This window comes from Coptis chinensis, chromosome 5 (assembly GCF_015680905.1).
Source record: "Coptis chinensis isolate HL-2020 chromosome 5, ASM1568090v1, whole genome shotgun sequence".
NCBI classification, from domain to species: domain Eukaryota; kingdom Viridiplantae; phylum Streptophyta; class Magnoliopsida; order Ranunculales; family Ranunculaceae; genus Coptis; species Coptis chinensis.
In genome coordinates, this window is record NC_141460.1 from 58,408,427 (window position 1) to 58,480,515 (window position 72,089).

Below are 72,089 nucleotides of genomic sequence, written 5' to 3' on the forward strand. Positions count from 1 at the left end.
TGTGGAGGTAGCAATAAAGCAAAGGAAGCACCAATTTGTGCGATGGCAGAAATCAGGAGTGGGTAGTCATTTTCTCAACACAGATGGAACACTCAAAGGTCAGTTAGGGGGTTGGGCAGCAGTGATTAGAGATCATGAAGGGAATGTTTTAGCGGCTAGCCATGGTAGAGCAAGCAAGCCACCAATCGACCTTATCGAATTGGAAGCAGTAGAGCAGGGAATGAAAATGGCGTTAAGCAAAGGAACAAGACGACTTCAAGTACAGACCGACTCAATGACCGTAAAAGCCTTCTTAAATGAAAGGGGCCAACACCTATGGCAGGCCAAAAAGATGATACGGGCTATTATGCGAATGAAGGCCCAATTTGAACAGATTACCATTGTTCACGTTTTCAGAGAATCTTATAAGCTAGCTGATGCTATTGCAGCTAAAATTCCATCATGTAATTTTTTAGAGTTAGTACCGACATTGCTTATAGAAGATGTAAAAAGTATTATATATGATGATGCGAGGGGTAAGCAATACCTGAGAGAGTGAAATGTAACAAGTTTTTTTATTACAACTTTTATTTCAAATAAAAGGGGTAGGGGACCTCTCTAAAAACCTCGCTTACCAACCAAAAAAAAAAATGACCGTTGACTATGGCTTATATCTTTGACCGTTGACTTTTCATAGTTTGACTTTATGGCACTCTTTCCCAGTTGTTCTAGGAGGTCCCTTTTAGGGTCCTTTTGTCTCATTTTGGCTCTATAACACGTCTTTTGAGCAATTAGTCCCAAAATGCGGCTATTTCCTGAAAAGGCTATAATTAGAACATGAGTTTTCTACAATCAATCAATCAATCAGGTGTTTTGCATTCATTAAAATGCAAGCTCATGAGTAGGTACATTCAATCAAGTGTTTTGCATTCCTTCTAACGCAAGCTCGCTTGTAGGTATGTTCATTCAATCAGTCAACTATTTTGAAATCATTATAATGCATGCTCACAAGTAAGTGTATTCAGTCAAGTGTTTTGCATTCATTCAATCAACCAAGTGTTTTGCATTCGTTCTAATGCAAACTCACACGTAGATGTATTTAATTATGTCTTTCACATTCTGCTGGTGTAGAAAGTATGGTTTTCGGGTTTGGAAGTTGTTCATCTAAGATCTAACTTATATGATCTAGGATCGGGTTTAGTGTTTAGAGGCTTAGTCCTTGTCTTACAAAGGGTTTAGTCACTGATTTTTGAAGCCTTGGAGTTTTTCCTGAGGTTTTGAGTTTTTGGGCCCTTCACTATGACCGTTGACTATGGCTTTGATCGTTGACCGTTGACTTTTCACAGTTTGACTTTGTACCACTCTTTCCCAGTTGTTCCAGGAGGTCTCTTTTAGGGTTCTTTTGTCTCATATTGGCTCTATAACACGTCTTTTGAGGTATTAGTCCCAAAATAGGGCTGTTTCCTGAAAAGGCTATAATAAGAACATGAGTTTTCTACAATCAATCAATCAACCAGGTGTTTTGCATTCATTATAATGCAAGCTCACGCGTAGGTACATTTAATCAAGTATTTTGCATTCTTTCTAACGCAAGCTCGCTTGTAGGTACTTTCATTCAATCAGTCAAGTGTTTTGCAATCATTATAATGCATGCTCGCACGTAAGTGTATTCAATCAAGTGTTTTGCATTCATTCTATTGTAAACTCGCACGAAGATGCATTTAATTAAGTGGTTTGCATTCTATTGGTGTAGATAGTGGGGTTCTGTGGTTTGGAAGTTGTTCATCTGAGATCTAACTTATATGATCTAGGCTAAGGTTTAACGTTTAGTGGATTAGTCCTTGTCTTACAAAGGGTTTACTCATTGATTCTTGAAGCCTTGGAGTGTTTCCTGAGGTTTTGAGTTTTTGGACCCTTGAGTTCACTATGACCGTTGACTATGGCTTTGATCATTGGCCATTGACTGTTGACAGGTTGAGTTTTTTTGTTTTTTTAAGATGTTCCATGAGGTCCCTTTTTCTCTCTTTGGCTCTAAAACACGTTATTTGAGGTATTACCTCCAGAATAGGGCTGTATCCTAAAAAACCGATATGAACATGAGTTTTCTACAATCAATCAATCAATCATGTATTTTGCATCCATTATAACGCAACCTCAAACGTAGGTGCATTCAATCAAGTGTTTTACATTCTTTCTAACACAAGCTTGCTTGTAGGTACGTTCATTCAACCAATCTAGTGTTTTGCATTCATTATAATGCAAGCTCGCACGTAAGTGTATTCAATCAAGTGTTTCTCTTTCATTCTAATGCAAACTCACACGTAGATATATTTAATCATGTCATTCGCATTCTGTTGGTGTATAAAGTGTGGTTATATTGTTTGGAAGTTGTTCATCTAAGATCTAACTGATATGATCTGGGATTGGGTTTAGTGTTTAGAGGCTTAGTCCTTGCCTTAAAAAGGGTTTAGTCATTGATTTTTGAAGCCTTGGAGTGTTTCCTGAGGTTTTCAGTTTTTGGACCGTTGAGTTCACTATGACGGTTGACTATGGCTTTGATCGTTCACCGTTGACTTTTCACAGTTTGACTTTATAGCACTCTTTCCCAGTTGTTCCAGGAGGTCCCTTTTAGGGTTCTTTTGTCTCATATTGGCTCTATAACACGTCTTTTGAGCTATTAGTCCCAAAATAGGGATGTTTCCTAAAAAGCCTATAATAAGAACATGAGTTTTCTAGAATCAATCAATCAATCAATTAGGTGTTTTGTATTCATTATAATGCAAGCTCACGCGTAGGTACATTCAATCAAGTGTTTTGCATTCTTTCTAACGCAAGCTCACTTGTAGGTACGTTCATTCAATCAGCCAAGTGTTTTGCATTCATTATAATGCAAGCTCGCACGTAAGTGTATACAATGAAGTGTTTTTCTTTCATTCTAATGCAAACTCCCACGTAGATGCATTTAATTAAGTGTTTTGCATTCTACTGGTGTAGATAGTTGGGTTTTGGGGTTTGGAAGTAGTTTATCTTAGATCTAACTTGTAAGATCTAGGCTAAGGTTTAGAGTTTAGAGGCTTAGTCCTTGTCTTACAAAGGGTTTAGTCATTGATTCTTGAAGCCTTGGAGTGTTTCCTGAGGTTTTGAGTTTTTGGATCCTTCAGTTCACTATGACCGTTGACTATGGCTTTGATTGTTGACCGTTGACTTTTCACAGTTTGACTTTATGGCACTCTTTCCCAGTTGTTCCAGGAGGTCCCTTTTAGGGTCATTTTGTCTCATTTTGGCTCTATAAAACGTCTTTTGAGCTATTAGTCCCAAAATACAGCTATTTCCTAAAAAGGCTATAATTAGAACATGGGCTTTCTACAATCAATCAATCAATCAATCAGGTGCTTTGCATTCATTAAAATGCAAGCTCACGAGTTGGTACATTCAATCAAGTGTTTTGCATTCTTTCTAACGTAAGCTCGCTTGTAGGTACGTTCATTCAATCAGTCAAGTGTTTTGCATTGATTATAATGCAAGCTCACAAGTAAGTGTATTCAGTCAAGTGTTTTGCATTCATTCAATCAACCAAGTGTTTTGCAATCGTTTTAATGCAAACTCACACGTAGATGTATTTAATCATGTCTTTCGCATTCTGTTGGTGTAGAAATTCTTTCTAACGCAAGCTCGCTTGTAGGTACGTTCATTCAATCAATGAAGTGTTTTGCATTCATTAAAATGCAAGCTCACATGTAAGTGTATTCAGTCAAGGGTTTTGCATTCATTCAATTAATCAAGTGTTTTGCATTAATTCTAATACAGACTTACATGTAGATGCATTTAATCTTATGTTTTCCATTCTATTGTTGTTGAAAGTTTGGCATTGGGGTTTGGAAGTTGTTCATCTTAGATCTAACTTATATGATCTACGCTAGGGTTTAGCGTTTAGAGGCTTAGTCATTGTTGTACAAATGGTTTAGAATTTGATCCTTGAAGCCTTGGAGTTTTTCCAGAGCTTTTGAGTTTTTGGACCCTTGAATTCACTTTGACCGTTGACAATTACTTTGATCGTTGACCACTGACTATTGACAGTTTGACTTTTTGGAACATTTTTCTAGTTGTTCCATGAGTTCCCTTTTAGGGTCCTTATGTCCCCTTTTGGCTCTATAACACGTCTTTTGAGGTAGTAGTTCCAGAATAGGGATGTATCCCAAAAAAGTGATAAGAACATGAGTTTTCTACAATCAATCAATCAATCGTTTGTTTTGCATTCATTAATAATGCAAGCTCACACGTAGGTCCATTCAATCATGTGTTTTGCGTTCTTTCTAATGCAAGCTTGCTTGCAGGTACGTTCATTCAATCAATCAAGTGTTTTGTATTCATTATAATGTAAGCTTACACGTAAGTGTATTCAGTCAAGGGTTTTGCATTCATTCAATTAATCAAGTGTTTCGCATTCATTCAAATGCAAACTCACACATAAATGCATTTAATCAACTGTTTTGCATTCTGTTAGAGTAGAAAGTTGGGTTTTGGGTTTGGAATTTGTTAACCTTAAATCTAACTTATATGATCTAGGCTAGGGTTTAGGGTTTAGAGGCTTAGTCCTTGTCTTACAAAGTGTTTAGACATTGATCCTTGACGCCTTAGAGTGTCTATTGAGCTTTTGAGTTTTCGGACCCTTAAGTTCACTTTGAATGTTGACTGTTGACTTTTGACAATTCGACTTTTGGGTACTTTTTCCCAGTTGTTCCATAAGGTCCCTTTTAGGGTCCTTTTGTCTCATTCTCGTTCTATAACACAGCTTTTGAGGTATTAGTTCCAGAATAGGACTGTATCTTGGAAAAGCGATAAAAACATGAGTGTTTTACAATCAATCAATCAATCATGTGCAAGCTCACACATAGGTGCATTCAATCATGTGTTTTGCATTCTTTCTAACGCAAGCTCGCTGGTAGGTATGTTCATTCAATCAATCAAGTGTTTTGCATTCATTATAATGCAAGCTCATACGTAAGTGTTTTCACTCAAGTATTTTGCATTCATTCATTCAATAAAGTGTTTTGCTTTCATTCTAATGCAAACAGACACGTATATGCATTTAATAAGGTGTTTCTCATTCTGTTGGTGTAGAAAGTGGGGTTTTGGGGTTTGGAAGTTGTTCATCTTTGATCGAACTTATATTATCTTGGCAAGGGTTTAGGGTTTAAAGACTTTGTCCTTGTCTTACAAAAGGTTTAGAGATTAATCCTTGAATCCTTGGAGTGTTTCCTGAGCTTTTGAGTTTTTGGACCCCTGAGTTCACTTTGATAGTTGACCGTTGACTTTTGACAGTTTGTCTTTTTTGCACTTTTTCCCACTTGTTCATTAAGGTCCCTTTTTATCTTTTTGGCTCTACAACACGTTATTTGAGGTATTAGTTCCAGGATAAGGCTGTCTCCTGAAAAAGCTATAAGAACATGAGTTTTCTACAATCAATCAATCAATTAGGTGTTTTGCATATATTATAATGCAAGCTCATACGTAGGTGCATTTAATGAAGTGTTTTGCATTCCTTCTAACGCAAGCTCGCTTGTAGGTACGTTCATTCAATCAATCATGTGTTTTGCATTCATTATAATGCACGCTCACAAGTAAGTGTACTCAGTCAAGTGTTTTGCATTCATTCAATCAATCAAGTGTTTTGCATTCATTCTAATGCAAACTCACACGCAGATGCATTTAATCAAGCGTTTTTCATTCTGTTGGTGTAGAAAGTGGGGTTTTGGGGTTTGGAAGTTGTTCATCTTAGATCAAACTTATATTATCTAGGTTAGGGTTTAGGGGGAGGCTTAGTCCTTGTCTTACAAAGGGTTTAGAGATTGATCCTTGAAGCCTTGGAGTGTTTCCTGAGCTTTTGAGTTTTTCGATCATTGAGTTCACTTTGACCGTTAACTTTGACTTTGATCGTTGACTATTGACTTTTGACAGTTTGACTTTCATGCACTTTTTCCCAGTTGTTCCATGAGGTCCCTTTTTCTATTTTTGGCTCTACAACACGTTATTTGAAGTATTAGTTCCAGAATAGGGTTGTATCCTGAAAAAAAGATAAGAACATGAGTGTTTTACAATCAATCAATCAATCATGTGTTTTGCATTCATTATAATGCAAGCTCAAATGTAGGTGCATTCAATCTGGAAGTGCTGGGAATATCTCTTCTGATGAATCTGATATTGAAGTGGATAACTTTGAGAGTGATATGAGAGCCAAATATGGTGAGGGATCTGTTGAAAAGTATAGGAGAAAATTGATGGTGGAGTTTGAGTCTATGAAAACCCAAAGAGACCAGGAAGAGTTGCTGGAACTTAAGAGTTATAAGCCAACAAAAGAGTCTTTACTCAGAGAGGCTCAGGGGTTAGTGGATGCGGTTAAAGCATTTGAGGACTCAAGTGATGAGACTTCACCAGTTAGACATGAAGAAGAAACGCGAATGGAAACAAGGTCTAAGGGAGTCAGGGAAGATGGAGACTTTAATTATAAGCGAGTAGAAACTGAGGTGTGTGAAGATATAACTAAATTTGTTGAGTTGAAGGGATCGAGAACTACAAGAACAAAGCCAAATGCTTTGGAAGATGGAGTTGCAGATCCTAAAAAATTGTAATCACGATCTGAGATTGCAAAGAAGCCATCAGATGACAAAGACAATGGGAGTTCAAGCAAAGGACAGGATGACAAAGAGACAAAAGTGGTAGAATGTGAAACAGAGGTAGAGAAAGGAGGAAGCTTTGAACCCAAGCAAGGTGAGTCTGATACAAATAATCCAATCGAGGCTTCTGCTACTGAGAATGAAAAACAGAAACAGAACAATGGTGGTCTCAAAGCTAAGAGGGTTGAGATACAAAGAGCCAAAGGGGTTGGGGTTGAAAAGCCGGGGAACCAAAAGCTGCCGTGATGAAGGATGCGAGCTGGTGGATACAACTAAAGAGGGGCAAACACCTACAGTAAAATCCACATGGGCTGATGTACTAGGGAGATCAAATGTGGGAAAGAAGAATCTCAAGTTTGTATCACCGACCATTGTTAATGGAAAACCCATTCTGCACGTAGAGTCGAGAAACTTCACCCACTTGCACAAGAAATATGAGATGCTAGTGGTGGGCAGTTTTGTAGGGAAGAGACCAAACTTTTCTTATGTCAGGGAGATTGTCAAGAGAACTTGGAAGCTAAAGAATGGATTCACAATGCTGCCATATGGTGAAACTATGTTTACTTTTAAATTTGAAAGTGAAGAGGATAGACTGAAGGTTTTGGACATTGGGTCCTTTCACATAGCTAGCAAGCTAGTGATCATCAGGCCATGGAAGTTGTTTATGGAGGATGACGATGCAGCACTAAAGACAATGCCTATTTGGGTGGTGATGAAAAAATACCCAATGGAGTTATGGGATGAAGAGGGATTCAGTCAGGTGGGAAGTACTATCGGGATTCCACTGTTTACTGACAAGCCAACTGAGGAACGAAACAGAACAAGTTTTGCGAGGGTTTGTATTGAGATCAAGCCAGATTGTGATTACCCGAAGGAATTACCTGTAGTGATTGATAGAAGGAGCGCAATAAGGATAGAGTTCGAGTATAACTGGAAACCTCCTTGTTGCACCCAATGTAAGATTTTTGGTCATACACTAAGTACTTGTATGAAGGCAGAACAAAGAAAAGGGAAAACTCAAGTCAAAACTGAAGTTTGGATAAAAAAGGAGAAAGTTGAGGAAGTAGAGAGAGGAAAACAAGAACTACAAAATTCGGGGCAAGAACTGGAAGTGCAAGAGGTGCACAATGTGGAAGAGAAAGGGGAGTGGCAAGTGCCGAAAAAAAATCACAGATGCAAAGGCCAAAATGAGAGAACTGAAACCTCTGACCGCAAAGAATGGAGTCAGACAATGAGTCAGACAAAAGAGATATGATAGGAACTAACATTAGTGGGAATGAAGGAAATGGGAAGAATACAGCAGAATCAAAGGATACTGGGAAAAGTAAGGCTCGATGAATAGAGGATGCAATACCACATAAAGGGAAACTAGGAACATCAAAAGAAGTGAATCGTTTTAATGCCCTAATCATGCTCAACTCCTCTCAATGATGGTACATTTAGGGTGTTGGAACTTGCGAGGGTTCAACAAGAAGTTCAAACAAGTGGAGGTTAGAGAACTAATACGGAAACATGATATTGGCATGATGGGGCTGATTGAAACAAGGGTAAAAGAGAAGAAAAAGGACTATGTCATGAGGAATTGTTGTCAAGGGTGGAATATGGAACACAACTATGAGCATAATGAACTAGGGAGGATCCGGTGTCTTTGGAATCCGAAAAGTGTGCAATCGCGACAGCTTTTAAACAGGGAAGAACAGAGTATCACTTTAGAGGTGAATACTGTAACAAATAAAAATTTTATTGTTACATTTGTATATGCTAGTACTGATATGGTGGAGAGAAGAGAGCTGTGGAGGAGCATAGTGGATCAATCCATCACTATCCATAAACCGTGGGTAGTTTTGGGGGATTTTAATTCAGTTTTAGGACCGCTCGAGAAAGTTGGAGGGAGTAGACCGCCAAACTTTACGGAGTTTCTGAATTGTGTAATGTCAGTTACATTAGTGGATATGAGGTTTAAAGGGAACCTGTTTACATGGAATAATCGGCAAGAAAATCGGATTAGCTGCAAGCTGGATAGAGTGTTGTGTAACTCAAATTGGATTGGGGAGTGTAATGACATGGAGATAGAGTTTATGAACCCAGGGGCTACGTCTGATCACAACTCAATGATAGTCTACTCCATTGTCCAGAAAAACTTCAAGAAGAGGGCATTCAAATTCTTTAATTTTTGGACGAAGGAAGACGAGTTTATGGAGATAGTTCAAAGGGCGTGGGCAAATCAGGTGGTTGGAAATCCGATGTTTAGATTCATGAAGCGGCTGAAACTTAGGAAGGCAGCACTAATTGAGTGGAATAAGGCCAAAATAGGGGATGTGACAGAGAGAGTTGAGGAAACAAAGAAAGAAGTCGAGTGGGTACAGACAGAACTACAGAGAGTACCGCTCAACAGAGAACTGATAAGGAAGGAGAGAAGTGCCATAACTAGCCATGTCCAAGCAGCTAAGGCAGAGGAGGAGTGTTATAGGCAGAAATCGAGAGATCAATCTATCTCGTTAGGGGATAGCAACACTACATACTTCTTTAAATCGGTATAGGCAAGAAGGAGTGTTAATAAGATAACATGTCTAATTAACTCAGATGGGGCCATTATAGAGGATGTGAATGTGATCGGAGAGAAATGTGTAGAGTTTTACAAAGAACTCTATAGTCCACAACAGATGGAGGAGATCGATTTTGCATTGTTTGATGGGCTGCCACCAAAAATACAGCGCAGCCAGGAACAGAAAGAGGCGTTAGAGGTGGAGGTCACTAGGGATGAGATAGTGGAAGCATTATCTAAAATAGAGAGTGACAAGGCGCCGGGAAAGGATGGGTTCTCATCATTGTTTTTCAAGAGTACATGGAGAATAATTAGAGATGATTTTACAAAAGTAGTACAAAACTTCTTCAGGTCAGGTATGATGCTTGGTGAAGTCAATGCTACCTGTATTACTTTAATCCCAAAGATAACTAATCCCACGTCTTTGGGGGACTATAGACCTATAGCATGTTGTAGTGACATGTATAAATGCATTACTAAAGTAATAACTGCTAGGATAAAGAGTTTTATATCTATGATGGTAGCACCTAATCAGTCGGCTTTTATTCCGGGGAGAAGTATACAAGACAATATTCTGCTGTCACATGAACTACTGCATAACTACCACAGAGATAACCCCCCGGCTAGATGTGCTGTAAAGATAGATTTGAGAAAGGCTTATGATTTAGTGAGATGGGAGGCGGTAGTGTTTGCACTGCAAAGAATAGGAGTACCGGGAAAATTTATTCAGTGGGTGAAATCATGTGTTCAGACACCAGCTTATTCTATTATGATCAATAGGGCGCCATATGGATACTTTAACGGGAGAAGAGGGAATGTCGCCATATCTGTTCGTGCTTGTGATGGATTTATTTTCAGAGATTATGATGGATTCAGTGAGAAATGGTAACTTCAAACTCCATTATAAATTCAAGGACCCTATTATAACTCATTTAGCTTTTGCGGATGATTTAATTGCATTTATGTATGGAGATATTGGTACTGCAATATGCTTGAAAGAGAATTTATTAATATTCAAGAAGTGTACAGGGTTGGAGGTTAACATGAACAAAAGCCAGCTATTCTGTACTGGAATGGAATCTAGTGTTGTTACAGAAGTACAAGAAAGACTACAGGTTCAAGAAGGCATTCTGCCTGTCAAATATCTAGGACTACCACTTATTACAACAAGACTATATTCCAGAGACTGTGCTCCGTTGATTAGCAGGTTGACAGATAGGGTACAAAGCTGGAAAGGATGCTTTCTCTCATATGCCGGAAGAGTTCAACTCATTAAGTCAGTTCTGAACAGCTTGAGTGTGTAATGGTTCTCGTCTTTTATCATTCCGCAGAAAACAATTGAGGAGCTAAACAGAATTTGCAGGAACTTCCTCTGGAATGGAACTGATTGCTCATTGTCACATGCCCTGATAGGATGGGAGGAGATATGCTATCCATATGATGAAGGAGGGTTGGCGATACGCGATATGGCCAAAGCAAATCAGGCTGCGAACATGAAGCACATTTGGAACATTGTGAGCGGCAAAGACAACTTGTGGGTTAAATGGGTGCAGAGGAATCTTATAAGGGGAAGGAACTTCTGGCAAATCAAGATACCACAGGACTGTTCTTGGAGCTGGAGAAACATACTGAAGCTGTGAAAGGATGCGGGGAACTTAGCATTGCACCTGATAGGCAATGGAACTGATACTAGGTTCTGGCTAGACCCCTGGCATCCAGCTGGAATACTAACTGATTTGTTCCCACAAGCACTGCGGTATAGGTCTGATTGTAACATGGAGTCAACAGTTGCGTCTCTGATTGAAAATGGCCAATGGAGAGTACCAAATGACATAAGGACTTATCTCTCGGGCATTATATCAGACAGGTTGTGTGACGTGCAGATATCGGGGGAGAGAGACAAGTTGATTTGGGCACCGTCACATACAGGGGAGTACACACAGAGAGAGACATATGAGAGTGTCCGCAACATCAAAATCCCAGTGAATTGGCATAATATCATTTGGTTTACTAACCGTATTCCGAGACATTCATTTATTGCGTTGGATGGAGCTGAAGGAAGGGATGAAAACACTCACGAAAATGAAGGAAAGGAAAGTGGTGCGAGATGATTTGTGCGTTCTATGCTGGCGAGAATCTGAAACAGAGAGCCATCTCTTTTATGAGTGTTGTTATGGCCAGTATGTGTGGGCAGAGTTGCTGAGGCATGGTGGCTATGCACAAACAAGGGCAGCAAGCTGGCAAGAGGAGGTAACATGGGTTGTTACAGAGAGCAGAGGTAAGGGAGGATACCAAGATGCACTGCGACTCCTCTTCATTGGGTTTTATTATTGGCTCTGGAAGGAGAGGAATGGGAGAATCTTCAATAACAAATATCGAGATAGTCAAGCATCAGAGTTAAGATGGTTGCAAAAGATGTGCGAACCAAGTTAATATCGCTACATTTGAAGATGACAGAGGGCCTGAGATGCAAAGATTTATGGAGTTGTGGAACATGGGAGTGGAAGAAAACAGAAGAAAGAATGTTAAGTGTAAATGGCAGAGAGCGCCAATTGGTATTCAAAACTTGAATACTGATGGGACGAAGCAAAATAATGAGGCGGGGTGGGCTGCTGCTATTAGAAATGAAGATGGTTTAGTTGTAGCTGATGCGCAAGGGAAGTCGGACTATGATAGTCTCGACCTCATAGAATTGCAAGGCTTGGAACAAGGGCTCAAACAGATTCTAAATATGTGGTAGCTTTTGTTCAGAAAAAAGTTTATCCATGGGAAGCGCATTTTTTTATGGCTAACATTAGAAGATTGGAAGCTGATTTCGAAGATTTTTCCATTGTACATGTATTTAGAGAAACCAATAGACTAGCAGATGCACTAGCTGCTAATATACCTGCAGTCAGTTGTATTGAGTTGATTCCTAGTTCCTTTGCAGAGGATGTTAAAAAAATAATATTTGAGGATGCTGCAGGAAAAGAATATGTGAGAGAATGTAACTGGAACTAGATCACACTTTAGTTTAATTTTATTATCAATAATATAGGGGTAAGGGACCTCTCAAAAACCCTGCTTTCCAAAGAAAAAAAATCATGTGTTTTGCATTCTTTCTAATGCAAGCTCGCTGGTAGGTACGTTCATTCAATCAATCAATCAACTGTTTTGCATTCATTATAATGCAAGGACACACGTAAGTGTATTTTTTTTTGTTGATTGGCAAGCCTGTTTTAAATGAGATCAGTAACTCTTTGATGCTGGCGGGGTTCGAGCACCAGTCCTATGGTATCATCACCCAAAGGTTTTACCGACTTTGCTAGTCGGCACCTACAACACGTAAGTGTATTCAATCAAGTGTTTTGCATTCATTCAATCAATCAAGTGTTTTGCATTTATTCTAATGCAAACTCACACGCTGATGCATTTAATCAAGTGTTTTGCATTCTGTTGGTGTCGAAAGTGGGGTTTTGGGTTTTGGAAGTTGTTCATCTTAGATCTAAATTATATGATTCAGGCTAGGGTTTAGGGTTTAGAAGCTTAGTCATTGTCTTACAAAGGGTTTAGACATTGATCCTTGAAGCCTTGGAGTGTCTCTTGAGCTTTTGAGTTTTCGGACCCTTAAGTTCACTTTGAATGTTGACCGTTGACTTTTCATAGTTTAACTTTTGGGCACTTTTTCCCAATAGTTCCATTAGGTCCCTTTTAGGGTCCTTTTGTCTCCTTCTCGCTCTATAACACGGCTTTTGAGGTTTTAGTTCCAAAATAGGACTGTATCCTAAAAAATCGATAAAAATTTGAGTGTTTTACAATCAATCAATCAATCATGTGCAAGCTCACACGTATGTGCATTCAATCATGTGTTTTTCATTCTTTCTAACGCAAGTTCATAATACATAAAATGAATTGTTCTACTCACAAATAAATAATACAATTCAAACGCAAGTAAAACTAAAACTGAACGAAGTCTAGTCGATTATTTATCAAAGATTTCTACTCTCGATTCTATCGAAATAGAGTTGGAGTAAAAGATTTGGTCCACTCCTAGTTCTTTAGAATTAGCGTTTCCTAAGTTTATCGGTCTATCCAAAGTCAATGAGAGATTTACAAATTTATACTACGATGCAAATTATACTCAAATACTTAACTATGATAATTCAACTACAGCAATACTAAATTGATACTATGATAAGGAATTAGGGGGGATTGATTCCAGCTTAACTCGACTTAATCTGAATTGAAGTGTTTTCGCATAACAATTGGCTCTTCCTAATCCCTAGTTGTTCATGGTAATCTCTACCAAGTAACATCTAGCATGTGAAACAATCAAACCCATTCTTATGGTGAACTAATCGTTTTTAGAATGGAATGGAAATTACGGCTACTCTACGCTAACATAAATCAAGGTTCATCAAGGTTTCTTCAACCCCCTCTAATAGAAGTTTAGCCAAGAATCATTATGCTATCATTTCCCAATGAAATTAAATAAGACATCATATAAAGATTGTAAATTTACTAATTTAATCTAAACAATAATTCAAGTCTAAATTAACAACTAAGAAATGATTAACAACTACGAATCGAATTTAGATCTAAGTAATTTTAAATAACAAAAACTAAAATTATGAAGAACTCACTACTTTTATTAATCTAATAAAGGAATAACAACGATTCAATAATCTAAATTAAAACAAGGTATGAAAACTAATTAATGGAAAGAAAACTAGATCTAGAACTATGCTCTAATGGCCACTTTTTACCATAAGCTAAGGATTACTTAAGAGCTAAGTCTTGTGTGTTGAAATAGAGGAGACCAGATCCACATTTCGTGTATGGGCTGAAGAGCCATGTTTTGGGCGGAAAATCGATCATAAAGCCCAATTTCTTCAATCTACATAGGCCTTTTCAGCTAGATTTGACTTCCACAGACTTTTCGCATACTTTTGCTTCACTGATTGGGTCAAGGCTTAGACCATTGGAAAGCTGATTCCAAGCCGGTCATTTTGGCATAAGGTAGGCCCAATTCCGAGGTCTGAGCCCAAAGATATGATCTTCGGATATTCTCCGGACTATTATGTGCTGTTTCTGCCAGCGTGACTTTGACTTTTCAGCTTTGGCCGGGCTTTGCAAAGGCTTTTCCTACTTTTTTTTTTGCAGGCAAAATGTGAATATATTAATATAAATATAAGGTTACATGGTGGAGAATCATTAACATGTTACATGAGGGTTCCCACCACCTAACAAAAGACAGAGCGTACTCTAGCTAAATAAAAAATACAGCTGATCAGGGCTCTCAATTTTGGGTACAAAAGATGGCCGTGATTCACTCCATTCCGATGCATCCATATCCAATGTTGCCCCATGCTTTGCTGCGGAATCAGCACTGAAGTTGGCTTCTCTCCAACTGTGTGTTATCCTGTAGGAGAGCAAGTTCTGAGTGGCTCTTTCCCATCTAGTTTTCAGTTTCCATGCAATGTGACCATTTGCAAAAGACTGAGCAACCGATTGGGAGTCTGTTTCAATCCATATTACCCTCCAGCCATGAGCGATTGCTCTCTCTGCTGCTAGTACAATCGCGATGCTTTCTGCCTCATAATTGGTGACCACCCCGAGTCCTTGTGCCAGAATTCCAAGTAAGTTGGATTGGTAATCTCTGAATGTTAAACCTGCTCCTCCTCGTCCCGGGTTCCCAAGTGAACATCCATCACAGTTGATTTTAATCTCTCCTTGTCCCGGTGGGTACCAGCTTACTTGTTGGATTTCTTTGAACGGCTTTGGCTTGCATTCGATGTCCCAATATTGTAGAATATCCAGATCGGCAGCAGTGTTGTACATGTGACTCTTGGTCAGACGCCCAGTAACTTGAATGCCCTTCCTTACCTGGTTCCTTATATGTCCGGCACTGAAGCTGGAGTCGCTGTATCTCTGAGAATTTCGCATCTTCCAAATGGCTACTAGCATACTTAGAACTGCCGAAGTCCATAGCTCTCTGATCAAAGGACTTGCGAGCCTTTTAGCTTTGATAAGCCCCTTTATGTCTATCTCCCCTGTTGCTAATTGCGGATTCAAATGAAATTTTTGAAGAATCCATTCCCAAAGTGCTTACGATATGGGACAACTCCATAGCAAATGCTCGTAACTCTCCTCCTCTTCTTTGCATCCGTCACATCTGGAAACAATCGGTATGCCTTTGCTCTTCACCTTATCATCCGTCGGAATGATTCTTTGGAATATTTTCCATGCAATTCCAGCTGTTCTGGGGTGCACATAGCTGTTCGAGATGGTATTGCCCCACCAGACCACAGCCCCTTCTCCGGTTATTCGAAAGCGAGAGGACACCGAGAACTTCCCTTCCTTATCTGGTTTCCAGATTCTTCTATCCTCGATCCTCGATTTAGAGGAAGTAGAGACTTAAGATCCATATCAAGACGAAGAATACATTGATCACACTATCAGTAAAGCTCCATTAATTGTTCACCATCGGGTCCCCGACTTTTGAAGAATGATTACTCGGTCAAATTGCGGTTCGCAGTCCATTGCCGAGTTTGTACCAGCCTACACGATCTCTCCGGACATCTAGGGTGCTACCCGAGCCAATAGACCAGCCCATATGCCCTTTCATTTCTTCCAAAGCCCATTTCAGCCCTTTCCAAATGGATGAGCATTTGTGGCTAGCCAACCACCTTCCGTGCTTCAATTTATATTTCGCACCATATCTTGTGACCACCGGTTGTCCGCCCGTGGTCATTTGCCATGCCAATTTCATGAGCAGAGCAAGGTTTAACTCCTTTAGGGGTCTAAGACCTAGACCCCCTTCCTCCTTTGGCTTGCACACTTTTGCCCATTTTAGCATGATAGTCCTACTTACTGCTGGGTTTCCGGACCAAATGAAGTTTCTGATGGCTTTTTCCCCTTCCTTTATGCTTTGTCTCGGCCATTTGTAGATTCCCATGTTATATACTGGCATACTGTTCAGAATGGACTGTGCAAGGACCACTCTCCCCTGAAATGAAAGTAGCTTTCCTGCCCATCCACTTGCTTTCTTTTTGATCTTGTCAACTAGAATTTGCATGCTGGATTGTGTGACACGTCCCTTGAAAAGTGGTACCCCCAAGTATACTTCAGGCAATGAACCTTCCTTTATGTCAAATAGCCCTTCCACCTTTCTTCTTTTGGTGTCTGTCATGCTTCCGAGGAACAACTTGCTTTTTTCCTTGTTGATGAGCTATCCAGCCGCTAGTTGGTAAGCATTCAGGCATTCTCGCAAGTATCTGAGGCCTTTTAAACTTCCATTGGCGAAAAGGATGATGTCGTCCGCAAACAGGAGGTGTGATGGAGAGTATGTATTCCCAACGAAAGCCATGGGGATGGTTCTGCCGGAAGTTTGCAGTCTCACTACGCTTCTGCTAAGCGCATCCTCAGCAATAGCAAATAGGAGCGGTGATAGGGGATCCCCTTGTCGAAGTCCTCTGCCAGTACCAAAAAACGCTTTTCCTACTTGAATCTTGGCCTTTAATCAGAGAACTTCTTAGCAACCAACCATTGCTCCTTTATCTCGCCAAAGTGAAACATTTTTGCACATACTTGACTTCAATGCCTGAAATACATAAAAGCATGTAATCAGCATGAACACTTATTTATTACTCGCATAATTTGTCTAAAAAGGTTATTGTTAAGGGGTTAAAACCAAAGTTATGGGCTCTTATCACAAGCTCTTTGGTAGGTATGTTCATTCAATCAATCAAGTGTTTTGCATTCATTATAATGCAAGCTCACACGTAAGTGTATTCAATCAAGTGTTTTGCATTCATTCAATCAATAAAGTGTTTTACTTTCATTCTAATGCAAACTCACATGTAGAAGCATTTAATCAAGTGTTTTGCATTTTGTTGGTGTAGAAAGTGGGGTTTTGGTGGTTAGAAAGTTGCTCATCTTCGATCTAACTTATATGATCTAGGCTAGGGTTTAGGGTTTGGGGTTTAGAGGATTAGTCCTTGTCTTACAAAGGGTTTAGACATTGATCCTTGAAGCCTTTGAGTGTTTCCTGCACTTTTGAGTTTTTGGACCCCTGAGTTCACTTTGATAGTTGACAATGACTTTGGTTGTTGACCGTGGAATATTGAAGTTTGACTTTTTGGCATTTTTTCCCAGTTGTTCCATGAGGTCCCTTTTTCTCTTTTTGGCTCTAAGACACGTTATTTGAGGTATTAGTTCTAGAATAGGGTTGTCTCCTGAAAAAGCGATAAGAACATGAGTTTTCTGCAATCAATCAATCAATCAGGTGTTTTGCATTCATTAAAATGCAAGCTCACACATAGGTGCATTCAGTAATGTGGTTTGCATTCTTTCTAACGCAAGCTCAAATGTAGGTATGTTCATTCAATCAATCAAGTGTTTTGCATTCATTATAATGCAAGCTCACATGTAAGTGTATTCAGTCAAGTGTTTTGCATTCATTCAATCAATCAAGTGTTTTGCATTCATTCTAATGCAAACTCAAATGTAGATACATTTATTCAAGTGTTTTTCATTCTGTTGGTATAGAAAGTGGGGTTTTCGGGTTAGGAAGTTGTGTATCTTAGATCTAACTTATATTATCTAGGCTAGGGTTTAGGGTTTAGAGGCTTAGTCCTTGTCTTAGAAAGAGTTTAGTGATTAATCCTTGAATCCTTGAAGTGTTTCCTGAGCTTTTAGAATTTTGGACCTTTAACTTCAGTTTGACGGTTTACTATTACTTTGATCATTGACCGTTGACTTTTGACAGTTTGACTTTTTAGCACTTTTTCCCGATTGTTCCATGAGGTCCCTTTTAGGGAACTTTTGTCTCCTTTTGGCTCTATAACACGTTTTTTGAGGTATTAGTTCCATAATAGGGATGTATCCTGAAAAAACGATAATAACATGAGTTTTCTACAATCAATCAATCAATCATGTGTTCTGCATTCATTAATAATGTAAGCTCACACGTAGCTGGATTCAATCATATGTTTTGCATTCTTTCTAACGCAAGCTCGCTTGTAGGTACGTTCATTCAATCAATCAAGTGTTTTTGCATTCATTAAAATGTGAGTTCACACGTAAGTGTATTCAGTTAAGGGTTTTTCATTCATTCAATTTATCAAGGGTTTTGCATTTATTCTAATGCAAACTCACACGTAGATGCATTTAATCATGTGTTTTTCATTCTGATGGTGTTGAAAGTTTGGTTTTGGGGATTGGAAGTTGTTTATCTTAGATCTAACTTATATGATCTAGGCTAGGGTTTAAGATTTAGAGGCTTAGTCCTTCTCATACAAATGGTTTAGAAATTGATCCTTGAAGCCTTAGAGTTTTTTCTAAGCTTTCGAGTTTTTGGACCCTTGAGTTCACTTTGACTGTTGACAATTACTTTAAATTTAATCAAGTGTTTTGCATTCTGTTGGGGAAGAAAGTGGGGTTTTGGGGTTCGGAATTTGTTCTCCTTAGATCTAACTTATATGATCTAGGCTAGGGTTTAGGGTTTAGAGGCTTAGTCAAGTCTTACAAAGGGTTTAGACATTGATTCTTGAAGCCTTTTAGTGCCTCGTGAGCTTTTGAGTTTTCGGACCCTTAAGTTCACTTTCAATGTTGACCGTTGACTTTTGACAGTTTGACTTTTAGGCACTTTTTCCCAGTTGTTCCATGAGGTCCCTTTTAGGGTCCTTTTGTCTCCTTCTCGCTCTATAACACAGCTTTTGAGGTATTAGTTTCAGAATAGGACTGTATCCTGAGAAAGCGATAAGAACATGAGTGTTTTACAATCAATCAATCAATCATGTGCAAGCTCACACGTAGGTACATTCAATCATGTGTTTTGCATTCTTTCTAATGCAAGGTCGCTGGTAGGTACGTTCATTCAATCAATCAAGTGTTTTGCATTCATTATAATTCAAGTTCACACGTAAGTGTTTTCACTCAAGTGTTTTACATTCATTCAATCAATAAAGTGTTTTGCTTTAATTCTAATGCTAACACACACGTAGATGCATTTAATCAATTGTTTTTCATTCTGTTGGTGCCGAAAGTGGGGTTTTGGGGTTTGGAAGTTCTTCATCTTAGATCTAACTTATATTATCTAGGCGAGGGTTTAGGGTTTAAAGGCTTAGTACTTGTCTTACAAAAGGTTTAGTGATTGATCCTTAAATCCTTGGAGTGTTTCCTGCGCTTTTGAGTTTTTGGACCCTTGAGTTCACTTTGACAGTTGACCGTTAACTATTGACAGTTTGTCTTTTTTGCAGTTTTTCCCAGTTATTCCATGAGGTCCCTTTTTATCTTTTTAGCTTATAACACGTTATTTGAGGTATTAGTTCTAGAATAAGGCTGTCTCAGGAAAAAGCAATAGGAACATAAGTTTTCTACAATCAATCAATCAATCAGGTCTTTCGCATACATTATAATGCAAGCTCATAATTAGGTGCATTCAATGAAGTGTTTTGCATTATTTCTAACGCAAGCGCACTTGTAGGTACGGTTATTCAATCAATCAAGTGTTTTGCATTCATTATAATGCAAGCTCACACGTAAGTGTATTCAGTCAAGTGTTTTGCATTCATTCAATCAATCATGTGTTTTGCATTCATTCTAATGCAAACTCACACGTAGATGCATTTAATCAAGGGTTTTTCATTCTGTTTGTGTAGAAAGTGGGGTTTTGGGGTTTGGAAGTTGTTCATCTTATATATAACTTATATTATCTACGCTAGGGTTTAGGGTTTTGAGGCTTAGTCCTTGTCTTACAAAGGGTTTAGAGATTGATCCTTGAAGCCTTTGAGTGTTTTCTGAGCTTTTGAGTTTTTGGATCATTGAGTTCACTTTGATCGTTGACTATGACTTTGATTATTGACTGTTGACTTTTGACAGTTTGACTTTTTGGCACTTTTTCCAAGTTGTTCCACGAGGTCCCTTTTTCTCTTTTTGGCTCTACAACACGTTATTTGAAGTATTTGTTCCTGAATAGGGTGGTATCCTGAAAAAATGATAAGAACATGAGTGTTTTACAATCAAACAATCAATCAAGTGTTTTGCATTCATTATAATGCAATCTCAAACGTAGGTGCATTCAATCATGTGTTTTGCATTCTTTCAAATGCAAGCTCGCTGGTAGGTACGTTCATTCAATCAATCAAGTGTTTTACATTCATTATAATGCAAGCGCACACGTAAGTGTATTTTTTTTTTTGATTGGCAAGCCTGTTTTAAATGTGATCAATAACTCTTTGATGTTGGCGTGGTTCGATCCCCAGGCCTCTAGTATCATCACCCAAAGGTTTTACCGACTTTGCTAGTCGGCACCTGCAACACGTAAGTGTATTCAATCAAGTGTTTTGCATTCATTCAATCAATCAAGTGTTTTGCATTTAATCTAATGCAAACTCACACGTAGATGCATTTAATCAAGTGTTTTGCATTATGTTATTGTCGAAAGTGGGGTTTTTAGTTTTGGAAGTTGGTCATCTTAGATCTAACTTATATGATTTAGGCTAGGGTTTAGGGTTTAGAGGCTTAGTCCTTGTCTTAAAAGGGTTTAGACATTGATCCTTGAAGCCTTGGAGTGTCTCTTGAGCTTTTGAGTTTTCGGACACTTGAGTTCACTTTGAATGTTGACCGTTGACTTTTCACAGTTTGACTTTTGGGCACTTTTTCCCAGTAGTTCAATGAGGTCCTTTCCCTTCCTTTTGTCTCCTTCTCGCTCTATAACAAGGCTTTTGAGGTATTAGTTCAAGAATAGGATTGTATCCTGAAAAATCGAATTTTTTTTTAGTGTTTTACAATCAATCAATCAATCATGTGCAAGCTCACACGTAGGTGCATTTAATCATGTGTTTTGCATTATTTCTAATGCAAGCTGGTAATACGTAAAATGAACAGTTCTACTCACAAATAAAAGATAGAATTCAAACGCAAGTAAAACTAAAATTGAACGAAGTCTAGTCGATTATATATCAAAGATTTCTACTCTCGATTCTATCGAAATAGAGTTGGTGTAAAAGATTTGTTCTACTCCTAGTTCTTTAGAATTAGCGTTTCCTAAGTTCTTTATCCAAAGTCAATTTATGAATTTAAACAATAAGTTATATCAAATACTTAACTATGATAGTTCTATCCAAAGTCAATTGGTTCTTAAGTAATCCCTAGTTGTTCATTTATGAATTTTCTCATGGTGAACTAATCAATGGAATGCAAATTATACTCAAATACTTAACTATGAATTTAAACAAGACACCATATAAAGATTGTAAATAAATTAATTTGATTTAAACAATAATTCAAGTATAAATTAACAATGAAGAATCAAAATTAGATCTAAGTAATTTTAAATAACAAAAACTGAAATTATGAAGGACTCACTACTTTTATTAATCTAATGATGGAATAAAATTGATCCAATAATCTAAATTAAAACAAGGTATGAAAACTAATTAATGGAAAGAAAACTATATCTAGAACTATGCTCTAATGGCCACTTTTTACCCTAAGCTAAGGATTACTTAAGAGCTAAGTCTTGTGTGTTGAAATGGAGGAGACCAGATCCACATTTTCGTGCATGGGCTGAAGAGGCATGTTTTGGGCCGGAAAATCGATCCCAAAGCCCAATTTCTTTAATCCACATACGCCTTTTCAGCTGGATTTGACTTTCACAGACTTTTCATCCACTTTTGCTCCACTGATTGGGTCAAGGCTTAAATCATTGGAAAGCTGATTCCAAGCCGGTCGTTTTGGCATAAGGTAGGCCCAATTCCGAGGTCTGAGCCCAAAGATATGATCTTTGGATATTCTGCGGACTTTTATGTGCTGTTTCTGCTAGCGTTGACTTTGACTTTTCAGCTTTGACCGGACTTTGCAATGGCTTTTTCTACTTGAATCTTAGCCTTTAATCACAGAACTTATTATCAACCAACCCTTGGTCCTTTATCTCGCCAAAGTGAGACATTTCTGCACATACTTGACTTCAATGCCTGAAATACGTAAAAGCACGTAATCAGCATTAACTCTTATTTATTACTCGCATAATTTGTCTAAAAACATTATTGTTAAGGGGTTAAAACCAAAGTTTTGGGCTCTTATCACAAGCTCTCTGGTAGGTACGTTCATTCAATCTATCAAGTGTTTTGCATTCATTATAATGCAAGCTCACACGTAAGTGTATTCAATCAAGTGTTTTAGCATTCATTCAATCAATAAAGTATTTTACTTTCATTCTACTGCAAACTCACACGTAGAAGCATTTAATCAAGTGTTTTGTATTTTGTTGGTGCAGAAAGTGGGGTTTTGGTGGTTTGGAAGTTGTTCATCTTCGATCTAACTTATATGATCTAGGCTAGGGTTTAGGGTTTAGAGGCCTAGTCCTTGTCTTTCAAAGGGTTTAGACATTGATCCATGAAGCCTTTGAGTGTTTCCAAAAATTCAAAAGCTCAGGAGCTTTTGAGCTTTTGGACCCCTGAGTTCACTTTGACAGTTGACAATGACTTTGGTCGTTGACCGTTGACTATTGACAGTTTGACTTTTTGGCATTTTTTCCCAGTTGTTCCATGAGGTCCCTTTTTCTCTTTTTGGCTCTGCAACACGTTATTTGAGGTATTAGTTCCATAATAGGGTTGTCTCCTGAAAAAGCGATAAGAACATGAGTTTTCTACAATCAATCAGGTGTTTTGCATTCATTATAATGCAAGCTCACACATAGGTCCATTCAATAAAGTATTTAGCATTCTTTCTAATGCAAGCTCGCTTGTAGGTACGTTCATCCAATCAATCATGTGTTTTGCATTCATTATAATGCAAGCTCACACGAAGGTGTATTCAGTCAAGGGTTTTTCATTCATTCAATTTATCAAGTGTTTTGCATTCATTCTAATGCAAACTCACACGTAGATGCATTTAATCATGTGTTTTCCATTCTATTGGTGTTGAAAGTTTGGTTTTGGGGATTGGAAGTTGTTCATCTTAAATCTAAATTATATTATCTAGGCTAGGGTTTAAGATTTAGAGGCTTAGTCCTTCTCATACAAATGGTTTAGACATTGATCCTTGAAGCCTTGGAGTTTTTCCTAAGCTTTCGAGTTTTTGGACCCTTGAGTTCACTTTGACCGTTGACAATTACTTTGCATTTAATCAAGTGTTTTGCATTCTGTTGGGGTAGAAAGTGGGGTTTTGGGGTTTGGAATTTGTTCACCTTAAATCTAACTTATATGATCTAGGCTAGGGTTTAGAGTTTAGAGGCTTAGCCCTTGTCTTACAAAGGGTTTAGACATTGATCCTTGAAGCCTTTTAGTGCCTCTTTAGCTTTTGAGTTTTCGGACCCTTAAGTTCACTTTGAATGTTGACCATTGACTTTTGACAATTTGACTTTTGGGCACTTTTTCCCAGTTGTTCCATGAGGTCCCTTTAAGGGTCCTTTTGTCTCCTTCTCGCTCTATAACACAGCTTTTGATATATTAGTTCCAGAATATGACTTTATCCTGAAAAACCGATAAGAACATGAATGTTTTACAATCAATCAATCAATCATGTGCAATCTCACACGTAGGTGCATTCAATCATGTGTTTTGCATTCTTTCTAACGCAAGGTCGCTGGTAGGTACGTTCATTCAATCAATCAAGCATTTTGCATTCATTATAATGCAAGCTCACACGTAAGTGTTTTCACTCAAGTGTTTTGCATTCATTCAATCAATAAAGTCTAATGCAAACAGACACGTAAATGCATTTAATCAAGTGTTTTTCATTCTGTTGGTGTAGAAAGTGTGGTTTTGGGGTTTGGAAGATCTTCATCTTAGATCTAACTTATATTAACTAGGCAAGGGTTTAGGGTTTAAAGGCTTAGTCCTTGTCTTACAAAGGGTTTAGAGATTGATCCTTGAATCCTTGGAGTGTTTCTTGAGCTTTTGAGTTTTTGGACCCCTGAGTTCACTTTGACAGTTGACCGTTAACTATTTACAGTTTGTCTTTTTTGCTCTTTTTCCCAATTGTTCCATGAGGTCCCTTTTTATCTTTTTGGCTCTATAACACGTTATTTGAGGTATTAGTTCCATAATAAGGCTATCTCCTGAAAAAGCGATAAGAACATGAGTTTTCTACAATCAATCAATCAATCAGGTGTTTTGCATACATTATAATGCAAGCTCATACTTAGGTGCATTCAATGAAGTGTTTTGCATTCTTTCTAACGCAAACTCACTTGTAGGTACGTTCATTCAATCAATCAAGTGTTTTTCATTCATTATAATTCAAGCTCACACGTAACTGTATTCAGTCAAGTGTTTTGCATTCATTCAATCAATCATGTGTTTTGCATTCATTCTAATGCAGACTCACACATAGATGCATTTAATCAAGTGTTTTTCATTCTGTTTGTGTAGAAAGTGGGGTTTTGGGGTTTGGAAGTTGTTCATCTTAGATATAACTTATATTATCTAGGCTAGGGTTTAGGGTTTTGAGGCTTAGTCCTTTTCTTACAAAGGGTTTAGAGATTGATCCTTGAAGCCTTTGAGTGTTTCCTGAGCTTTTGAGTTTTTGGATCATTGAGTTCACTTTGACCGTTGACTATGACTTTGATCATTGATTGTTGACTTTTGACAGTTTGACTTTTTGGTACTTTTTCCCAGTTGTTCCACAAGGTCCCTTTTTCTCTTTTTGGCTCTACAACACGTTATTTAAAGTATTAGTTCCACAATAGGGTTGTATCCTGAAAAAACGATAAGAACATGAGTGTTTTACAATCAATCAATCAATCAAGTGTTTTGCATTCATTGTAATGCAAGCTCGTAAGTGCTTTCTAGCTTAGTTGGTAAAACCTTTGGGTGATGATACCAGAGGTCTGGGTTCGAACCCCGCTACACACTATTAAGTTACTGATCTCTTTAAAAACAGGCTTGCCCACACATTTTAAGTAAGTTCCTTCTAGCTTATTTGGTAAAACCTTTGGGTGATGATACCAGAGGTCTGGGTTCGAACCCCGCTACACAGTATTGAGTTACTGATCTCTTTAAAAACAAGCTTGCCCACACATTTTTGTGTAAGTGCCTTCTAGCTTAATTAGTAAAACCTTTGGGTGATGACACCAGAGGTCTGGGGTTCGAACCCCGCTACACACAATTGAGTTACTGATCTCTTTAAAAATAGGCTTGCCCACACATTTTTTAAAATTAGGTGTTTTGCATTCATTAGTTGTCATGGTGGCCTTTAGTGAGCGATTTTAAACACTAAGGGCATTTTCGTCTTTTAACCAAAAAATTAGATGGAAGAAGACAAAACGAGTGAGAATGAGAGCGGGATTCAGAAAACACCAAGCAAGATTTCAAATAGAGATGAGGATGAGGAAGCAGACAAACTAGAATATGAGTTTGAGAGGGTTAATGGGAAGGGATCTCTTGAGAGGTTGCTGCAAAGAAGAATGATAAGGATTCATGAAGAACTTCTTCTACAGCGAGAGGATGAAGATGATACAGAGGGGGAAATATCTATGGAAGGAAACTCAGGTAAGACCGCTGAAGTTGATACAGAGAAGAGAGGAGATGAATGGGAACGCCATGAAAAAAGTACCTTAGAAACGAAGAATCTTAGATCCATAAATGTCGGATCTGAAAAAACGACTTACATAAGGTCCGAAACACCTCGGCAATGATCAGTTATCTTGAAACACCTCGGTTTCGATGGAGTCGGGGGCAACCACAAGAGCATGCTAGGGTCGTGAACAAAGAAGGATAAGTCGATTCATCATTTGGGATCCACCATCATAGAAGACATAACTTCGAAAGTTAATAAGAATGATGCTACAACCTAACTGGGAAATGAGTGTGATAAGGGCGGGGTTTTAAAGAAGTGACAATGGTGGGAAAAAAAGCTCATGGGTGGATATCCTAGGTCGTGAGTCTATTGAGAAAGATAAGCTGGAGTACGTGCAACCTACACTAGTGAATGGGAAGCCTGTACTCCATGTTAAATCGTCGCAGTTCATGAATATAAACAAAAAATATGAGAGACTGATTGTGGGGAGTTTTGTGGGAAGGCGGTTGGGTTTTAACTTTGTAAAGGAAACAGTTTAGCGAATATGGAAGGTTAAAAGTTTCACTATGAGGACATATGGTGAATGTATGTTTACATTTGAATTTGGGAAAGAAGAGGATAGAAGCACAATGCTGGACATAGGATCGTTCCACATTGCCAGCCAGCTATTTGTAGGCCGTGGAAGGCTTTTATTGAGGCAGAAGCAGATGATTTAAGACAATTCCAATATGGGTCATTATGAAGAAATTTCCAATGGAATTATGGAACAAGGATGGGTTTAGTAAAGTGGCAAGTGTCATTGGGACGCCATTGTTTGTTGATAGGTTAACTGAATCAATGACACGGACTTCTTATGCGAGAGTATGCGTAGAGATAGATACGGAGTGTACCTATCCAAAGGGATTACCAGTTATAGTGGATTAGAAACGAACGTTCAGCATTTTTTTTTATTGGCAAGCGGGGTTTTTTAATTAAGAGGTCCCCTACCCCTTCCCATAGGGAAAAAAAGAATTATTACAATCTTAAGTACTCAACCCCATTAGCATCTCCAAACACTATTTTCTTTATATATTCAGAAAATGAGCTTGGGTGAGTTCAATAAAGAAAACATTAGGTACATTCTCTGCTAATTTATCTGCTAACCTATTACATTCCCTAAAAATGCGAATAATATCAAATAACTCTAGACTAGCAATCTGTTTCTTTATGTCTTCAATCATCTTCTTTGCTCTCCATGGTTGCTTTCTTTTCTTGATGAGAGACAGCACATTTGTTGAATCTGTTTGCGCCTTAATCTTCTTTATGTTGTACTTGTGTGCTAACTTCAATCCTTGATGTAGTCCTTCTAACTCAATGAAAGCAATTAAATGGAAATGGGACTTACCTTTCGCTGCTGCCATTACTTGTCCTTGATCATCTCTTAAGGTCGCCGCCCATCCTCCTTGCATGCCTGTTAGTGTACCATCAGTGTTTAAGTTCACTATTCCTATCCCAACTTTCTCCCACTTACATCTTATAACCGTTGCACAAATTGGTTCGGTGTGGACATTCCATCTCTGCATAAACTCATCTCTTTCCTGCCCTTCCTTCATCTTGTATGTGATCGAGCTTAGCTTTGTCTTGACGTTGTGCATGATCAGCTGTACCATTTCATTAATGAATCTTGTCTTTCTCTCGAATATCCTATTGTTCCTCTCCCTCCAGATCCAGTAGATAAACGCATTTGTGACCAGTTTTAGTGTGTCTTTCTTACTGCCTTTTCCCTTGCTATTCTGACACAGCCATTCAATTTCATCTTGCCACGTCCTCATATACTGCCTGCTGTAACCTGCAAGTGACATCAGTGATCACCATATATTCCGAGCAAAAGAGCACTCGAAGAACAGATGTTGATGGGTCTCCGTCTCTCTCCAGCATAACACACAAATGTCATCATGTATAATGTCTCGCTGTCGCATTTTATCCCTTGTTTTTAGTCCTTCATTGAAGAACATCCATCCAATGAATGAGTGGCGTGGAATTCTGTTTGGAAACCAAATTAAGCCTTGCCAAGCTGGCGTCTGCCTAACCTTCCTTAAGCTATCATAAGTGTCCTTTAGCGTGAACTCTCCTGTGAATGTCTCCTTCCACACCACACTGTCACCATACCGTTCACCATACCGTTTAAGTATAACTGGAAGCCTCAAAGGTGTGCTAAGTGCAAAGTTTTCGGTCATACAGAGTTGAAATGTCCAAAGCAAGTTAAGCAAGGACAGGAGCAGAAGCAAGGGGTCTGGTTACATAAAGAAGGCAATAAAACTAAGGAACCTAAAGGGAAAGCAATCCAACAAGAAGAAGTGACAAATGATGAGACAGAAAACACAAGAGCAAATGATACAAGGAGCACATCTATAATTATCAGAACTGGAAATCAAGAGGGAATAAAGGGCACTGAGGGAGGAGAATTACGCGGAATAAAGGCAGTGCATGAAAGAGAGGCAGCACAAGTAGTAGAAGAGGGGGAAGAAAAAGATAAAGAGGAGAAATGGCAAACGCCAAAAAAGAGGAACACTTGCAGACCAAAAGTAGTACAAGAGGTGATGACACACAATGTGGTGGTAGTGAGAGAAGGAGACGCAGCTGTAGATAAGGAGAAGGAAGTGCATAACAAAGTAAAAACAGAAATGAGATGAGCACAGATGGCGAGAATAGGGGACAGAGGTGAAACAAGTATGAGAAAACAAGGACCAGAAGGGGTATCGAAGATGAGCAAGAATACTAAGATTCCAAATTATGGGAAATCTAACATAGTGGTTGCGAAGTACGATCACTCTAATCCTAAAAGGAATATTAAATGATTGGTAATAGGATGTTGGAATGTGAGGGGCCTAAACAGAGCTTTTAAGTAGTTTGAGGTGAAAGACATGATAAGACGGAAAGAATTGAGTGTGTTTGGACTGATTGAAATGAAAGTGAAGCAAGCAAAGATGCAAGAAGTCATTAACTGCTGCTGTAATGGATGGATGGTGAAACATAACTATGAGTATAGTGCAAAGGGAAGGATATGGTGTTCTTTGGAACCCACAGAAGTGTAACTTGAAAATTATAGAGAAAGGTGAACATAGTATAACTATGGATGCTGAACTGATGAATGGGAAATCGTTCGTAATAGCATTGGTTTATGGTTCTAATGATAGAGACAAGAGAAGAGAGTTATGGAGGATACAGAAACCATGGGTTGTAATAGGAGATTTTAACTCAGTATTGAATGGGCAAGAAAGAGTAGGAGGGACGGAGACAAGACCGTATTACTTCCAAGATTTGCTGCATTGTGTAACAATGGCTGGGTTAGTCGACTTGAAATATTCAGGGAACTTCCTAACATGGAGCAATAAGCAGACATTGAGGCTATGGAGGAAACTAGACAGAGTCATGGTCAATGCGGAGTGGATAAATGAGTTTGGAGATACAAAAGCAACTTTTAAAAACCCCGGAGCAACATCTGATCATTCATCAATGGTGGTGGAAACGATAAAAACAAAAGGGCAATGTAAAAAGTCATTTCGATTTTTCAACTACTGGATTAATGAGGAGGGGTTTTTTGAGGTGGTTCAGGATGCATGGGGGGTGTCAGTGGTAGGAAATCCGATGTACACCTTCACAAAAAAGCTAAAGAACGTCAAGAATGATTTAATCAGCTGGAACAGAGAAAAAGGAAAGGCATGCACAAGGAAAATAGAAGCGGAAAGAGAACTAGAAGAAGTACAAAATCAGCTACAGAACCAACCATTGGATCAACAGCTCATCACACAGGAGAGAGTGATAACAAGAAAGTACGTCAAAGCTGCTATAGAGGAGGAGAATGAGTGTAAACAAAAATCAAGGGATCAGGTAGTAACTCTTGGAGACGGCAATACAAAGTATTTTTTTTAACTCAGTAAAAGTGAGAAGGATGACAAACAAGATTAACTACCTGAGAGATGGGAATGGGAAGATTCTGGAAGAGATAGAGAGTATAGGGGCAGAATGTGTGAAGTTTTATACTGACCTATACAGCCCGGATCAGATCGAAGAAATGGATTTCAGTATGCTAGAGGAAATTCAGGTAGAACAGCTAGATCAAAATACTCAAGAGGAGCTGATAAAGGAGGTCACTAGAGATGAAATTATTGAATGTCTATTAGGTATAGACAGTGACAAAGCACCAGGGAGTGATGGGTTCTCTTCATTATTCTTCAAGGCTGCATGGAGGATTATAGGCAATGAGTTTGTTAAAGTTGTGAAGAATTTTTTTAGGTCAGGCATGATGTTGCAGGAGGTGAATACAACATGTATTACCTTGATTCCTAAGATACCAAAGCCTACCTCGTTGGGGGATTACAGGCCCATTGCATGTTGCAATGTGATTTACAAATGCATTACAAAGATCATGACACGCAGAATGAAAGCATTCATGGCTCAGGTGATATCTCTTAATCAGTCAGCATTCATTTCTAGCAGAAGTATCTATGATAATATACTGCTTTTGCATGAGTTACTACACAATTACCACAGGAATCATGGCCCACCTAGATGTGCTGCTAAGATTGATCTAAGGAAGGCTTATGATACTGTAAGATAGGAGGCTGTTATGTTTGCTTTAACGAGAATTGGAGTCCCCTTACAGTTTGTACAGTAGATTCAGAAATGCAAAGAAACACCGAGATACAGCATTATGATAAATGGAACGCCTTTCGGGTATTTCAAGGGAAAGAGAGGTATCAGGCAAGGGGACCCAATGTCACCTTATTTATTTGTACTAGTCATGGAGTTTTTCACTCAAATGCTTAGACGGAAAGTGGAGGAAGGAGAATATAGGCTTCATTATAAATCAGAACCCACTCATCACACATTTATCTTTTCATGAGATGATTTAATTGCATTCATGAGTGGAGACTTGGGAACGATATGAGCTCGAAGGAAACTCGAGCAAGTTAAAAAGTGCTTTCGGGGATTGCAAGTTAACCTACAGAAAAGCAATATGTTCTACTAGGGTATGGATGCGACAAGATGTACACAAGTCGAGAGTATTATTCAGTTCCAAAGAGGAGAGTTGCCGGTGAGGTATCTGGGACTACCTTTAATAACGACAAGATTAAAGAATACTGATTGTGTGGCCTTGATAGAAAAGGTAAGGACCAAAATACAAGAATGGAAAGGACGCGCACTGTCATATGCGAGGAGACTTCAGTTGTTAAAGGCAGTACTGAACAAGATAAGTATATACTGGACGTCCTCTTTTGTGTTGCCACAGCAAACAATTGACACCATAAATCAAATGTGCAGAAACTTCTTGTGGTCGGGGCCTGAATGCGCTACATCCCATGCACTTATTAGTTGGGAAAGTTTGTGTTTCCCGTCTGAAGAAGGGGATCCAGGGATTCGGAACCTCAGCACATCCAATATGGCAGTGAACCTAAAACACATTTGGAACCTAGTGAGTGGGAAGGAGACGCTATGGGTAAAATGGGTTAAGCTGAATCTGATCGAGGGCAGAAACTTTTGGCAGTTACAGATACCAAATGATTGTTCATGGGTTTGGCGCCATATTTTGAAAAACAGGAAGGATGCAAAACACATTGCTCAGCACCAGATCGGAGATGGAAGGGGTACCATGTTTTGGTTGGATCCATGGCATCCGATGGGCATATTGAAAGAGTTTTTTCCACTATCTCTTCTTTATGATTCAACCTGTAATCTAAACGCACCAGTCGCAAACTTGATTGAAAATGGGCGCTGGAATACACCATGGCACATTCGAGTCCACATGCCAGACATTATTAATGAAATGGAAGAAGGGGTTAAGGTGGGCAGAGATGAGGACAAACTCATCTGGAATGCATCGGATAAGGGGGAGTACACACTTAGAGACACATATGAGAGTGTAAGAGAGACAAAGAGACCGAATACATGGCATAGCATCATCTGGTTTCCCAACAGAATTCTGAGGCACTCGTTTACAGCTTGGCTAACTCTGAGTGAAGGATTAAAGACTCTAGAAAAGATGGAGTGGAATATAGTACAAGATGATAATTGTGTTATCTGTGGGAGAGAAACAGAGACAGTAAGACACCTATTCTTTGATCGTAACTACTCAAAGTTTATATGGAAATATGTACTCAAGTTTGCAGGTTATCAAAGGGCGAGAGCTGCTTCATGGCAACTGGAAATCGCATGGGTATAACAGGTGGCAAAGGGAAAAGGCTATAAGCAAGACCCAGTTCGGTTATTGTTTACTGGCTTCATATACAAAGTGTGGCAAGAGCGAAATCAGAGAATTTTTCAGCAAAAAGAAAATGTGGCAGAGCATGTGGGGAATGAGATCATAAGGGATGTAAGTACCAAGCTACAGTCACTCAAAACTGAAATGGAGGAGGGCCCCGAGCGGAACAGCTTCATGGAGAGATGGAACATTCAAGTGGGAACGAGGAAAAAAAGGTGAATGGGAGAGAGCTGGAGCAGGCATATACAACTTGAATATGGATGGCACACTCAAAGGAAGTCAAGGAGGATGGACAGCAGTGTTTCGAGATGTGGATGGGGCTGTGGTTGCAGCAGCACATGGTAAAGTAGACTATGATTCAATAGACTTGATTGAATTGCAAGGGATTGAACAAGGGCTGAGACTTGGATTGCGAAAAGGTTATCAAAGAATGAGGGCTAAAAACAGGACTCGACTTGTGTAATGCTTACATGAAGAATGAAGGGCAGCACCCATGGCGGGCACATCACATGATGAAAGAGATACATGACATGATAGAACAGCTAGAAGATTTTTCCATTATGCATGTATTTAGAGAAACAAATAAACTAGCAGATATACTAGCATCTACCATACCTACTGTTAGTTATATAGAATTTAATCTTAGTTCTTTTTTAGAGGATGTAAAAAAGATTATATATGATGATGCCATGGGCAAAGAATATGTAAGAATGTAACCGAGCTATGATTTTATTATGAATAAAAAAGGGGTAAGGGACCTCCCAAAAACCCTGCTTGCCGTTTAAAAAAAAAAAAATGCAAGCTCAAACGTAGGTGCCTTCAATCATGTGTTTTGCATTCTTTCTAATGCAAGCTCACTGGTAGGTACGTTCATTCAATCAATTAAGTATTTTGCATTCATTATAATGCAAGCGCACACGTAAGTGTATTTTTTTTTTTTTTTTATTGGCAAGCCTGTTTTAAATGAGACTAGTAACTCTTTGATGCTGGAGGGGTTTGAGCCCCAGGCCTCTGGTATCATCACCCAAAGGTTTTACCGACTTTGCTAGTCGGCACCTGCAACACGTAAGTGTATTCAATCAAGTGTTTTGCATTCATTCAATCAATCAAGTGTTTTGTATTTATTCTAATGCAAACTCACACGTAGATGCATTTAATCAAGTGTTTTGCATTCTGTTGTTGTCGAAAGTGGGGTTTTTGGTTTTGAAAGTTGTTCATCTTAAATCTAACTTATATGATTTAGGCTAGGGTTTAGGGTTTAGAGGCTTAGTCCTTGTCTTACAAAGGGTTTAGACATTGATCCTTGAAGCCTTGGAGTGTCTCTTGAGGTTTTGAGTTTTCGGACTCTTGAGTTCACTTTGAATGTTGACCGTTGACTTTTCACAGTTTGATTTTTGGGCACTTTTTCCCAGTAGTTCCATGAGGTCCCTTTTAGAGTCCTTTTGTCTCCTTCTCGCTCTATAACAAGGCTTTCGAGGTATTAGTTCAAGAATAGGACTGTATTCTGAAAAATTGATAAAAATTTTAGTGTTTTACAATCAATCAATCAATCATGTGCAAGCTCACAGGTAGGTGCATTCAATCAGCTGATAATACGTAAAATGAATAGTTCTACTAACAAATAAATGATAGAATTCAAACGCAAGTAAAACTAAAACTGAAGGAAGTCTAGTCGATTATTTATCAAAGATTTCTACTCTCGATTCTATCGAAATAGAGTTGGAGTAAAAGATTTGTTCCACTCCTAGTTCTTTAGAATTAGTGTTTCCTAAGTTTATCGGTCTATCTAAAGTTAATGAGAGATTTACGAATTTATATTACGATGCAAATTATACTCAAATACTTAACTATGATAATTCAACTACGGCAATACTAAATTGATACTATGATAAGGAATTAGGGGGGATTGATTCCACCTTAACTCGACCTAATTTACTAACGAAAAATCATTGTAATCCGAATTGAAATGCTTTCGCATAACAATTGGTTCTTCCTAATCTCTAGTTGTTCATGGTAATCTCTACCAACTAACATCTAGCATGTGGAACAATCAAACCCATTCTCATGATGAACTAATTGTTTCTATAATGGAATTTAAATTACGACTACTCTACGCTAACACAAATCAACTTTCATCAAGGTTTATTCAACCCCCTCTAATGGAGGTTTAGCCTAAAATCATAATGCTATCATTTCCCAATGAAATTAAACAAGACATCATATAAAGATTGAAAATTTACTAATTTAATCTAAACAATAATTCAAATATAAATTAACAACTAAGAAATGATTAACAACTTTTTTTTTTTTTTATGGGTAAGCCTGTTTTAAATGAGATCAGTAACTTTTTGATGCTGGTGGGGTTCGAGCCCCAGACCTCTGGTATCATCACCCAAAGGTTTTACCGACTTTGCTACTCGACACCTGCAAATGATTAACAACTAAGAATTGAAATTAGATCTAAGTAATTTTAAATAACAAAAACTAAAATTAGGAAGAACTCACTACTGTTATTAATCTAATGAAGGAATAACAATGATCCAATAATCTAAATTAAAACAAGGTATGAAAACTAATTAATGGAAAGAAAACTAGATCTATAACTATGCTATAATGGCTACTTTTTACCCTTAGCTAAGGATTACTTAAGAGCTAAGTCTTGTGTGTTGAAATGGAGGAGACTAGATCTATATTTTCGTGCATGGGATGTAGAGCCATGTTTTGGGCCGGAAAATCGAGCCCAAAGCCCAATTTCTTCAGTCCACATAGGCCTTTTCAGGTATATTTGACTTCCACAAACTTCTCGTCCACTTTTGCTCAACTGATTTGGTCAAGACTTAGACCATTGGAAAGCAGATTTCAAGACGGTCGTTTTGGCATAAGGTAGGCCCAATTCCGAATTCTGAGCCCAAAGATATGGTCTACGGAAGTTCCGCAGACTTTTATGTGCTGTTTCTGCCAACGTTGACTTTGACTTTTCAGCTTTGACCGGGCTTTGCAAAGGCTTTTTCTACTTGAATCTTGGCCTTTAATCACAGAACTTCTTAGCAACCAATCCTTGCTCCTTTATCTCGCCAAAGTGACATATTTCTGCACATACTTGACTTCAATGCCTGAAATATATAAAAGCACGTAATCAACATTAACTCTTATTTATTACTCGCATAATTTGTCTAAAAACATTATTGTTAAGGGGTTAAAACCAAAGTTTTAGGCTCTTATCACAAGCTCTCTGGTAGGTACGTTCATTCAATCAATCAAGTGTTTTGCATTCATTATATTGCAAGCTCACACGTAAGTGTATTCAATCAAGTGTTTTGCATTCATTCAATCAATAAAGTGTTTTACTTTCATTCTAATGCAAACTCACACGTAGAAGCATTTAATAAAGTGTTTTGCATTTTGTTGGTGTAGAAAGTGGGGTTTTGGTTGTTTGGAAGTTGTTCAACTTCGATCTAACTTATATGATCTAGGCTAGGGTTTAGGGTTTAGAGGCTTATTCCTTGTCTTACAAAGGGTTTAGACAATGATCCTTGAAGCCTTTGAGTGATTCCTGAGCTTTTGAGTTTTTGGACCCCTAAGTTCAGTTTGATAGTTGACAATGACTTTGGTCATTGACCGTTGACAATTGACAGTTTGACTTTTTGGCACTCTTTCCAAGTTGTTCCATGAAGTCACTTTTTCTTTTTTTGGCTCTACAACACATTATTTGAGGTATTAGTTCTAGAATATGGTTGTCTTCGGAAAAAGCGATAAGAACATGAGATTTCTATAATCAATCAATCAATCAGGTGTTTTGCATTCATTATAATCCAAGCTCACACGTAGGTGCATTCAATAAAGTGTTTTGCATTCTTTCTAACGTAAGCTCGCTTGTAGTTACGTTCATTCAATCAATCAAGTCTTTTGCATTCATTATAATGCAAGCTCACACGTAAGTGTATTCAGTTAAGTGTTTCGCATTCATTCAATCAATCAAGTGTTTTGCATTCATTCTAATGCAAACTCAAACGTAGATGCATTTAATCACGTGTTTTTCATTCTATTGGTGTAGAAAGTGGGGTTTTGGGGTTAGGAAGTTGTTTATCTTATATCTAACTTATATTATATAGGCTAGGGTTTAGGGTTTAGAGGCTTAGTCCTTGTCTTACAAAGGGTTTAGACATTGATCCTTGAAGCCTTGGAGTGTCTCTTGAGGTTTTGAGTTTTCGGACCCTTGAGTTTTCACAGTTTGACTTTTGGGCACTTTTTCCCAATAGTTCCATGAGGTCACTTTTAGGGTCCTTTTGTCTCCCTCTCGCTCTATAACAAGGCTTTTGAGGTATTAGTTCCAGAATAGGACTGTATCCTGAAAAATCGATAAAATTTTTGTGTTTTACAATCAGTCAATCAATCATGTGCAAGCTCACATGTAGGTGCATTTCATCATGTGTTTTTCATTATTTCTAATGCAAGCTGATAATAGGTAAAATGAATAGTTCTACTCACCAAATAAATGATAGAATTCAAACGCAAGTAAAACTAAAACTGAAGGAAGTCTAGTCGATTATATATCAAAGATTTCTACTCTCGATTCTATCGAAATAGAGTTGGAGTAAAAGATTTGTTACACTCCTAGTTCTTTAGAATTAGCATTTCCTAAGTTTATCGGTGTATCCAAACTCAATAAGAGATTTACGAATTTATACTACGATGCAAATTATACTCAAATATTTAACTATGATAATTCAACTACGGTAATACTAAATTGATATTATGAGAAGGAATTAGGGGGGATTGATTCCACTTTAACTCGATTTAATTTACTAATGAAAAATCATCGTAATCCGAATTGAAATGCTTTCGCATAACAATTGGTTCTTCCTAATCCCTAGTTGTTCATGGTAATCTCTACCAACTAACATCTAGCATGTGAAACAATCAAACCCATTCTCATGATGAACTAATTGTTTCTATAATGTAATGGAAATTACGACTACTCTACGCTAACACAAATCAAGCTTTATCAAGGTTTATTCAACCCCCTCTAATGGAGGTTTAGCCTAAAATCATTATGCTATCATTTCCCAATGAAATTAAACAAGACATCATATAAATATTGAAAATTTACTAATTTAATCTAAACAATAATTCAAATATAAATTAACAACTAAGAATCGAAATTAGATCTAACTAATTTTAAATAACAAAAACTAAAATTATGAAGAACTCACTACTTTTATTAATCTAATGAAGGAATAACAATGATCCAATAATCTGAATTAAAATAAGGTATGAAAACTAATTAATGGAAAGAAAACTAGATCTAGAACTATGCTCAAATGGCTACTTTTTACCCTTAGCTAAGGATTACTTAAGAGCTAAGTCTTGTGTGTTGAAATGGAGGAGACCAGATCCACATTTTCGTGCATGGGCTGAAGAGCCATGTTTTGGGCCGGAAAATCGAGCCCAAAGCCCAATTTCTTCAATCCACATAGGCCTTTTCAGCTAGATTTGACTTCTATAGACTTTTTTCCACTTTTGCTTCACTGATTGGGTCAAGGCTTAGACCATTGGAAAGCTGAATCCAAGACGGTCGTTTTGGCATAAGGTAGGCCCAATTCCGAGGTCTGAGCCCAAAGATATGGTCTACGGAAGTTTTGCAAACTTTTATGTGCTGTTTCTACCAGCGTTGACTTTGACTTTAAAGCTTTGACCGGGCTTTGCCTTTTTCTACTTGAATCTTGGCCTTTAATCACAGAACTTCTTAACAACCAACCCTTGCTCCTTTATCTCGCCAAAGTGACACATTTCTGCACATACTTGACTTCAATGCCTGAAATACATAAAAGCACGTAATCAACATTAACTATTATTTATTACTCGCATAATTTGTCTAAAAACATTATTGTGAATGGGTTAAAACCAAATTTTTAGGCTCTTATCACAAGCTCTCTGGTTGGTACGTTCATTCAATCAATCAAGTGTTTTGCATTCATTATCTTGCAAGCTCACACGTAAGTGTATTCAATCAAGTGTTTTGCATTCATTCAATCAATAAAGTGTTTTACTTTCATTCTAATGCAAACTCACACGTAGAAGCATTTAATAAAGTGTTTTGCATTTTGTTGGTGTAGAAAGTGGGGTTTTGGTGGTTTGGAAGTTGTTCAACTTCGATCTAACAAATATGATCTAGGCTAGGGTTTAGGGTTTAGAGGCTTATTCCTTGTCTTACAAAGGGTTTAGACAATGATCCTTGAAGCCTTTGAGTGATTCCTGAGCTTTTGAGTTTTTGGACCTCTAAGTTCACTTTGATAGTTAACAATGACTTTGGTCGTTGACCGTTGACAATTGACAGTTTGACTTTTTGGCTCTTTTTCCCAGTTGTTCCATGAAGTCACTTTTTCTTTTTTTGGCTCTACAACACATTATTTGAGGTATTAGTTCTAGAATAGGGTTGTCTTCAGAAAAAGGGATAAGAACACGAGATTTCTACAATCAATCAATCAATCAATCAGGTCTTTTGCATTCATTATAATGCAAGCTCACACGTAGGTGCATTCAATAAAGTGTTTTGCATTCTTTCTAAAGTAAGCTCGCTTGTAGTTACGTTCATTCAATCAATCAAGTTTTTGGATTCATTATAATGCAAGCTCACACGTAAGTGTATTCAGTCAAGTGTTTCGCATTCATTCAATCAATCAAGTGTTTTGCATTCATTCTAATGCAAACTCAAACGTAGATGCATTTAATCAAGTGTTTTTCATTCTGTTGGTGTAGAAAGTGGGGTTTTGGGGTTAGGAAGTTGTTTATCTTATATCTAACTTATATTATCTAGGCTAGGGTTTAGGGTTTAGAGGCTTAGTCCTTGTCTTACAAAGGGTTTAGACATTGATCCTTGAAGCCTTGGAGTGTCTCTTGAGGTTTTGAGTTTTCGGACCCTTGAGTTTTCACAGTTTGACTTTTGGGCTCTTTTTCCCAATAGTTCGATGAGGTCACTTTTTTGGTCTTTTTGTCTCCCTCTCGCTCTATAACAAGGCTTTTGAGGTATTAGTTCCAGAATAGGACTGTATCCTGAAAAATCGATAAAAATTTTAGTATTTTACAATCGACCAATCAATCATGTGCAAGCTCACATGTAGGTGCATTCCATCATGTGTTTTTCATTATTTCTAACGCAAGCTGATAATAGGTAAAATGAATAGTTCTACTCACAAATAAATGATAGAATTCAAACGCAAGTAAAACTAAAACTGAAGGAAGTCTAGTCGATTATCTATCAAAGATTTCTACTATCGATTCTATCGAAATAGAGTTGGAGTAAAAGATTTGTTGCACTCCTAGTTCTTTAGAATTAGCATTTCCTAAGTTTATCGGTGTATCCAAACTCAATAAGAGATTTACGAATTTATACTACGATGCAAATTATACTCAAATATTTAACTATGATAATTCAACTATGGTAATAATAAATTGATATTATGATAAGGAATTAGGGGGGATTGATTCCACTTTAACTCGATTTAATTTACTAACGAAAAATCATCGTAATCCGAATTGAAATGCTTTCGCATAACAATTGGTTCTTACTAATCCCTAGTTGTTCATTGTAATCTCTACCAACTAACATCTAGCATGTGAAACAATCAAACCCATTCTCATGATGAACTAATTGTTTCTATAATGGAATGGAAATTACGACTACTCTACGCTAACACAAATCAAGCTTTATCAAGGTTTATTCAACCCCCTCTAATTGAAGTTTAGCCTAAAATCATTATGTTATCATTTCCCAATGAAATTAAACAAGACATCATATAAAGATTGAAAATTTACTAATTTAAACTAAACAATAATTCAAATATAAATTAACAGGTAAGAAATGATTAACAACTAAGAATCGAAATTAGATCTAACTAATTTTAAATAACAAAAACTAAAATTATGAAGAACTCACTACTTTTATTAATCTAATGAAGGAATAACAATGATCCAATAATCTGAATTAAAACAAGGTATGAAAACTAATTAATGGAAAGAAAACTAGATCTAGAACTATGCTCAAATGGCTACTTTTTACCCTTAGCTAAGGATTACTTAAGAGCTAAGTCTTGTGTGTTGAAATGGAGGAGACCAGATCCACATTTTCGTGCATGGGCTGAAGAGCCATATTTTGGGCCGGAAAATCGAGCCTAAAGCCCAATTTCTTCAGTCCACATAGGCCTTTTCAGCAAGATTTGACTTCTACAGACTTTTTGTCCACTTTTGCTTCACTGATTGGGTCAAGGCTTAGACCATTGGAAAACTGATTCCAAGACGGTCATTTTGGCATAAGGTAGGCCCAATTCCGAGGTCTGAGCCCAAAGATATGGTCTACGGAAGTTTTGCAGACTTTTATGTGCTGTTTCTACCAGCGTTGACTTTGACTTTAAAGCTTTGACCGGGCTTTGCCTTTTTCTACTTGAATTTTGGCCTTTAATCACAGAACTTCTTAGCAACCAACCCTTGCTCCTTTATCTCACCAAAGTGACACATTTCTGCACATACTTGACTTCAATGCCTGAAATACATAAAAGCACGTAATCATCATTAACTCTTATTTATTACTCGCATAATTTGTCTAAAAACATTATTGTTAATGGATTAAAACCAAATTTTTAGGCTCTTATCACAAGCTCTCTGGTTGGTACGTTCATTCAATCAATCAAGTGTTTTGCATTCATTATATTACAAGCTCACACGTAAGTGTATTCAATCAAGTGTTTTGCATTCATTCAATCAATAAAGTGTTTTACTTTCATTCTAATGCAAACTCATACGTAGAAGCATTTAATAAAATGTTTTGCATTTTGTTGGTGTAGAAAGTGGGGTTTTGGTGGTTTGGAAGTTGTTCAACTTCGATCTAACAAATATGATCTAGGCTAGGGTTTAGGGTTTAGAGGCTTAGTCCTTGTCTTACAAAGGGTTTAGACAATGATCCTTGAAGCCTTTGAGTGATTCCTGAGCTTTTGAGTTTTTTGACCCCTGAGTTCACTTTGACAGTTGACAATGACTTTGGTCGTTGACCTTTGACAATTGACAGTTTGACTTTTTGGCACTTTTTCCCAGTTGTTCCATGAGGTCCATTTTTCTTTTTTTGGCTCTACAACATGTTATTTGAGGTATTAGTTCTAGACAAGGGTTGTCTCCAGAAAATGCGATAAGAACATGAGTTTTCTACAATCAATCAATCAATCAGGTGTTTTGTATTCATTATAATGCAAACTCACACGTAGGTGCATTCAATAAAGTGTTTTGTATTCTTTATAACGTAAGCTCGCTTGTAGGTACGGTCATTCAATAAATCAAGTCTTTTGCATTCATTATAATGCAAGCTCACACGTAAGTGTATTCAGTCAAGTGTTTCACATTCATTCAATCAATCAAGTGTTTTGCATTCATTCTAATGCAAACTCAAACGTAGATGCATTTAATCAAGTGTTATTCATTCTGTTGTTGTAGAAAGTGGGGTTTTGGGGTTAGGAAGTTGTTTATCTTAGATCTAACTTATATTCTCTAAGCTAGGGTTTAGGGTTTAAAAGCTTAGTCCTTGTCTTACAAAGGGTTTAGAGATTAATCCTTGAAGTGTTTCCTGAGCTTTTGAGTTTTTGGACCCTTGATTTCACTTTGACCGTTTACTATTACTTTGATCGTTGACCGTTGACTTTTAACAGTTTGACTTTTTGGCACTTTTTCCCATTTTTTCCATGATGTCCCTTTTAGGGTCCTTTTGTCTCCTTTTGGCTCTCTAACATGTCTTTTGAGGTATTAGTTTCATAATAGGGTTGTGTCCTTAAAAATGATAAGAACATGAGTTTTCTACAGTCAATCAATCAATCATGTGTTTTGCATTCATTAATAATGTAAGCTCACACGTAGGTGCATTCAATCATGTGTTTTGCATTCTTTCTAACGCAAGCTCGCTTGTAGGTACGTTCATTCAATCAATCAGGTGTTTTGCATTAATTAAAATTCAAGCTCACACATAAGTGTATTCAGTCAAGGGTTTTTCAATCATTCAATTTATCAAGTGTTTTGCATTCATTCTAATACAAACTCACACCTAGATGCATTTAATCATGTGTTTTGCATTCTGTTCGTTTCAAATGTGGGGTTTTGGGGTTTATTCATCTTAGATCTAACTTATATGATCTAGGCTATGGTTTAGGGTTTAGAGGCTTAGTCCTTGTCTTACAAAGGGTTTAGACATTGATCCTTGGAGCATTGGAGTGTCTCTTGAGCTTCCGAGTTTTCGAACACTTAAGTTCCCTTTGAATGTTGACCGTTGACTTTTCACAGTTTGACTTTTGGGCACTTTTTCCCAGTTGTACCATGAGGTTCCTTTTAGGGTCCTTCTGTCTCTTTCTGGCTCTATAACACGGCTTTTGAGGTATTAGTTCCCGAATAGGACTGTATCCTGAAAAGGCGATAAAAACTTGAGTGTTTTACAATCTATCAATTAATCATGTGCAAACTCACACGTAGGTGCATTCAATCATGTGTTTTGCATTATTTCTAACGCAAGCTCTCTGGTAGGTACGTTCATTCAATCAATCAAGTGTTTTGCATTCATTATAATGCAAGCTCACACGTAAGTGTATTCAATCAAGTATTTTGTATTCATTCAATCAATAAAGTGTTTTGCTTTCATTCAAATGCAAACTCATACGTTGATGCATTTAATCAAGTGTTTTGCATTCTGTTAGTGTAGAAAGTTCGGTTTTGGTAGTTTGGAAGTTGTTTATCTTTGATCTAACTTATATTATCTAGCCTAGGGTTTAGGGTTTAGATGCTTAGTCCTTGTCTTTCAAAGGGTTTAGACATTGATCCTTGAAGCCTTTGAGTGTTTCCTGAGCTTTTGAGTTTCCCCTAAGTTCACTTTCACAGTTGACAATGACTTTGGTCGTTGACCGTTGACAATTGACAGTTTGACTTTTTGGCACTTTTTCCCAGTTGTTCCATGAGGTCCCTTTTTCTATTTTTGGCTCTACAACACGTTATTTGAGGTATTAGTTCCAGAATGGGGTTGTCTCCTGAAAAAGCGATAAGGACATGAGTTTTCTACAATCAGTTATTCAATCAGGTGTTTTGCATTCATTATAATTCAAGCTCACACGTAGGTGCGTTCAATAAAGTGTTTTGCATTCTTTCTAACGCAAGCTCGCTTGTAAATACGTTCATTCAATCAATCAAGTATTTTGCATTCATTATAATGCAAGCTCACACGTAAGTGTATTCAGTCAAGTGTTTTGCATTCATTCTAATGCAAACTCACAAGTAGATGCATTTAATGTAGTGTTTTTCTTTCTATATGTGTAGAAAGTGGGGTTTCGAGGTTTGGAAGTTGTTCGTCTTAGATCTAACTTATAATATCTATGCTAGGGTTTACGCTTTAGAGGCTTACTTCTTGACTTACAAAGGGTTTAGAAATTGATCCTTGAAGCCTTGGAGTGTTTCCTGGGCTTTTGGGTTTTTGGACCCTTGAGTTCACTTTGACCGTTGACTATGACTTTGATCGTTGACTGTTGACTGTTGACTTTTGACAGTTTGAAATTTTGGCATTTTTTCCAAGTTGTTCCATGAGGTCCCTTTTTCTCTTTTTGGCTTTACAACACGTTATTCGGAGTATTAGTTCCAGAATAGGGTTGTATCCTGAAAAAACGATAAGAACATAAGTGTTTTACAGTCAATCAATCAATCATGAGTTTTGCATTCATTATAATGCAAGCTCAAACGTAGGTGCATTCAATTATGTGTTTTGCATTCTTTCTAATGCAAGCTCGCTGGTAGGTCCATTCATTCAATCAAGTATTTTGCATTCATTATAATGCAAGCTCACACGTAAGTGTATTCAATCAAATGTTTTGCATTCATTCAATTAATCAAGTCTTTTCCATTTATTCTAATGCAAAATCACTCATAGATGCATTTAATCAAGTGTTTTGTACCATCAAATTTTAAAACCCTGCCAATGGTGGAAAATAAGGGGCGATTTAGTGTTTAGGGGTATTTCAGTCTTTTAGGCCTAAACTTGGAAAAAATACCAAATTCAAGAGAAATTAGGGATCCGGCAGCCGCAAGTCACCAAACACCAGCTAGGGCACGTATTAATGGAAATGAATTTGAGATCAACACACCCATGAGTGAGGATGAGGCAATGAAGTATTACAAGGTTGTCCTCATCAAGAAGTATGGGGTCGGTTCGCTTGAGCGATTGAGGCAGAGAATCGATAAAATCGAAACCAGATCTGTCGCGAATTTAGAATCCAACAATGAAGGCCTCAAGATTAAAAAGGAGGCATTGGATGTTGTTCTAAATCACTATGAAGGCAATGGTGCTGACCAAAAGGGTGTATCTTCATCTGATGAGGAAGAAGATCTAACTGCTGAACAAGGGTGGTTGAAAAGAACGAACCAGATGAACACAAGTGGGGATGAGCAGACCGCAATTTTGCCACTAGCAAGCATGAACTTCGCGGCAAGTAAAGGTATGGGCATGGATTCAGGGAAAAAAGATGCAATCTTTGAATATCGAGTGGTGCAAACTTGTACATTCATGCCGAACGAAAAAGGTGGGGATGACTCGACCATTGTTACTCGACTGGTGAAAGATTGTGATGCTGATATGCAAAGTAGAGGGGCTGGAACTCGTTCACGTCTTGATGTTGTGCAAAGTTGCGGAATTGAAGTCGAGAAGACGAAACCAGACGAACTACCAGCAGCAATGAATGGTAAAGGTCGAGCTGGTGAGACTGTAACAACTTCTAGAACTGTAGCAGTAGGGACAATCAATGCAGAGACTGCTGCTGTACACATTACAGATCAAAAAACAAGTCTGGGGGAGAAACATCAAGCATCGAATGACGCTACATCATTGGCAGAGATGCTTGGCAGCAATGTAATAGATGCTGGAAATACAAATAAAGAACCAATGCGACTGAAGAGTTCATGGGCAGATGTTATGGGAATGAAGTCAGTAGGAAGTGCAGCACTATCGTACATTCCTACAGCCTTACAAGAAACGGTAAGCCGCTTATACATGTAACAAGCTTAACAGTTCTTGAGTACAACAAAAATTCAAAAACTTAGTTGTTGGGTATTTTGTTGGAAGAAGGTTGAATTATAATTATGTGAAGGATGTTGTTAGTAGAATATGGGGAATAAGAAATTTTATAATGAAGCTTTATGGGGATGCAATGTATACTTTCAAATTTGAAAATGATGAAGAGAGGCAATCTATATTCCTTTCATATTGCCAGCCACTTGTTTGTAGTGAGGCCTTGGAAGACTTTTGTTGAGGCAGAAGCTAGGGAGCTTCGTACCATTCCAATTTGGGTGGTTTTAAAGGTCTGCCAATGGAGATGTGGAATAAAGATGGCTTTAGCCAAGTAGGGAGTGTAGTCGGTATACCTATGTTCACAGACAGGCTAACTGAGAATATGTCAAGAACAAACTATGCACGAGTATGTGTCAAGATTGACACTGATTGCCCGTATCCAAATGACATACCAGTGATACTTGATCAAAGGAGAGCATACAATGTGTCCTTTGAATATAATTGGAAACCACCGAAGTGCTCGGGTTGCAAAGTCTTTGGCCACTCTGATCATAAATGTCCAAAAGAGGACACAATGAATACTAAGAAAGTGTGGTTACAGAAGACATGTGTTGGGAAGAAGGAAGAAGGGAAGGGAGTGACAAAGCAGCAACAAACTCAACAACTCGACACCGAGAAACTCAAGGGAGTACAATCAGAGAACAAGGAAGTTCAGGAAGTACACACTGTTGAAGATGAAAGTGGGTGGAAGTCACCCAGTAGGAAGCAGAGGTGTAAGGAACAGTACAAACAAATGAGATTGGAGAGGATGGCTGGGAAACGCCACCTAGGAGGCATATGATCAGGACAAGAGCAGTACAGAAGACTGTGACTGCTTTGAGACATCGGGTACAGTAACTGGAAAGGAGAGAGAGCAGGAACCAAGGAAGGCAGCACCTGTAACCAACAAGGGCACAATTATGGATGGCAGCAAATATGCGGTGGTGTCCAGAGAGATAGCAGAATGGGGCAAGAAGATCCTAAAGGGCTAGCCAGTGTTTTTTTTAGTTTCTTTTTATAGCAAATGTATCTATTGCGAGCATCATTATTATGATTCCTAGTTCATTCGCTGAGGATGAAAGGAAAACTAGCATATGAAGATGCAAATGATGTTTAAGAATGTAACGACCAAATAATTTCTTTTTATTGAAAAGGGGTAGGGGACCTCTATAAAAACCTCGCTTATCAATCAAAAAAAAAAATCAAGTGTTTTGCATTCTTTTGGTTTCAAAAGTGGGGTTTCGGGGTTTGGAAGTTTTTCATCTTAGATCTAACTTATATGATCTAGGATAGGCTTTAGGGTTTAGAGGCTTAGTCCTTGTCTTAAAAAGGGTTTAAACATTGATCCTTGAAACATTGGAGTGTCTCTTGAGCTTCCGAGTTTTCGGACACTTAAGTTCCCTTTGAAGGTTAACCGTTGACTTTTCACAGTTTGACTTTTGGGCACTTTTTCCCAGTTGTTCCATGAGGTCCCTTTTAGGGTCCTTTTGTCTCTTTCTGGCTCTATAACACGACTTTTGAGGTATTAATTCCAGAATAGGACTGTATCCTGAAAAGGCGATAAAAACTTGAGTGTTTTACAATCAATCAATCAATCATGTGCAAGCTCACACGTAGGTTCATTCAATCATGTGTTTTGCATTATTTCTAACGCAAGCTCTCTGGTAGGTACGTTCATTCAATCAATCAAGTGTTTTGCATTCATTATAATGCAAGCTCACACGTAAGTGTATTCAATCAAGTATTTTGCATTCATTCAATCAATAAAGTGTTTTTCTTTCATTCAAATGCAAACTCACACGTTGATGCATTTAATCAAGTGTTTTGCATTCTGTTGGTGTAGAAAGTTAGGTTTTGGTGGTTTGGAAGTTGTTCATCTTCGATATAACTTATATGATCTAAGCTAGGGTTTAGGGTTTAGATGCTTAGTCCTTGTCTTACAAAGGGTTTAGACATTGATCCTTGATACCTTTGAGTGTTTCCGGAGCTTTTGTATTTTTGGACCTCTGAGTTCACTTTGACTGTTGACAATGACTTTGATCGTTAACCGTTGACTATTGACAGCTTGACTTTTTGGCACTGTTTCCCAGTTGTTCCATGAGGTCCATTTTTCTCTTTTTGGCTCCGCAACACGTTATTTGAGGTATTATTTCCATAATAGGGCTGTCTCCTGAAAAAACGATAAGAACATGAGTTTTCTACAATCAATCAATCAATCAGGTGTTTTGCATTCATTATAATGCAAGCTCACACGTAGGTGCATTCAATCAAGTGTTTTGCATTCTTTCTAACGCAAGCTCGCTTGTAGGTATAATCATTCAATCAATCAAGTGTTTTGCATTCCTTATAATGTAAGCTCACACGTAAGTGTATTCATTCAAGTGTTTTGCATTCATTCTAATGCAGACTCTAACGTATATGCATTTATTCAAGTGTTTTTCATTCTGTTGGTGTAGAAAGTGGGGTTTTGGGGTTAGGAAGTTGTTTATATTGGATCTAACTTATATTTTCTAGGCTAGGGTTTAGGGTTTAGAGGCTTAGTCCTTGTCTAGCAAAGGGTTTAGAGATTGATCCTTGAATCCTTGGAGTGTTTCCTGAGCTTTTGAGTTTTTGGACCCTTGAGTTCACTTTGACCGTTTACTATGACTTTGATCGTTGACTGTTGACTTTTCACAGTTTGACTTTTTGGCACTTTTTCCCAGTTGTTCCATGAAGTCCCTTTTAGGGTCTTTTTGTCTCCTTTTGGCTCTATAACACGTCTTTTGAGATATTAGTTCCAGAATAAGTGTATTCAGTGGTTGGCAAGAGTCCTTAATGGTGGCAAATAAGGTGCGATTTTAAGCCTTAGTGGTATTTTAGTCTTTTGCACATAAATTAGATTTTAGGTCATTTTTTTTTCATAAAATTAGGTTAAATAAACCCAACTACTGGTGGCACTGGAAAGAGATGGGCTTCCTCTGTTGGAGTTAGTGATGATAAAGAGGAGGAGATGGAAGCAGTGGTGGAAGCTCAGTTTGGGGAAGGTTCGCTAGAAAGAATGTTGAGAAAAAGAATGTTGAAGATCTAATCGGATCAACTCACAGGTGAAGGAGAGGAGAAAATTAATCAAGAAGGACGCAAGATCAAAGAAGTGGCATTGGATTATGTATTGAGTCATAATGAGCTTGCTGATTGTGTGAAGAAGGGATCGGATTCTATAAAAGAAAAGAAAAGAGAGAAATATGACCTACAGGCTGTTATTACTTAAAGATTCTTTCCTGAATCAAAGGGAGTAACTTCTACTGAAGTTGTCACAATCGGAGGCGAAGATAGCCTGAAACATAAAAAAGGTGGGGACTTGCTCAAGCAAGGTTCGCATGGAGGTCGGGCTGAAGCCATAAGATCAGATCCGAAAAATTTGGATCTTGCAATGCTGGATAATGGAGACAGCTTGAAGAACGTGGATAAAGAACTAATCCATGAAGGTAACCTCTTGGAGAAGAAAAAGTGTTTGAAGCCATTTGGAAGTCCATAACTAGTCGTGCTACAGTAATAAGATTAAAAAAGATGGTGATTTTGAATTCAAACAAGTTACTAATGCTGTAGAGGCCTTGGATTCTAATTATGTCTTTGGAGTAAGGGAAGCACGCCCTTGTACAAAGTTTCTACCATTAGCCAAAAACAACAATGAAGAAGCCATGAACGACTCATCCTCTGAAGTGAAGAACAGTCGAGGGGATGGAATCGAACAGATGAGTACATCATACCTACCAACAGCAAAACTACCAAACAACGAAAAAGGTATGGTAAATTCATCTTTGGACGCTCCATGGTGCACAGTCATGGTGGCATCGATACTGTGGCATTGTGTGGAACTGTAGCAGACGGGAACATAAGTACAGAGAATGGTGGAAAGACTGCAGGTCAACAACCAAGCTTGGGGGAGAAGAATCAAGTTATGAAGGAAGGTAAAAACATAAAGAAATCATAGGCAGAGATGCTTGGCAGTAACTAGGTTGGAAAGGAAACATTAGAATTTGTGCCACCAACTTTGGTGGATGGTAAACCTGTTATTCATGTCCAAAGTGACCAGTTTCTGAATGAATGCAAGAAGTATGAACACTTTGTTGTGGGGCAGTTTGTAGGAAGAAGATTGTGTTACAATTATGTGAAAGAAATAATGTCTAAGATTTGGAACATTAAGAACTTCAAGATGAACTTATATGGTGATAAGATGTTTACATTCCATTTTGACAAGGAAGAAGATAGGAGAGAGGTTATGGAAATTGGATGTTTTCATATTGCTATCCAGTTATTTGTCATTAGGCCTTGGAAGTTGTTTGTTGAGAATGAGATGAATGATTTAAAAACTCTACCTATTTGGGTGATTGTAAAATTTTTGCCATTAGTAATGTGGAACAAGGAGGGATTTAGCAAGATTGGTAGTATCATTGGTAATCCACTATTTGTGGATAGATTCACTGAGAGCATCACGAACTTCTTATACGAGGGTGTGTGTTGAAATTAATAGAGAATGTTCTTACCCGGATGGAGTGCCTATAGTGGTTGATGAACGGAGAAATTTAATGTTACTTTTGAGTACAATTGGAGGCTAACATGGTGTGCTTGTTGTGATACTTTTGGGCACTCTGCACAAAAATGCCCTAAGAATATCAAGGTGGTATCAGATCCTAGAAAGGGTATTTGGCTTAAGAAAAAAGATGTTGAGCATGGGATACTAGATGAAAGGGAAGGAGCTGAGAAAGGGGAATTTCCAAAAGAAGTAGTGGAGCCTGTTAATGCAGTGGAAAAAGAGGTCGAGGAACGCAGTGAAGAAAAAGAGCCAGGGACTGAGACAGGGAGTGTGCCAGTGGTACAAGGGGTTGAAATGGTCCAAGAGGGGATGAATCAGTCGTCGGTGATGCAGGAACAGTTGAGTACAATAGAGATTGGGAAGGATGGCTGGGAAACGCCACCTAGGAGGCATATGATCAGGGCAAGGGCAATACAAAAGACTGTGACTGCTGAGACATCGGGTACAGTGACTGGAAAGGAGAGGGTGCAGGAACCAGTGAAGGCAACACTTATAACCAGCAAGGGCACAATTATGGTTGGCATCAAATTTGCGGGGGTGTCTAGAGAGATAGCGGAATGGGGGAAGAACGACCTAAAGGGCTAGCCAGTGCTTTTATCACAAAAGAAAGGGGTGTTCATATTATTCACTACAGCTGATCCATATTAAAATATCAGGCCAAGTTCCTTTCCTCAGGATGTAAGAAATTATATATGATGATGTAATGGGGAAAGAGTATGAGAGATTGTAATTTCCAAATTTTCCTTTTCTATTATTTTTAATAAAGAGGCAGGGGCCCCGTAAACAACCTCGCTTACCAATCAAAAAAAAAAATAGGGTTGTATCCTGAAAAAACGATAAGAACATGAGTTTTCTATAATCAATCAATCAATCATATGTTTTACATTCATTAATAATGCAACCTCACACGTAGGTGCATTCAATCATGTGTTTTGCATTCTTTCTAACGTAAGCTCACTTGTAGGTACGTTCATTCAATCAATCAAGTGTTTTGCAATCATTAAAATGCAAGCTCACACGTAAGTGTATTCAGTCAACGGTTTTACATTCATTCTAATTCAAACTCACACAAAGATGCATTTAATCATGTGTTTTCCATTTTGTTGGTGTTGAAAGTTGGGTTTTGGGGATTGGAAGTTGTTCATATTAGATCTAAATTATATGATCTAGGCTAGGGTTTAGGGTTTAGAGGCTTAGTCTTGGTAATACAAATGGTTTAGGCATTGATCCTTGAAGCCTTGGAGTTTTTCCTGAGCATTTTAGTTTTTGGACCCTTGAGTTCACTTTGACCGTTGACAACGACTTTGATCGTTGACCGTTGACTATTGACAGTTTGACATTTTGGAACTTTTTCCCAGTTGTTCCATGAGGTCCCTTTAAAGGTCCTTATGTCTCCTTTTGGCTCTATAACAGGTCTTTTGAGGTAGTAGTTCCATAATAGGGTTGTATCCTAAAAAAGTGATAAGAACATGAGTTTCCTATAATTAATCAATCAATCATTTGTTTTTCATTCATTAATAATGCAAGCTCACACGTAGGTGCATTCGATCGTGTGTTTTGCATTCTTTCTAATGCAATCTCGCTTGTAGGTACGTTCATTCAATCAATCAAGTGTTTTCCATTCATTATAATGCAAGCTCACATGTAAGTGTATTAAGTCAAGGGTTTTGCATTCATTCAATTAATCAAGTGTTTTGCATTCATTATAATGCAAACTCACACATAAATGCATTTAATCAAGTGTTTTGCATTCTGTTGGTGTAGAAAGTGGGGTTTTAGGGTTTGGAAGTTGTTCACCTCAGATCTAACTTATATGATCTAGGCTAGGGTTTAGTGGCTTAGTCCTTGTCTTACAAAGGGTTTAGACATTGATCCTTGAAGCCTTGGAGTGTCTCTTGTGCTATTGAGTTTTCGGACCCTTAAGTTCACTTTGAATGTTGACCATTGACTTTTGACAGTTTGACTTTTGGGCACTTTTTCCCAGTTGTTCAATGAGGTTCCTTTTAGGGTCCATTTGTCTCCTTTTGGCTCTATAACACTGCTTTTGAGGTATTAGTTCCAGAATAGGACTGTAACCTGAAAAAGCAATAAGAACATGAGTGTTTTACAAGCAATCAAGCTCGCTTGTAGGTACGTTCATTCAATCAATCAAATGTTTTGCATTCGTTATAATGCAAGCTCACACGTAAGTGTATTCAGTCAAGTGTTTTGCATTCATTCTAATGCAAACAGACACGTAGATGCATTTAATCAAGTGTTTTTCATTCTGTTGGTGTAGAAAGTGGGGTTTTGGGTTTTGGAAGTTGTTCATCTTAGATCTAACTTATATTATCTAGGCTAGGGTTGAGGGTTTAGAGGCTTAGTCCTTGTCTTACAAATGGTTTAGAGATTGATCCTTGAATCCTTGGAGTGTTTTCTTAGCTTTTGAGTTTTTGGACCCCTGAGTTCGCTTTGACAGTTGACAATGACTTTGATCGTTGACCGTTGACTATTGACAGTTTGACTTTTTGGCACTATTGACAATTCCCTTTTTCTCTTTTTGGCTCTACAACATGTTATTTGAGGTATTAGTTCCAGAATAGGGTTGTCTCCTGAAAAAGCGATAAGAACATGAGTTTTCTACAATCAATCAATCAATCAATTAGGTGTTTTGCATTCATTATAATGCAAGCTCACACGTAGGTGCATTCAATGAAATGTTTTGCATTCTTTCTAATTCAAGCTCGTTTGTAGGTACTGATAAACTGTAAAATTATAGTTTTACCTACGAATAAGTAATGAAACTCAACGTAAGTAAAACAAAAGCTATTTTCGATTTTATTTATCAAAGTTTTCTACACTCTCGATGCTATTGCACTAAGTGGTGTAGAGAATTCATTCCACTCCTAGTTCTTCTGAATTCAATGCTAACTAAGATTATCTGTTCTACCAAAGGCGTGAGAGTAATGATTATGTAAGTTTGCTAACAATGATGAAATGACGTAATTAAAATGTTCTAACAACTACGATGGCAATTCAAATACTTAGGTTCGAATCTAGATTAAGAATTAGGGGAATTTGATTCCACCTTAAATTCAACTTAATAAACTAGCATAGATTGTTGTAATCCAATTCTTCCGTTCTTATGATAAGAATTGGTCGTTTTAATCCTTAATCATTCATGGCAATCTCTATAAATTAATGACTAGCATGTGAGGAAGTTCAACCCATTCTCATGGCGAATCAACTACCTTCTAGAGTAGAATAGAATCTTACAACTATTTTTATACTACACAATCAAATTTTCATCAAGGCTTCCTCAAACCCCTCTAATGGAGATTTAGCCTTGATTCATAAAACTATCATTTCTATATTAGTTAGAACAAGACATGATATAAAGATTATAATTTTATTTATTTATCTAATCAAGAATTCAAAACTAAATTAACAACTAAGAAATGATTAATAAATAAATCTATAAATTGAAACTAAAATGATTTAATGGAATGAAACTAGATTTATGAATAACTAACTAACTTTATTGATCTAATGAATAATAACAAATACTGATTCAAAACTGAATTAATAACAAGGTAAATAAAATCTAATTAATGGAGTCTAAGCTAATTTATTTTCTAATCTAGGTCTAGCTTATGATCTACCTCTTTCCTCCCCTCAAAAGGAGAAAGAGATCCCCAATTTCGTGCATGGGCCTAGAGCCATGTTTTGGGCCATAAAATCGAGCCCAAAACCCAAATTCTTTAGTCCACAAAGGCCTTTTCAGCTAGATTTGACTTCAATAGACTTTTCGTCTACTTTTACTTCTTTGATTGGGTCAAGGTTTGGACCATTGGAAATCCCTTTCCAAGACGGTCGTTTTGACATAAGGTAGGCCCAATTTCGAGGTCTGAGTCCAAAGATACGGTATTTGGAAGTTCTGCTGACTTTTGTGCACAGTTTCTGCCTGCGTTGACTTTTCAGCTTTGACCGTCCTTTAAAAAAGCTTTTTCTCCTTGAATCTTGGCCTTTAATCACAGAACTTCTTAGCAACCAACCCTTGCTCCTTTATCTCGTAAAATTGACACCTTCATACACGTAATTGACTCCAATGCCTGAAATATATAAAAGCACGTAATCAACATTAACTCTTATTTATTACTCACATAATTGGTCTAAAAGTATTATTGTTAAGGGTTTAAAACTACAGTTTTGGGCTCTTATCAAACCACCCCCAAAAAGCATTTTGCTTGTCCTCAAGTAAATATGAGACATTAGAATAAGTGACAAAAAATGGAGTTTTAGCTACTCTCGTTTCACCGAAGTGCGATTGCATTGACCATATGCAACAAGGCCTTAAACCACTAGGAATTCCATAGTGGATGAGTTATAGCCTCGTGAGAGTTTTCCAGTGAAGGTACTCACAAACTTGATCTATACTACAACGACTAAGAAATAAAACTATTGTTTCCTTATTTATGATCCCAATTATCTATATATCTCACTAGTAATGAATACAGAATAATCAAGTCAAAACCTAAGATAATATATGCATAATAATCAATCATCTATAAATAAACTTATATACAACCAGTAATACTATGAAATGCACTAACAGGTCGGTTTCTGAAACTTTGGAATAACGTCCTTAAGTAGGTCCTCACATAAATGTCAAGACAAAAAACACTCTGATTTTTCCGCTCAAGTTTCAATACTCCAGTGTACAATGGGCACACTTTACCTTAAAATCTCAATGACACACAAGGAAGCCAAAGTCGATCAAACACATTTGCCACTTACTATCACACTAACCTATTCCTAATTGAGCTAGAGGTCTTTCTTAGGTGTTCCGGGGATTAGGAGAGATGGTTTAAGAATGAAGGAAATGGAAATTCAAAAAGAACAAGTCTGAGATAATATGGTCTTCATATTACGTAACTAGAGAAACCTTTGTTCTTTTGCTTTTACACTTTGTTTCCATCCTTAGCCTTTTTATTTTGGCTTTTTTATTCCTTTTATTTTTTTGGAGTTCTAACTCTTTATTTTATTATTATTTTTTTTATTTGGATGAAAACTTTCTTTTCTTATTCTTTTCTGAAGCAACTAACTAATTTTTGTTTACACAAGTTTTTCTCTTCTCTTTTCTTCACTCATCCTATTCTCAGACTCATTCTATAATGGGTAGGTTGATTTTTTATTTTGTTTTGTTTTTGTAAAAGGGTAAAGGAATTGTGGTTTATGAAAAGCTAAAGAAAGGCTCAGAGGGGCGACTAGCGGAAAATAATTTCATAAGGTTTGAATTTCTGGCTATATCGATCCAAAGAGGGCCTAAATTCTCGCTCAGGATATGGTATAGTGATCAAGCAAGTGGACATGTGATTTCTCTATCCGGATTTTACTTCTCCCTTGTGTCATTTTTCAAATGTTTCACTCATATAAGGCTTTAGGCTATATTCTCACAGGATTTGTAGAATAAATACTCTAGCCTAGATTTCAGAAACTTACTGCCAAACAATCATAGATACTCATGCAATATATTTATAGAAAGATGCAAATATTATTATCTACAAATTAACCTAAGTTTCTAAAAACTATTCTAATGCAAATGCTACGTGAAACTTCTAGATTATTGAGAGTATAGAGAAAGAAAATAATACCAATATTCCTAAGTATATAGCATAAACTTTTTATTTATATTTTTGAAATTTTGAAACTTTTGAATTTTTAGTAGAAAACAAGTGCATATTGTACATATCTATATCCTAACAGATGCCTTAATTACACGTATTTCTATGACACCCCCAAACAAGAAGCATGCTTTGTCCTCAAAGTATTGAAATAAAAATGGTAGAAAAATACCATGGAAACGCATGAAATTCTAGAACATCTGCAAAATAAGGTTAAACATACTAATATAGAAAATAAAAAATTGACGCAACTCTATATGTGTTCTACCCGTTATGGGGTTAACAAGAATTAAATTGCTTGGGACATAAGCAGACACTAATTGAAATAAAAACTTACCTTAACTCCAGCGTTTAAACATCATCCTCATTCTCTTCAAAAAAATGAGGTTCCTTCGCATCCTGCCATGCCATGATAACTTCCCATGCTTCACGCCATTTATCATTTACAATCGCTAATCTGTTTAGCACCACTTGGTCGAATGGGGTGTATGGGGCAACCCAATGAGGTTGCACCTGCCATCCCGGCCAAGTCATAGCACGGAAAGATCGAATAATACAATTGGTGGGTCTCACAATGTCGACCCCAACCCAATCCGTGAAATGGGCACAAAAAACAAGGAAGAAACATAGCATAATACGACAAACTAAAATAGGCATAAGAAGGTACTTATGCCTCATACTCTGGGCTCATGCTAAACTAGACATTAATGTCTTGGGAAGGTCATATAGTAGGCCTTCTCTCAGCTAGAGCAAGGAAAACGTCGCAAGTGGCGTCATTCGCAGAAGAAAAACGCCACTCCCCTAATATATTTAGCATGATAAAGAGCATGACCGTGCCCACGTTAAGGGACAAGCTACCAAGGGCTACGTTATATGTCCCTTGGTCCTCTACACGTAAAATGCCGACCCCATAATTCTCATGCAAAAGCTCATAGTTGTAGGCAGAGAAATTATCAACTATGTAGCCCCATGGGTCTTGAATCTCAGCAGACATAGGAAGCTCAATAACAAAAGCCTACAAGAACTTGGTTATTTCCATTATTTCATCATCAATGTTGATGGAGAACACGTGTTCTCCATCCATCCAATAAAAGAATTTACAATGGTCATAAAAATATGAGGTAAGTGCAGGAGAGTAAAGTTCATCATAACTTACCATTAAAGATTGCCATCCTACTTGTATGATTACTTCAAAAGATTGTTCCGGTATGATACGAGGGGATGTCATCACAAAACTACTCTCTAGAACAGCTGTAAACGATCCTAGAACAACCCACAAAAAATCAGAATTTTTCGTGCCTACGGATGTCATAGTGCGGGGGGCGATCAAACTATGCCTTGTATGGGCGCGTGGTGCGCTCTGGCTAGGATCAAGTTCCAGGCACTTAGGCGCAGGGCGTGCTCACTTTTTGCCTGGGATGGGCGCAGGGTGCGCTCGTGCCTTGGGCAAGTTCCAGTGTATTTTGAGCGCGGGTCGCGCTTGGATTTGGTCTTGTGAGGGCGTGAGGTACGCTCAGGTCTAAATTTAGTAACAGGTGGTTCAAGAGCGGGGAATTAAGCTCCACAGCCTTGAGAGCGCGCGACCGTTATAGCTTGAGTCTTTGAAGTGAAGAAACAAAAGAGAAAAAATTGAGAGTGAAAGGTGAGAGTGCAAGGTTTGTAGTGTGGGTTGTGAGTATAGAATGAAGGAAGTATATATAGGGTTTTAGTTCCTAAAACGAATTAACAAATTTCCAAAAAGCTTTAAGACAATTGCCGGAAACAAAATATTTCCAAAACTTAAAACGGAAACAACCCATATTCATTATTCTAAAACAAACCTAATATCTTTTAGATTGAATTTAGAATAGTAACTTCCTAACTCATTGAAATTTCATCCTACCACAATATCTAATCATAGGCATGCCAATATCGGCAACATTCCCAACAATCATCGAAATATCACTTCTAAATTTGTGGGTTATATAAAAACAATTCTAAAAGAATTAATACCACTACCAAACAAATTTTAGACAACAGAGTTTAGAAAATTTGTTTTAAACGTGGGTCTTTAAAAGTCAGATTCCCAAGACTTCCTACATTACTATTTATGGGTTTTATATATATATTAAAACAGATTAATATAAGGAAAAACAATAAAGCAAGAAATGCATAATTCACACCATAGAGGAACATGACTAAAAAATCGAGAAAACATGCAAGAGTGGAAAACGTGAATTATGTTAAATGTGGACTTAATATCTGGTACTTACAGCCACACACTCCACAGGGAGGGCCTGGTTACCTGAATGGTGCACTTACCAATATATGGAAGTGAAAGGAAGTACACCCAGCAACAAAGTGAGCCGTTTATAGTTAGATACTCGAAATTTTAACAAATAACTGGATATATATATATACCCTGCAGTTTTCCATATATCAACAACCTAAAGAGTTGTAGGTCTTTCCATAAATAAATAACATGGAATGCACCCCCAAACAGAATGAAGCATCAAGATTTTCTACAACACAACTTAGGGAAATGAAAGCGAAGTCTGATAGATCTAGAACATAATCGAGCATGCACCTTCTTCTTCATCTTTGAACGAGAGGATGTCCAAGTGAATGATCGTGAGAAAATAGATGTTTGTGGAAGATATGTTGGATATGGATAAGTTTTAGAAGGAAAGAATGGAAAAAATGAGAATGTGGGTTTAGCACAAAACTCATTCATGGTGTTGGTAGGAACTGTCTCAATTCTAAAAATGAAGTTGTCACGTGCTTTTACCTTGGGAATTATGTCCGTATTAGGAGGATTTAGAAAATCATTAAGCACAGAAGAAGCAAGAGGGTCAAGTGCAAACTCAAGGTTCCTTTGAAAAGGTGGAATGTGGGGAATATTGGTGATGGAAGATGAATGAGTGACAGGATGATGTGAGGTGGATGAATGGGGCTCAGCTAGAGCTCTCAAGTCTATATCATCAGAAGCCTTGAGACATGCAAGACATTCCTCAATAGGTTGGTCAAAAGAATCACTAGGATAGAGGATGAAAAATTCATCTTCTATCATAGCGTCAAGGGCTGAATGGATGTTGGCAGGGTAGGACTCACGAGGTGGCAAGGAAGAGTTGCAAAAGAGACGAAGGAAATCTTCCTCAACTTCCAGGGAGTTCTTGTCGAAGTTGGAACTTCCAAAGGAAAAGAATTTGTGCATCTGATCATCCGAAAATGTGGTTTTGAAATAAGCTTGATCTAAACTCTCGATCATGCTAACATCTCCATCAATAGTCGTATCCGGGAACTATTTCGTCATTTTAAAAACATTTACTTCAACAGAACGATGGCCAAAAGATATGGACATCGAACCATCGCGGCAGTTTATGAGCGCGTTGGCAGTAGCCAAGAAAGGACGACGCCCTAAAATGATCGGAACAAAGTCGTTAGCGACTTCTGTATCGAGGATAACAAAATCCGCAGGATAGTAGAAATCCTGAACTTTAACAAGCAAGTTTTCAACCACACCCTTAGGATACTTAATAGACCGATCTGCTAATTACAACGTCATTTTAGTAGGTTGCATCTTTTGTAGACCTATTTATTTGTATAAATAATACGGGAGTAAGTTAACACTTGCCCCCAGGTCTAATAAAGCGGTCGTCGTATGGGAATCTCCTAAGGTGCATTGTACAGTAGGACGACTAGGGTCCTTGTACTTAATGATTCCATTATGTTCAGTTAAAGTTGGAAACTGTTCAGTTAGAAAGGCATCTTTAGGAATATTTGTCTTACGCCTAGTAGTGCACAACTCTTTGAGAAACTTTGCATGGTGAGGTAACTTTTTAATTGCTTCAAGAAAGGGTAGGTTTATCGTTAGATTTTTGAAAACTTTCCTAATTTCGTCAAAGTTTGTATCCATATTTAACATTGCTAATCTCTGGAGAAACGGTGGTTTCTCTCTATATTTAGCGTATGGATCAACTGGATGTCTGACCTTGGCTTTCTGTTTCTTAGGTTGTGGTTTAACTGGTACCTCTACAGGGGTAGGATCTTTAGTTTCTATTTTGGTATCTAGTTCAATATCCTGTGTAGGAACTACTGGTGGGGTAACTATAGGCATAGTTACGTTGTTATCAACCACTCTGCCAGAACAGAGAGTGGTGATGGCATTTAGCTCACCTACATTTGCATTTTCCGTACTAGTATTACTTTTTACCTCAAAGGTTGTGTTTGTTATTTTAGGATTAGATATCGCCTGACCTGGAAACACACATTTTGGTTGTACTTTCTCTTGTGCTAACTGCTGTAAGAAAAGTTGGATGGCTTGTAAAATCTGTTGTTAGGTTTGCATAAAGGCGTCGAAACGATCCGGTTGTGGAGGAGTGTTAGCTATAGGTTGTGTGACATGAACTAAGTCACGTTGATTATTAATGGGTGGGTTGTGATAGTTAATATTTGCCAGAACGATACCTCTATTAGCATTATAATTATTATTGTTATAATTATTATAATTACCCTGACCTTGTCCTTGTCGTGGTGGAGCTTGATTGTAGTTGTTTGCTTGCCTAATATTTTGGTTATTAAACCTTAGAGGTGTAACTTGTTGATTATTTCGCCAACCGTAGTTGGGGTTTTGTCACCAAGGTGCGTTAGGTTCACTATTAATGCAACAAACATTGTCTTGTTGTGATGTTTGTTGTTCATAAGTGAAAGGACAATAGGAGTCGGGATGCTCAGGACTCAAACAGAAATTACATGGATTGGAGTTGAAATTCATGATGGGGATAAGCTTTTGTTGAACAGAAATAGCTTCTACCTTTTTAGTTAGAGATTCGATTAAAGTTTTTAGTTTAGGATCGAGTTTAATCTCAAACATACTGACGCCCTTAACTGTTGTAGAAGAACTAGCAGAATGGGAGATATCGTCACTACCCCGCCAGTTATTATTATGCTTTGTTTTATCTTCTAAAAATTTATAAGCCTCTGAGGCTCCTTTACTGAGGAAACTACCCCCGTTCATTATGTCAAGCACCTCTTTATCATGGTGTAACAGTCCCTTGAAAAAGCCACAAACTAACGTGTCTTCCGCGAGGTTATGGTGTGGACACTCTTTAAGAAGATCGGTGAAACGATTCCAAGCCTCTGAAAATGATTCATGAGGATTCAATTGAAAGAAATGAATCTTGGAAAACATTTCATCTATCTTCAGTGGTGGGTAAAAATGTTCCATAAATAGTTAAACAAGTTTGGCCCATGAGTCCACAGAATTAGGCACTTGGGCAGTTAACCAAGACGCCGCCTTATCGGCTAAAGTGAAAGAAAACACCCTTAGTTTAATTTGTTCAGCACCAACCGTAGGATGGTGGAATGTAGCAAGGACTTGTTCAATCCTACGCATGTGCTGATAAGGTTTTTCATGGTCTCCATGAAAAATGGGTAACAAATTAAATATATTTGGAAGGATTCGGAAATCCCCCACTGGGTCTGCAAGAACGATGCAAGATTTTGGACTATCGTTCAAGGCTTTGTAAAACTCAGAGAGAGGAGACTCTCTTTCTTCAGCCATTATTTCAGGTGGAGTGTGTGGTATATTAGTTAGAGGTGTAATGAGTGGTATTCTAGAAAGGCGTGTTTGTTGACGTTGTCGGTTGATTACGTTAGGCGTTTTTCTTCTACCTGACCTTAATCTCATGCAAGGCTAAGACCAATCTGAACTAAACACGACAACACTCAAAACAATCCTGATATGCTAGTATAAACCTCTAACAGGAGATGTGAGGAGCGGAAGAAAGAAGTACCTGAATGCCTCCTTGCTTCGCTTATGAATAACGTCTTCTATACGCGAGCTCAGTGTGTATAACAAGTTAGAAACACTGAATAACTTGAAGTAATGGAAATTTGAACTAACCTGTGGAAATCGGCCAGTTCGGAAGAGGGCGCAGGGTGCGCTCTGAAGTAGCCTAGGATGAGCGCGGGGTTCGCTCATGTCTGACTCGAGGTTCAGGCACTTTGGGCACGGGGTGCGCTCTGGTTAAGCCTTGGTAGGGCGCAAGGTGCGCTCGTGCCTTAGCTGATGTCCAGGCACTTCAGCGCGTGGTGCGCCTTCATTTTGTCTAGGATGGGCGCGGGGTGCGCTCGTGCCTTGATTGATGTCCAGGCACTTCAGCGCGGGGTGCGCTTCACTTTTGCCTACAAGGGCGCGGGGTGCGCTTAGTGTATTCCTGTGAAAAAAAAACAATTCCGAAGCAAGCAACCACAGTTAGAATCAAACAAGGGTGGGTGATAAACATAAAATGAAACGTTTTACCTACGAAATAAGCGATGTAACTTACAAACGCAAGTAAAACTAAAACTAATTTATGTGCCTAATTTATCAAAGATTCTACTCTCAATCCTATGAGATATAGTGGAGTAGAGTGATTCGTTCCACTCCTAGTCCTTCCGTATGATATGTTCTCACGTGTAAGTACTCTACTTAAAGTCAATGAGAGATTTACGAATGAGGCAACTAGACTACGATGCAACTACCCACAAAATGCAACTAGTTGACGATGGGAATAACTAAGGGAATGCTACGTTGATTCGATGATAAGGAGTTAGAGGGGGATTCATTCCACCTTAACTCGACTTAATCCTATTAACGATGAATCGTCATAATCCGAATTGAACTGCTTCGCAGAACAAGTGGTTATTCCTAATCCCTAATTACACATGGCATTCCTACCAATTCATAACTAGCATGTGAACGATTAAACCCATTCTTATGGTGAACTAATCGTTTCTAGAATGGAAAGGAAATTACGACGATTCTACGATATTCGGAATCAAGCTTTCATCAAGGCTTCTCAACCCCTCTAATGGAGGTTTAGCCGAGAATCATTACGCAATCATTTACGATTACATTTAAACTAATCATGATATAAAGAATTGAAATTTACTTAATTAAACAATAATGAAATCTAATTTAATGACTCAATTGAAATAAAGACAGGAATTGAAATTAGATCTAGGAATGGAAATGACAAAATCAAAATTGATAAAAAAAATACTACTTTATTGATTTAATCAAAATGAAGAACAAGATTCAAAGGTTTAATCTAATACAATAGTTGAAATGGAACTAAACTTAATTAATCTCCATAAAAAAAAAACTAGATCTAGAATTCATTAATGGAGGCTAACTAATCTAAATCTAATCTAGGTCTAACTATCTACCATTAACAAAAAGATAAGCTTTTGTTTTTATACATTCAGATCCAAAAATCGTGCATGGGCTTGGAGCCATGTTTTGGGCCAGAGAATCAGGCCCAAAAACCCATTCTTCGATCCAAAAAGGCCTCTTCAGCTGCAGTTGGCTTCCACAGACTTTTCGTTCACTTCTGCTCCTCCGATTGGGTCAAGGCTTGGACCATTGAAAAGCTCTTTCCGAGCCAGTCGTTTTGACATAAAGTAGGACCCATTCCGAGGTCTGAGTCCAAAGATACGGCCTTCGGAAGTTCTGCTAACTTTGAGTGTTGTTTCTGCCTGCGTTGACTTTGACTTTTCAGCTTTGACCGGGCTTTAGAAAGGCTTTGTCTTCTTGAATCTTGGCCTTTAATCATAGAACTCCTTAGCAACCAACCATTGCTCCTTTATCTCGCTAAAGTGGCACATTTCTACACATAATGGACTTTGCAACCTGAAATGCATAAAAACACGTAATCAGTGCTAACTCTTAATTATTACTCACATAATTGGTCTAAAAGTATGTGTTCTACAGGTTAAAACTACAGTTTTGGGCTCTTATCAAACCACCCCCAAACAGCATTTTGCTTGTCCTCAAGCAAAGATGAGAAATTAGAATAAGTGACAAAAAATGGAGTTCTAACTACTCTCGTTTATTTGAGTCGCGATTGCATTGACCATATGCAACAAGGCCTTAAAACCACTAGGAATTCCCTAGTGGACGAGTTATAGCCTCGTGAGAGTTTTCCAGTGAAGGTACTCACAAACTTCATCTATACTACAACGACTAAGAAATAAAACTATTGTTTTCTTATTCATGCTCCAAACTATCTATACATCTCACTAGCTATGAACAAGAATAACCAATTCACAAACCTAAGCTAATATATGCATAATACTCAATCATCTATAATAAACATATATACAATGAGTAATACTATGAAATGTCTAGCAAATCCGTTTCTGAAACTCGGAATAGGGTCCTTAAGTAGGTTCTCACAATAATAGTCAAGATACAACACTCTGATTTTTCCACTCAAGTTTCACTACTCTAGTGCACAGTGGGCACACTTTACCTTACAATCTCAATGACACACAAGGAAGTCGGTGTCGATCAAACACATCTGCCACTTACTATCACACTAACATATTCCTAATTGAGCTAGAGGTCTTTATTAGGTGTTTCGAGGATTAGGAGATGGTTTAAGAAGGAAGGAAATGGATATTCAAAAAGGACAAGTCTAGATAATAGAGTCTTCATATTATGTAACTAGAGAAAACCTTGTTATTTATTTACTTACTTCTACACTTTGTTTCCATCCTTAGCCATATTTTTCTTTTTCTTTTCTCTTTTTTTTTTTTTTTCTTTGGCTTTTGACTCCCTTTTATTCTATTTTTGGAGTTTTTATTTTATTTCTATTTTTATTTTTCTTTTCCTTGGATGGAAACTTCTTTTCTTTATTTTCTGAAGCAACTAACTAATTTTTGTTAACACAGGTTTTTCTCTTCTTCTTTCTTCCTCATTCTATTCTCAAACTTATTCTAAATTGGGTAGGTTGATTTATATATATTTTTTTATTTTGTTTTGTTTTTGTAACAGGGTAAAGGAATTATGGTTCATGGAAGGCTAAGGAAAGGCTCAGAGGGGCGACTAGCAGAAAATAATTCATAGGTTTGAATTTCTGGCTATATCGATCCAAAGAGGGCCTAAATTCTCGCTTAGGATATGGCATAGTGATCAAGCAAGTGGACGTGTGATATCTCTATCCGGATTTTACTTCTCCCTTGTGTCATTTCTCGAATGTTTCGCTCATATCAGGCTTTAGGCTATATTCTCACAGGATTTGTAGAATAAGTACTCTAGCCTAGATTTCAGAAACTTACTGCTAACAATCATAGATACTCATGTAATATATTTATAGATAGATGCAAAGATTATTACCTACATCTTAACCTGAGTTTCTAACAATTATTCTAATGCAAAAGCTACGTGAGACTTCTAGATTGTTAAGAGCATAGAGAAGGAAAACAATACCACTATTCCTAAGTGTATAACATAAACTTATTTATTTATATTTTTGAATTTTTAAAATTTTAACTAGAAAACAAATGTATATTAACTCTATCTATATCCTAACAGATGCCTTAATTAGACGAGTTTCTATGCCCCCCCCCAAACAAAAAGCATGCTTTGTCCTCAAAGCATTTAAATAAAGAGGGTAGTAAAAATACCATTGAAACGCGTGAAATTCAGGAACATCTGCAAAACAAAAAAAAAGCGTACTAATATAGGAAATAAAAGCCGACACAACTCTATCACGAGTTCTACCCATTATGGGGTTAACAAGAATGAAATTGCTTGGGACATAAGCGGACACACTAACTAGAATGAACACTTACCTTATTCCCCGCGATACTTTCGTCATCTTCCTCATTCTCTTCTTTCATAAAGAAGTGAGGTTCCTTCAGCGTCTGCCATTCAATGATAATTTGTCGGGCTTCCCGCCATTTATCATCTATGATTGCTAACCTATTAAGAGCCACTTGCAGTGCGGCGGGGTGTAGGGTGCAACCAGATGAGGTTGTATCCTCCACCCTTGCCAAGTCATTACGCGGAAAGATCGAATAATACTATTGGTGGGTCGCGATGCGTTAATCGGCCGTAATCCAATCCGTGAAGCGTGTACAAAAAGCGAGGAAAGAAACATAGCATAATACGAGAAACTAGAGCGGGCATAAGAAGGTACTTATGCCTCATGCTATGGGATCGAGCTAAACTAGACATCAAGGTTCGGGAAGGTCATGACACATCGTCCGTGGCTAAAGCAAAGAAGACGCCGCAAGTGGCATCATTCACGTAAGAAAAACGCCATTCCCCTAAAATGTTTAGCATGATCCAAAACATAATAGTTTCTATGTTCATGGACAGGCTACCAAAGGCGACGTTATATTCCCCTTGGTCCTCAATACGGAAAATGCCCGCACCATACAACTCATGCAAAAACTCATAAGTGTAGACATACATATTATCGACCCAATAGCACCATGGGTCTTATATTTCAGCGGGCATAGCCAGTCCAAGAACAAATGCTAGCAAGAACCTGGTAATTTCCATTGGTTCATTATCAATGTTGATGGAGAACACTTGTTCTCCATTTGGTCTTTCAAAGAAAATGCAGTTATCGTAAAAATAAGATGCTAGAGTCGGAGAATAAAGTGCATCCGGTCTTACCATAAGCGGCTCCCAGCCAACGAATGTGATAAACCCGAAACCAATCACCATAAGTAGTGCTTTGGAACAAATCTTGAAAAACTGTTCGGTATCAATGTTGGAGATGTCATCTCAAAATTACGCTTTGGAATAGCTGCGAATGATCCGGATACTACGCAGCGAAAAGCTAGAAATTTTCTGGTCCAAGTCGAAGTCGGTGAGAGTGTGCTTTGATAGAGCGGTCGCTCTGAAGAAATTGAAATTTCCAGTGTTTGGCTGGTCGGCGCTTCAGCTTTGAAGCGCGGCGCTCGACAAAAACTCAGAAAAACTATCAGGCCTTGAGTCGCGCCTCTGTAGAAGGCGAAAGTCTTCGGAGTTTCGAAAACTCGAAAATAAGCGAAACGCGAGGAATCGCGGGAGTGAAAGGTGAGTGATGGAGTTTAGGTGTAGTGTGAGTTGTGGGGATAGATTGTATCAAGTTTATATAGGTTTAAAGTTGCTAAAATGGATCGGGAAGTTGCCAAAACTAATTACGGCAGTTTCCGGAAATCCTAAAATTTCCAAACCCGAAAACGGAAACAACTCATATCCTTGATTCTAATTCAAACCCAGTATCTTTTAGGTTGATTTTATGATAGAATGTACCTATTTAATCTAGATTTCATCCTACAATGATACTCAATCATAGATATGCCTAAACGACCAAATTTTCACCTTGACTCCGCAATAAATTCTAACACGAGGGTTATAAAAATAATGCTTGAATTGATAAAACCACCCCCAAACAAGTTAGGAAGGTGGGATCAATATGAAACAACCACGCATACTGAAAATAACCCCTTATATTAAAATTTTCATTCAGAGTACATTACACTACAAAATTCAAATTACGGAAATAAACTTGCAATAAAATAAATAACAATAATGAAATTACAAATAAAACATAAAACATAAAACTATACTATCCCTAGCTACTCGAACTGGTGGTGGAGGGAACATGCTCCGGAGACTGCTCCTGAGCTCTGAAGAAAACTAGCACCATTAGATCCCTTCGGCGACGGCGCGTGCACGGATGGTGTGTCCTCGGAAGGAGAGTCCCCGTGAGGGTGGGAATCAAGTCGACATCTCGTCCGGGCCGAGCTTCTAGCTCGGCTCATCTGTTCCACCTCTCGCCCTCTCTGCGGGTATGGAGCTCGTAGTTGTGATGCATCGTTGCTGTCGAGTCCGGAGGTCTTCACAGATAGTGTTAAGCGAGCGCGATGCCTCGATGGATCACAGCCATGCGTTACGCATCATCGGCACCTCTCCAAGGCATCCGCGTCAAAATAGGTCAAGTCCTCGGAGGCATCCTGATGTCCCCCAGCCTCCTCGGCATTCTCAGCTCCTCCATCCTCTTCTTCTTCCTCTCTATCCTCAGCCAATCTCCAAACCCGTTGGACACACTCCTTATAGATCACGAGGGTTCACGGTGGAGAGTGATGTATGTCCGATCAGTCGCTGAGCTGCTCTCAACTTGAGCATGATCTTTGTTATCAACACGGGGAGAGGGGCAACAGTCCTCCCTACTCCCCTAATCATGCTCAACAAAAACTCTAAAATGCAGAACTCATACTTCCGCTCCTGGAGTATCCATAAGATGTGGAGGCAGTTCAGGCCGATATCGCTGACCTTCCCCTTCCCCTGGATGTTCCGGACGAATCCAATCCAGCGGTAGCCCGTAGCCGGTTGGTCCTAAGGAAGTCTGTCGAACACAATGCGATCTCGCATTGTAGTCCCCTCCAATGACTGTCTCGTGCATCAATGGCTCTACCCCATTATGCTGGGACTCCTAGCAACGTGACATCCAAATGGATTTTAGGCGGAATGCCTAGAATCTCGATAACAACAACCCAATCGTCACTTCCTTCCTTCCTCTTAAGCTACAACAACAAAAATCCTAGTCCCTTCCAACTCCCTCGTATCATAGAACCGTCTGACTAAATCCTCGTGGTAATAGGCTTCAGTCGAGTACCACAAGCTATTCCAGTCTCGACTGATCATTTCGTCACCGTAGAACGGCGCGTAGTGGTCGCCCGTAAAAGCTTGCTCCGGTAAAATTCGGCGTTGTTGAGCCATGGAAAGTTTGGAATGTAGTGGGGGTTTAAATGTGATGTGGTGGTGGGATTTAAATAGACCGGTTGAAACAACAGTGGTGGTGATGTAGTGGTGGTGCGGCAGCACCAAAATTTTTAATTTTTGGAGGTTTTGAGTGATGGAAATCGGTGGTGGTTGTGGTTGGTGGCGTTTGTGATCGATTTGGGATGGAAATTTATTTTGGGCATGGGTTAATTGTTGGTTTCATTTTATTTTGATTTTTTTTGTTTTGGTTTTGTTTTAATCTTGGCGTTAATGGCGGAATGGAGGAAGAAGAAACGCGACTGTTGGTGGAGGTAAAAAGAAAGTCGTCGCTACCGTCCGCGGGTAGTTGGTTGGGCCAAGCCCAAAATCGAAATTTTGTGGATTTTTTCCGATTTTTCGCGAAACTTCAAATCAAAATTGCCGCTTCGTTACCGGTCCGATTTTTGCGAATGAGATATGGAAATGATCAAGAGAGATTTTCCAATCCAATGATCCATAAAACACTCCATTCCGACCGTGGATGACATATAAGATAGTGGAAAACGCCTCGAAGTGCGTGCATGACGTACGTTATGCGAACAATTGAACTCTAAATTTATGGATTATGTCAACCCGAATCGTAATACAATAAAACGGCCTAAGCAAATCTAATGGGACATAAATATTTAGTATGGAAACACGAACACCCCACCCCCAAACAAATTTTTACAACGGCTAGAAAATTTGTTTTAGCGATAGGTGTTTTAAAGTCGATTCGAGACTTCCTAGGTTACTATGCTTATTCTTTAATATATATATATATATATATATATATATTTTTAAAGTAAAAACAATAAACAAGATGAACATAATTCACCCCATAGAGAAACATGACTCAAAAAATCGGAGAAAACATGCAAGAGTGGAAAACGTGAATTATGTTTAAACGTGGACTTAGGATCCGGTACTTACACAGCCACACACTCCATGGGGAGGGCCGGTTACCTTAATGGTGCACTCACCAATATATGGAAATGAGAGGAAGTGCACCAAATACAAAAGTTGAGTCGTTTATAGTCGGATACTTTCGAGACTTTATCTAAACATATGTGTGAATATCACGGTTTATCATATATCAACAACCGAAATTGTTGTGGATCATTCCATAAATAAATATCACAGAAAACATATTCAAACACAATCAAGCACCAAGATTTCCTATGACGCAACCTAGTAAAATGAAAACGAAGTCGGATAACCCTATTACTTAACCTAGCATGCACCTTTTTTTTCATTTTTGAATGAGTGGATGTTCTAGTAAATAAGTGTGGAAAAATGAATGGTTGTGGAGAATATGGTGGATATGGATAAGTTGTAGAAAGACAGCCTGTAAACAATGAGGATGTGGTTTTAGCACAAAACTCATTCATTGTGTATGTAAGGACTGTCTCAAGTCTGAAAATGAAGGTGTCAAATGGTTTGTCCTTCTGTGGTATTTGTTTACTAGGTGGATTTAAAAAATTATGAAACACAGAAGAAACCACAGGATCGAGTGCAAACTCGAGATTCCTTTGAAAGGGTGGAAGGAGGGGAATCGAGGTGGATGTTGTGCAAGGTAGTTCTTGATAGGGTGAATCGTCACCTGCTCTAAGAAACTCATCGAATTGCTCATCTAGATTGGTCATATCCTCGTTACTATTATAGTTCTCTACATCTTTGAGAAAGTCATCTATCTCATCCTCATCCGTAATATGTGTATCGACTAGTGTAGGGATGGAAATGTTAGAGTCTGAACTTCCAAAGGAAAGAAATTTGGGAATATGATTATCAAGGAATGTGTTGTTGAAATAATCTCGAGTAAAGCTCTCGATCATGCTAACCTCTCCATCCATAGACGAATCGGGTAACTGTGTCTTTGTTTTAAAACATTGACTTCAACAGCAAGATGGCCAAAAGACATGGACATTGAACCATCGCGGCAATTAATGAGCGCATTGGCAGTTGCCAGAAAAGGACGCCCTAAGATGATCGGGACAAAGTCGTTAACGACTTCTGTATCGAGGATGACAAAATAACCCGGATAGTAAAAATCCTGAATTTTTTACGGAACATTTTCGACGACACCCTTAGGATACTTAATAGACCGATCAGCTAATTGCAATGTCATTCTAGTGGGTTGCATCTCGTCTAGACCTATTTGTCTATACAAATAAAACGGGAGTAAGTTGACACTAGCCCCCAAGTCTAATAACGCGGTCGTCGTATAAGAATCTCCTAAGGTGCATTGTACAGTAGGACGACCAGGGTCCTTGTACTTAACAATTCCATTATGTTCAGATAGAGTTGGGAATTGTTCTGTTAAGAAGGCGTCTTTTGGTATATTGGTCTTACGCCTAATAGTACACAACTCCTTAAGAAACTTAGCATGGTGTGGTAGCTTTTTTATAGCTTCGAGGAAGGGAAGGTTTATAGTTAGATTCTTGAAAACATCCCTAATCTCCTCGTAATTTGTATCCCTAGTTAACATGGCTAATTTTTGTGGAAACGGTGGTTTCTGTCTATATGTATCAATGGTATTACCTGGATGTTTAACCGTGGCCTCTGTTTCTTAGGTTGTGTTGTGGCCGGTACCTCTCTACGATTGGTAGGCTCTTGAGTTTCTATTTCGTATCTAGTAATATAGCGGTGTAGGGGATCTTGGTGGGGTAACTATAGGCATAGTTACTTTGTTATCAACCACTCTACCGAATCCGAGGGTGGTGATGGCCTTTAGCTCCCCTACATTTTCATACTCATTACTAGTATTATCGGTTACCTCAAAGGCTGTATTTGTTGTTTTAGGATTAGGTATTTCGTTACACGGAAACACACCTTTAGGTTGGGCTTTATCTTGAGCCAACCGTTTGGTTAAATTATTAACGGATTGTAGAAGGCATTTGGTTGGATTGAGCCATGGTTTGGAAAAGTTTTTGGCTCACTTGTATGAAGGTGTCAAGCCGATCCGTTGTGTGGGGTGTAGTAGTCACGGGTGGTGTGAACTATTTCCGTGAATTATTTATGGGTGGATTTTGATAGTTATTATTTACCGGAACGATACCTCTATTAGCATTATAATTATTATAACTACTTTGACCTTGTGCTTGACCTTGTCGAGGTTGCACTTGGTAGTTATAATTATTAAAATTCCCCTGACCCTGTCCTTGTCGTAGTGGGGCTTGGTTAAAGCTGTGCGTAGGCCTAACATATTGATTATTATACCCTTGAGGTGTGACATTTTGGTTATTTCTCCAACCAAAGTTGGGATTTTGTCTCCAAAGGGCGTTAGGTTCACTATTAATGGAACAAGCCTGTTCATAGGCAATAGGATAGTGTGAGTCGGGATGCTCAGGGCTCCAACAGAAACTACATGGATTTGTATTTACATTCATGACAGGGATTGGCTTTTGTTGTATAGAAATGGCCTCTACCTTTTTTGTGAGGGATTCAATTAGAGTTTTAAGCTCAGGATCTGATTTAACCTCAAACATACTAGTAGCCTTAACTGTGGAAGAAGAACTAGCAGAGCGGGAATAATCGTCACTACCCCCCCAGTTGTTATTTAAACTTTAGTTTGATCCTCTAAAAATTTTAAGCCTCTCGAAGCTCCTTTGCTTAAGAAACTACCCTCATTCATTATGTCTAGGACTTCTTTATGGTGGTGTAGAAGTCCTTTGAAAAGGCACGAACTAACGTGTCTTTAAGCTAAGTTATGATGTGGACACTCTATAAGGAGATCGGTGAAACGATTCCAAGCCTCAAAAATGATTCATGAGGATTTTGTCGAAAAGAAATGAATCTTGGAAAGCATCTCATCCGTCTTTAGGGGTGGGTAAAAATGTTCCATAAACAAATTTGAACAAGTTTAGCCCACGAGTCCACGTAATTAGGCATTTGGGCGCTTAACCAAAGGCGCCTTATCGGGCTAAGGAGAAAGGGAATACCCTTAATTTAATTTGTTCCATACCAACCGTAGGATGGTGGAATGTTGTTAGGACTTGTTCAATCCTACGCGTGTCTGCCGATATAAGGTTTTTCATGGTCTAATCCATGAAAAGCGGGTAACAAATTAAAAATATTTGGAGGGATTCGGAAATCCCCCGCTGGGTCTGCTAGAACGATGCAAGATTTGGGGCTATCGCTCAAGGCTTTGTAGAAGTCAGAGAGAGGAGTCTCTCTTTCTTCCGCCATTATATCAGGTGGTGTATGTGAAATAGTAGCTAGAGGTGTAGTGTGTGGTATACTAGATA

The 72,089-nt window shown here is 38.1% G+C and overlaps 2 protein-coding genes and 1 pseudogene across 2 annotated transcripts; all 3 read left to right on the forward strand.

The window, feature by feature from the left end:
* The first annotated feature begins 8,083 nt into the window (after positions 1 to 8,083).
* On the forward strand, positions 8,084 to 9,193 carry LOC147498125 (uncharacterized). The gene has a single exon (XM_086563136.1). It carries the CDS (start codon positions 8,084 to 8,086, stop codon positions 9,191 to 9,193), a length of 1,110 nt encoding a protein of 369 aa, XP_086419262.1.
* A 19,529-nt stretch (positions 9,194 to 28,722) lies between these two features.
* LOC147498126 (uncharacterized) lies at positions 28,723 to 29,616 on the forward strand. The gene has a single exon (XM_086563137.1). The coding sequence runs from the start codon at positions 28,723 to 28,725 to the stop codon at positions 29,614 to 29,616; it is 894 nt and encodes a 297-aa protein (XP_086419263.1).
* Positions 29,617 to 71,546: 41,930 nt separating this feature from the next.
* Positions 71,547 to 71,640, forward strand: LOC147498127 (small nucleolar RNA R71; annotated as a pseudogene).
* Positions 71,641 to 72,089: the final 449 nt, after the last annotated feature.

Excerpts from the sequence above, each read along its gene's own strand:
- LOC147498125 (XM_086563136.1), top strand. The coding sequence starts at position 8,084 with ATGGTACATTTAGGGTGTTGGAACTTGCGAGGGTTCAACAAGAAGTTC.
- LOC147498126 (XM_086563137.1), top strand. The coding sequence starts at position 28,723 with ATGAGTATAGTGCAAAGGGAAGGATATGGTGTTCTTTGGAACCCACAG.